The sequence below is a fragment of the Streptopelia decaocto genome, assembly GCF_964273445.1.
Source record: "Streptopelia decaocto genome assembly, chromosome: 9".
Classification (NCBI taxonomy): domain Eukaryota; kingdom Metazoa; phylum Chordata; class Aves; order Columbiformes; family Columbidae; genus Streptopelia; species Streptopelia decaocto.
In genome coordinates this window covers 983,269-1,035,000 of record NC_138664.1, presented here as the reverse complement: position 1 = coordinate 1,035,000, position 51,732 = coordinate 983,269, and the positions used below count along the sequence as shown (strand labels likewise).

Below are 51,732 nucleotides of genomic sequence, written 5' to 3'. Positions count from 1 at the left end.
ACGAAGACACAAAACTACACAATACTCAGGCATTGCACAGCTGAACCGAGTCTGCCTCCTGAACTTTGAGAAGATTGTCTCGGGATTTGGGTGCAGCTTTGTGCCTCAACTTTGTGCCTCTCAGCCATCCCAAACACGCAGTTTAAACTCTTCAGTACTCTCTGATCTCTCAGGGTTAATGATCAGATGCAACTTTGAAGCCGCTGAACTTGTGAACCAGGATGTGTTGGGAAAGGCCGAGGCACGCACAGATTAAGCTGTTTCTCAGGAGAGTGTGAGCTGAAGCAACCAGGAGGGTTTGCGTTTAGTGGGGATCTGGAGACTGGGGTGATGCTGTGCCCCTGCACACCCCCTGACACATGGCAGCTCGAGCAGCTTTTCCAGGCTCAGTGCTGCGAAATCAGCAGCAGGCGTAAATCCATGGCTGCTCTATTGTGCTCCGTGGGGTTGGGGTCTTTTTTCGCTTGTTTTGGTTCAACTGAGATCAAACTCGATCATTGATGACAAGTTTTCTGCAGGGCAGTGCTCTCATCGCCCGGCAGCTGCTCCTCAAACCACCCTGAACTGTCCCCTTGTGAACCATTCGCGCACAGGTGCAGGGTGTCCTGGCTCGGTCAGCACAGAGCTCAAGCATTGAGGAGGCGAGCAAGGGCAGCTCTGCCATCCCCACCCCGCAGGCTGCCCGGTCCAGCGCCGCTCTGCACCAGCTCGCTGCCACGCCGTGTCCTGCGCCCTGTGTCCTGTGTCCTGCGCCCTGTGCCCTGTGTCCTGTGCCCTGTGTCCTGTGTCCTGTGTCCTGCCCCAAGCCAGGGCACCCCCTGCTCTACCTCTGGCTCTTTTGCCCCTCACTCCTCCCAGGCACAGCAAATATTTCCCAAATTATTTCAGTTGCACAAGTTATTAGGATATTATCTGGTATGAAAGCATAAGCAGAGTAACTAATGGGATGCAAGATGTGCATATATGAAAACTCATTTACAAATGAGACAAATTTGAAAACTGTGTACTTTTCAGAAGAAGGTATTTTCTTTCCATTTCTCCATTATGTATTTTAAAGCTGAATCACATAAGATTTTTAAGTATTAATCTTTTAAAAGCCATTCCTGACCTGGCATCAAACCCATCCTGCTACCTCTTCAACAAATCTAGATTTCACTGTGGAGCAACCTAAACAAGAACGGGAGCAGCTTCAGGGCTGAGAAAACACTTGTATAAATTGAGATTGTTGTACTAAGCAGCTGTATCTCCCTGTTCTCCTCAGGCCTCTTCTACAGGGCAAAGTGTCCCACCACCGCAACGCAAGTGCAACTCCTGGGCCGGACTTTCACGGCGGGTTGATGTTCCCTCCCCAAAAAGGGCAAATGAAGGGCAGGTGTGCAGCGCTGCGGGCGCCCTGGCGTGGGCAGCGCCCGCACAGCCGCGCAGAGCCGGAGCGGTGCGGAGTGCGGGGCGGCGACAGCGCGCGGGGCGGCGACAGCGCGACAGCGCCACCCGCTGGGCGCGGCGGGAACGCGCACCCTGCGGCCCCGGCGCTGCGGGGGACGCGCACAGACCCGCAGCGGCACCGCCCCCGCTGCACTCCCGGTCCAACGCTTACACACTGCCATTTGAAATATATTTTAAATTATATATTTGTATGCGTGCATATGTAAATTGGATACACATGTTCATTATATACATCTTATACATGTACACAAGTATATGTGGGTATATATACACATACACATATAACATATGTGCATGCTTATGTACAGAATTTATATACACGTTTATATATATATATATACACACACATTTGTGTATACATGCATGTCTATGCATAGAATTTATATACATATACACATATGTTTATGAGTGGATATCTATATAAATTACATGTGCACGTGTATATACGTTGCTTCTCCACACAGTTCATACTATTTACTTCACCTCTCCAGCAGACTCAGGCTGGACACTGGCTCCTGCTCCCGCAGCAGATGCACGGGGGACCCTGCGCCCGGGGACGGAGCAATGGAGGGAGGCGGGATGGAGACAGGAGGCAGGGACGGAGACAGGAGGCAGGGATGGAGGGAGACAGGAGGCAGGGATGGAGGGAGGCAGGAGGCAGGGATGGATGGAGGCAGGAGGCAGGAGGCAGGGATGGAGGGAGACAGGAGGCAGTGGCCGCATCCCACAGGAAGGCTGTTTTGGGACCTGATCCCCAGGGGTCTGGTTCACACCCATGCCCAGGCAGCTTCGCCAGGAGCAGAGGTTTTTAAGCCTTGTAATACAGACACGCAGCTGCTACTTCTGCTGGCTGTGCAGTGCCAAACGAAATACTCCCCTCGTTTAGCTATTCTCTGATGTCAACTAGAAGTGAGCTAACATAGGTGACAGGTTGGAAAGGAAACATGAGCCACAGTGATCGGCCCAGTGTTCACTTAGAAACACTAATTGTACCAGGGCAGCATTGGTTCGCTCCTGCCCTGTGTGCTGTGTGTCTACACATTCCGAATCAGGAGCCTCAGACAGCCCAGCCCCTGAAACCATGTTCAGCTTCCCTTCACCTGTCATGATAAAACACATGCTTGAAAGTACAAAGCTCAGCAGAACATCACGACCAGCCGTTAGCAATGGCGTTTCCTACAGCCAGCCGCCAACAATATCAGCTTTCTGCCATTATCTCCTCTCCGGAAAGTCTAAATTTAGGCTCCCTTGTGAAGTGTTTCCTTTAGAAGCAGAAGATCCCTGCACCTGATGTAAAATACTTGTGTCCCACACTCAACTTTTAGCACTTATTTCAGATAATCTGAACAGTACTGAATATTTACGGAGTAAGAGGGGAGGAAATATTTTTCCTTACTTTTTGCTTTTGGCATTGCCAAAGCACTTTCATGTCCTGATTTTCAGTGTCACTTGATTGCTGGTGCAAGATGCACCATATGACCCCACTGTGTGACACAGTGAGACCAAGAACAAGCAGCGGTGGCGCTTCGTGTCCCATCGCTGGAAGCAGCAGCAGAGGAAGGAGAAAGGCACCTCCAAAAGCCATACCAGACTATGGAAAACCAGAGAGCGTACGACGAAACAACCGTAGATCCCAATGATGAAGAGGCTGCTTTTGATGAAGCAGCTGATGAATTTGCACCGTACTTCAACAGACAGACAGTTCCCAAGATTCTTATTACAACATCAGACAGACCTCGCGGGAGAACAGTGAGACTTTGTGAACTGTTATACCTCACTCACATGTCTGCTATGGAAGAGGACTGGCTTTGGAAAGGATTATTCCACAGTGTATCGCGAGGGACTTCACTGATTTAATCGTCATTAACGAAGATCGCAAAATACCAAATGGTCTTGTTTTAAGTCATCTGCCTGATGGTCCAACTGCTCATTTTAGAATGAGTAGTGTCCGTTTGCATAAAGAAATAGAGCGAAAAGGGGAGGACCCCACAGAACACATACCTGAAGTAATCCTGAATAATTTTACAACACGGCTGGGCCATCCCGCTGGTCGCACGCTTGCCTGTCTCTTCCCACACGGTCCTCAGTTCATTGGAAGACAAGTAGCCACGTATCACAACCAGCGAGACTAGATCTTTTCACATTCCACAGATATATCTTCAAAAGTGAAAAGAAAGCGGGAATTCAAGAAGTTGGGGCACGTTTTACATTAAAGCTGAGGTCTCTTCAAAAAGGAACCTTTGATTCTAAATTTGCAGAATATGAATGGCTTCATAAGCGCCGAGAAATGGATACAAGTAGAAGAAAATGTGAAGCGTTTGGAGGCAGGAGCCGCGGCCCGCGCTGGCCCCGGACACGGAGCTCGTGCAGCGGCACCAGGCTGGCCCGGGTGACCCTGCGCACACCGCGCGTGGACACACAGCGCAGCTGCAACCTGGGGCTGCAGCGGGTGACCCTGCGCACACCGCGCGTGGACACACAGCGCAGCTGCAACCTGGGGCTGCAGTTTGTTGCGGCACCTTGTGAAAGCCCTAATTTCCTGTGCACGTTACCTGGGCTTCCCTCTCCCTTCCCAGCACCAACCCGCAGCTGCAGAGCCCCCAGCAGCGGCTGCCCCAGGAGCGCTGCGGGCGCTGGAGAAGGCTGAGCTCTGCTGGGGTCTCGTACAGCCAAAGATGGTTTCTAAGCTCTAGTGAAAGGAACCCACAGTTCTCCCCACGATTTTGCACACGCCATCTGCCACCTCAGCCATCCCATAGCCCCGCAGCACACAGAAGCGGTCTGTCGTGAGGACTGGTGTCGTAAGCTGCACAGTGGCTCCAGCCTGTGTCTCATACAGGTTTAATAGCCTTCAGGATGTGGGATACATATGATTTTAAACAGCAGCTTTCCTCCTGGAAAATACCCAGAGCTTCCCTTCTGGCTGGTGCTGTGCATTCACCTGCACTGTTGTCCCACCACAGAGACAAGGGCTGGGACAGGAGGAGCTATGGGGGACAGGAGGCGTTACGGGGGACAGGAGGCGCTAATGGGGGTCAGGAGGCACTAATGGGGGTCAGGAGGCGCTACGGGGGACAGGAGGCGCTAATGGGGGTCAGGAGGCGCTAATGGGGGTCAGGAGGCGCTAATGGGGACAGGAGGCGCTATCGGAGTGAAGCACAGGCACTGGCAGTGGGGAGATAGTGGGTGCCCTGCTCTCCTCACCCCAGTGGGACAGGGTGACCCTGAGAGGGTGCTTTACCGAGCACATCTGCACATGAAAGGCCATGTCAGCCCTCAGCAAAAGCCACGTCACGGCCAGTAGGTGATGCAGCAAGCATCCTGCTGCAGCCGTTACCAACTGCTCTCACAGGCCACGGAGTCTGCAATGAGAAAAAACAAATCCCAAAGCAGCAAACCGAAGGTCTCTGAGCAATAACCGTGTGCCCGCAGGAGCGCTCAGCAGACCGGACGTGCTGGAGACGCTGTGCAGAGCTGCGCTGGTTTCGCTCTGATCAGATGAGGATGAGGCTGGTTTTTGCAACTGGTGATAACAGCATTTTGCAAGCACGATGAAAATGTGTGGTAAACCCCAGGCGGACCGGAGCAGCCTGTGCACACAAACCATGCACCACGGGTTTTCAGCAGAGTCAGGCTGGGGGCTTTAACCCCGCCGTGCCTGTCCCCCGCAGCGCGGGGACGGCCCTGCCGCCCGCATGGGGACAGCCCTGCCGCCCGCATGGGGACAGCCCTGCCGCCCGCCCTGCCCCCAGACACCTCCCGGCTGCCTCGGGGTGACCCGGCGTGGGTGGCCCTGGCCCCACGGGGACAGGGAAACCCCACAGCGGGGGCAAAGCCAAGGGCACACTCGCTGGCGGGGGAGCAGCCTCGCCAGCCGCTGCCCAGCGCCTGCAGCGGGCGAGCGAAACAGCCGAAAACAGTGTCCTTACTGCCTGTGAGCTGCTTTGTATTGGTAAAATCATTACAGCTGCGTAGCCAACTGCTCAGCTGTACCACTAGTTTGCTTTGCTCAGAACACCGCGACATTGAAGTATCCTTCGCACCTACTGTTCGTTCCTAAAATACACATTATACCTGGATTCATTGAGGATGTCTGCGCTGGCATGGGGAGCGGCTGCGCATCCTGCCCTCGGTCCGGCTGCTGAGGGACTCATCCGAAAGAAAAGATGCCAGCAGTTGAAAGAACAAACAGGGTAAAGCCAAAGGCGAGTCACCATGACCCAGAGCCCAGGCACATGCTGATTAGCTCAGTTCCCCTCCCTTAAATGGTTTATTTCTGCTAATCAAGAAAGGCTGACAGAAAACAGGTCTGGTCGCAGTAACTTGCTGCGGTGCTGATACAGGATGCGTGCAGGCTGGTAACACCTCTTATTGGTGTCGCATTTTGACTGAGAACTAGAATAATCTAAAGGGTAATGTAGCACTTTGTGGCAAAACCGGCCAACCCATTGGTTTGAAAACAAGATCTAAGTCAAGTATACACTTTGTCAGAGAATAATTTTCCTCTTTCCTCTTCAAAATGTCACATTTTTAATCAATAACCTGGCCCAAACCAGCACAATTAACACAGAATTGAGATCCTGTCTCCAGAGCTGGGCTCGCTAGACACACAGTGAGTGTTTTGTTACAGACAGATCTGAAAATCACAGCCAAAGATGAGACAGACCCAGGGATGCGACACGGCAGTTGGACCCGTCCTGGGGGGTGTGAGAGACCCTCGTGGAACTAACAGGGCTCACCTAATCTACGATGGCACGTCCCATGCTGGTGTCCCCAGCGCCCCCCCCGCAGAGCGCTGCACAGGAGCTGCTCCGCTGCCGGGGTGACGCACACAGCACGGACAAGGCCAGGACAGCCCACCAGGTCTGCTCACACCACCAGCCCCATGGGACACCCCCGCTTGCCAGCAAAGCAGCAGGGCCACGAGTGCACGGCAACATCACAAACACCACTCAGCTGCTTCACAGTCACAGCCACAGGCGGCACGAGCAGAAACAGACCCCAAGAAGAGACACAGAGCCTGTAAAATCCTTCATGGCAGGACCAGCTGAGACCAGTCAGGCGCACAGACACCGAACTGTATTTTAAAGGAAACACTGTGTTTAGGGGACCTTTTCTACAATTGCACATACTTTTCAAGGTCTGTGGTGAGATTATTAGAGGTTCCTGTCACAAGTGAGAAGCCACAAACTACGCAGGGCAAAAGGTACCTTGAGACCACCACTGGATCCACGAGAAAGATGGGCACCCCCAACAAACACACCAGAAATACCCTTTGGTGGGACACGGTTAAACCATATTTAAACCTAATCATCTGGACGCCTGAGACATGGGCTGCTGCAGCCTACTGCTCTCATGCCGTATTTTTTCTAGTTATTAGCTAAACCAACTTTGAGATTTATTCCTCGAAACAGCTTCAGTTATCCCTGAGGAGCACGGAGGCAAGAAAGGTCAGTCGCTTACTAAGCAAGACACTGGCAGCTCTGGGTATCCTTCCCTTCCCTTTGTGGCAAATAAGGGCGACCAAAGCTGGCCAAGAAATTTGTGCTATTCCCCAGTTTCAAGCCTCAGAAATTAATGCTCTTGGACTTCTCTTTTGTTTGCTTGCTATCTCCTTGGGGAGTCTCTAGGACACTTTGGAGGTTTCAGATAAGATTATGGCCAATTACAAAGGGAAGAAAGAGTTCATCTCTCAGTATCTTTTCGGACAAACAATCTGAGGCAAACAAGGTTTAGCAACTTCTCTGGGCTTGCAGGGCTTGGTATCCCAATAATTCACCCTGATGCTGTAAACCTGAAATGCAGCCCAGCCAGTTTTCTGGCGTGGCAGCATCTTATCTGCCCGACCCCTGGCTCCTGCTGGCCAGCCCAACAGCCGACCTTTTCATCGCAACCTGCCTACGAAACGCTGTCAGGGTGATGCGGTTTCTTACCCTTTTGTCGCGCCCATTGGAGCTGTGAGCAGCCACCAGCTGCCTCACGCCCCCGCTGCGTCACTGTCCCCGCGTGTCTGCCCGGTGACCCTCGGGCTTTGCAAAACACATCTGCTCATCTGCCGAGTGGTGAACGGGCCCCGTTCTCTGCCCCAGAGGAAACGTCTCCCCCAGAGCAGCTGCTATTCCCGGTCTCCCGTTTCGCTGGCGTTACCGCCACTGCAGCCCACGCCGCACACCTGGCGCCACCGAGGCGAGAAAGGAAGGGAAGGTAAAATTCCTCTGCCCACACCACGAGACCTTTTTATAGCCAAGGGAATGAGGTTTTTCACTCTCTTCCTATTTTCCACTTAGGGAGTAAACAGGAAAACCAGCCTGGCCTGGTAGCTAATTTGGGAGCACACAGTGACTTTCCATGTGCCCCCCAATGATGCCTCCCGCCCTTTCCTGCCATGCCAGGGCCGGTGGGACAACACTGGGACCAACAACCTCTGTCCCCAAGGTATCCCTCAGAGGGACCCAACAGCCCTTGGCTGCTCCTGAATGGGGACAGAGACGCCACTGGGACTGTCACCAACCAGACCCAGAGCCGGCATGGGGCGCACAGGGCCACCCAGCGTGTGCGCTAACGGTGCGCAAAGCGCAGGGTGAGAGTGTGAGCACTGCACCCAGCCCTTCACGAGGCGACATTTTCACCTTGGTTTGCCACTGGGAACACCTTCTCCTGCCCTTACCTCAGGTGGTGTGTCCTGGCTCTGCCGCAGCACGGGGGCTGCTCGGGATGGGGGCTCCTCTGCCCGGGCACTCTCGGGTGGCGCCACCAGCCCAAGGGGACCTGGGCAGGGCTGCAGAGCTCAGGTTGGAGGAGCACGAGGACACAGGCTTAGATCAACGGACACAGCTCCCTCATCTCCTCGGCACATTCAGAACATCTCTACAGCGCCCAAGGAAGCTGCAGGTGCATTGCACACCCCTGCAGAACGGGTTCGTGAGCACAGGTGTCCAGGTAGACAAACTCAACCGTACCTGTAGACCTTCACCTGTGTTTGTGCTGCTGTGTAATGACTACTGCAAAGAGGAACCCGAGCTCCCCCAGCACCACCATATGTCAGCTCTCGCCCCACTTGGCCACATGGATGGGTAACGAGCTATCCAGCATCTGCCTCCCCGTACACACGTGGATATCACCGCCAACTCAAATCTATCCACGTGGAACAAACCTGAAGAAACCCCCACCAAGGTGGCATTTCTACCTCCCTCCGCATCCCCAGTGAACGTGCTGCATTTAGCGCCGTGCCCTGCCTGTGCCCCCATGCTCACCTGGGGGTGTGATGGGTGCCTGGCCCTGGGAGAGCAGCTGCCGTAACCAAGCACTTGCTCTTAGAGCAGAGCATCACCGCCTCCACGCACTGCCCGAGACAGAGCACGTTTGGCCTTCAGCAGGGAAAGACATCAGCAACTGCGAGGGAGAAGGAAACAAAGCAGCAGAGCTGGCACCATGGAACTCGACTGCAGCGAGTTTTCAGGTCCTACGAGGTGCAGTGGGTCTCTGGCCCACTCGGTGAGACAGCCAGTATAAAAGCAGTGAGCCCGGCAGAAGGTGGCAACATGATGACTGTAGTCATAGTCACAAGGCTAAAACAGCCAGGAGGGGGAAGTTTTCTCAAATACCAGATAGGAAAGTTGCACAACCACTGCCCAGAGCCTTCAAACAGGGCCTGATTTCCCCCTCCAAAATTAGGATGACTTCCCCATGCGGTTTCCAGCTGCATCTGTGGCATAGAGTGAACTGGGGGCTGCGGTCCCTGTCCGGGGGGCTGGGACAGGGGCTGCAGGAGGAGAGCACCCACCCCACGGCAACGGCTCAGCAGGCTCCCAGGAATCCCACACGCTCATAGGGGTGGAAGAGCATTTCAAAAACCATCGCCTGCGAGTCTCATCACAGCAAACAGCTTTGAAGCTCCTTTATTGAGAGATCACATGCCGGTAGCCAAAGGGCTGGACGTGCGGCTGCGGTGCCGCCCGGCGCGAGCCGGGGCAAGGAGCTGCTGAAGGACGCTGTCCCTGGACAGCCTGGGACAGCAGCAGGGACGCTTAACGAGGATCGGTCAACAACACTACACTAAGGGCTTGGGTTCAGTTATTTTTGATGCCCTTCCAAAAGGGAGAGTGAGAGCAAGGCAAACAGAACTCGAGCGCAGTGTGAGAGCTCGCTGCGCACAAGCGGGTACGTGCCCGGTGCGGGGACACCCGTGAGCACAGCGCTGGTGTCCCAGCAGCGGGAAGGGCTGTGTGATGGAGGTAAAATGCTGCCTCGGTCAGCGTTGCTCATTCCCAGGCACCGTTCCTGCGCGCATGAATCACCAGCCCTCCCTTTGAATCATTAATCACTGCAAAATCAATAAAGGCCACATGCGTTTTTCATGTACCAGGCATTAGTCTGACCTTGTGTCTATCGCTGCAGAGGCTATGAAATAAAAGCATTTCAGATCAAAGCAATCAGCACTAAATTTACCCAGCACTAACACCCGCTGGAGCCCGCTGATTTACAGCCACTGAGCTCATACCGAGGTTGTTTTGGTTCCCGAGAGCCCTGGGCAGTGACAAAGCCCTCGTTGTCCCTGGGGACATGAGCAGACAGGAGGGGGCTGCTCCAAAACTGTGTTCTTTACGATCTGCTTACTTCCTTAAAAACAGGGACTGCTTTCTCTGTCCAGAGCCAGGGTCCACACTGCGCAGGGACAGGCAGATGCGTCTCTTCCCCAGCGCTGCCGCACGCAGGGATCGCACCCAGAGCCGTGTGTCACCGTGTGTCACCGTGTGTCACCGTGTCCCCAGCAGCATCTGCCCCACGGCCCCCTCTGCCCAAACCTCCCGTGCTCTGCTGCGGCAGAACCACCTTGCGCAGCAAAGGCTGCTGCAGACACACCGTCCCCATAGGGGACACCAGAGGGACCGAAGCCATTCACCAGGGCCGGGGGACAGCAGACTCAGCCCTCTGCCAGCAGCGTCGTCCCCTGCGGCCCCTGGGCCACGGGCTGAAGCCCCCTCCACCCGCAGCCCCAGCCATTGCAGCAGGGCTGCCTGCGTTCTTTCTGAACCCATTTAGTTATTTTGGAGCAGACACACTGAAAGCCTCCAGACAGCACTGCCAATTACCATCACTATTGATCACTTCTGCATCCAGCTTTCTGGGTCAGGTCTGCTCTAATTTCGTTAAGAGCAGGCAAAGGGCTGGAAAATTGGGAAATCACAGTGCTCAGGGATGCTCCTGGGGCACAGAGACAGGTCAGCCAGGTCCAGAAAACCCAAACCGCTTCCAAATGCCCAGGAGCTGGTGTGCTGCTGTCCTTCATGGGCCACTGACGACCGCACAGCAAGCCCCTCGTTAGCCCGTCACGATCTCTGGATAACGCTGCTGCAGAGGCCACAGAAACATTTGCCTAAGGAAATGGGATAGTTTGCTTTTCTGAATAAAAAATTGGTCTTTGCGCTAAGCGATGAGATGGGAGCGTGCGTTAGGACACTGCAAAGTAAAGCTCATGTAACAGCAGGAGATACACAACTTGGACATAAGCAGTTTCAGGACTTCCCAAAACCTGAAATGAGAAATAACTCTGCTGACTCAGGACAGCTCTTTATTGCGGATTGCTTCGGTTTCCATTTAAAATCATCTCCTGTTTATGCTTCCCCAGCTTTGATTCTAGGGACAGTACCAGGTCCCAGCTGTTCCTCCCATGGTCCTGACAGAGGTGCGAGGACCAGCTGGGCCTCGCAGGCTGGTTCCGTCTGCTTCCCACCGCAAACCCATCGTTCGGCCACCCCGTCTGAAACGTGGGAGCCAACCTTCCCACACAGTCACCGTGCCACTCACCACAGCACAGGCGCCCAGCCCTTTCTGCTCTGGGGCATCTTTTCGCTGTGTTCCTCCACCCACCTCCCCCGACACCAGTGCGGGTTTTTACTGGTACCACCTCCGCGCTCAGCCCCGTCTCGGCCCCAAAATAGCTGTGGCCAGGCTGTGGCTGCGCCCTGGCTGCCTCCCTGCATCCACCCCTCCGCGTTCCTCCTCCTGTTACTTATTTCCAGGGGAGCTACGGCAGAGTTCTTCGCCCTGAGTCAGGGTGACACGCAGCGTGTCACACGCAGGCACAGACCCTTTGGCCTCACCGGGATCATGTCCCCCTCCATCGCCCATCCTGGGGCCATGGGTCAGGTCCAGCCACTCTGCAAACCTGCAGCCCGCCCCGGGCAGGCAGAGCTGGGACACCAGCAGAATTTAACCTGCTCCCGAAACAGCCCCGAATGCTCCTGAGCACCAGGGGCTCAGCCCCCCGGAGCAGCACACACCAACAGCCCCGGACAGAGCGCGCTGCGCCAGCTCGTTCATGCCACCAGCCTCCTGAAATATTATAGGGATTTTAAGTTTTGAAGGAGATCACAAGAGCCCTTCTGCTGTAACCTCTCTCCTCACTGCTCAGCTGCAGCTGCAGACACGGTCCTTGTCACACAGTCCTTGTCCTGCCATGCTCCCCAGTCGCCAACACACACCTGGGCACGCAGGGACCCCCCAGGTGGCACAGCACCACAGGACACTGGCACAGTCACAGAATCACAGAACCATTTTGGTCAGAAAAGACCTTTAGGATCATTGCATCCAACTGTTAACCTGCACCACCAAGTCCGCCACTAAACCACGTCCCAAAGAGTCTCATCTATACATCTTTCCAACCCCTCGAGGCATGGTGGCTCCATCACTTCTCCGGGCAGCCTGTTCCAATGCCTGACAACACTTTCTGTGAAGAAATTTCCCCTAATAACCAATCTAACCCCCTCAGTGCAACTTGGGGCCATTTCCTCTCATCCTATTGCTTGCTACTCGGGAGAAGAGACCGACACCTTCCATGCTACAATCTCCTTACAGCTACACCAGCGGTGAAGTCCTGAGTAACTGGGGCTGCAGGGGACATCCCAGCCTTGGCTCTTCCCATGAACAGGGGTGCCCGAGGGGCAGTGGCCAGGGGCATCCCACGGCACCGCGATTTCGGAAAGTCCAGCCGTGGTCTGCCACATTTCCCAGCTCTGCGTAGTTGCTCCCAGCACTGAACAGATGGACAGACAGACAGACACATGCGCACACTGCTGATCTCAATTTGCCATTCCCGGAATAATCCTGCTGTACATGCAAGTCAGGTTTGCTGTGTACTTGCAAACCGTGGGCAGCAACCTCCTTATTCAAATCTGGTAGGCGATGGTACACACCCCTCTGGCTCGGAAAACAGCCAGCCCTGCCACCCTGCTTTGCCTTGGTGTCTCTTCAGCGAGGGCTCCGCTCACACCAAAGCCTTCAGAGCCTGAATGCTCGTTTCCCAACAGCCCCTATAGAGGCATCATGATGGTTTTCTGGGGTTTTTTTGGTGCTTGATAGGCATCATCTCACAGACGTAAACATACACAAGCTGCACGAGCAAAATTCCCCAAAGATTATAGGGGGGATTTTATCGGAGAGTGACTTTGGTTTAATCTTGCAGCTGGGCTTACTATGAACCTTTGGACTTGAGCACGTATCAAGTAACTCCACCTGCCTAGCGCATCACATTGCGATATTGTTATAAAAAAATGTTACTTTGACATTTATAATCAAACACACAGTTGAACGCCCAAGGGTGGCACAGGGCCAGCGCCGGGCAGCCCTGGGGGGGACACCCCCGGCCACAGCGGTGCGGTCACACCGGGACAGGCGGGTCACACCGGGACAGGTGCCCCTGCAGCTCGGTGTGCTGCGGGGGTGCAGCACAGCCGGACACACCGCACCGCTGCTCTGGGGGCTGCAGCTGTGTGCTGCGGGGGATGCAGCACAGCCGGACACACCGCACCGCTGCTCTGGGGTCTGCAGCTGTGTGCTGCGGGGATGCAGCACAGCCGGACACACCGCACCGCTGCTCTGGGGGCTGCAGCTGTGTGCTGCGGGGGTGCAGCACAGCCGGACACACCGCACCGCTGCTCTGGGGGCTGCAGCTGTGTGCTGCGGGGGATGCAGCACAGCCGGACACACCGCACCGCTGCTCTGGGGGCTGCAGCTGTGTGCTGCGGGGGATGCAGCACAGCCGGACACACCGCACCGCTGCTCTGGGGGCTGCAGCTGTGTGCTGCGGGGGATGCAGCACAGCCGGACACACCGCACCGCTGCTCTGGGGGCTGCAGCCCCACGCACGCAGCCCCGCAGCCGCTCTCCTGCCCTGCCCTGGCACCAACACCTGCAGCAACACGATCCAAAACACTCAAGGGGCTGTGTTTTGTTTTGTTGTTTTCCCTTACGCTGCTTTTTACTCTTTTCCTTTGTCTTTTAAAACTCCAGACGAGAAAAATAAATACTGGAAGGTTATCCTTTGTATCTCATGATCAGATCACAAGCTCGCATGTGACATGGGAGGGAAAAACAAGTCTTTCCAGCAGATGTCAAGTGCGAGTGAGCTCTGCTGACTGCTGTACCTTGATGTCTGCTGCCAAAGTCAATTCTTGGGCATCCTTGAGGTAAAGAACCTCATGATTCATCAGGAACTTATTCTAATTAAAGAAAACTCAGATGACTTTCATTTCGGCTTTGCCTGTTTAGCAACTCTGAATGCAATGTGTGTGTAGGGATAATAGCAGTCCCCAGCTGCTGTTTTGTAAACAGGCTGCGGCTCAGGAAGGGCAAGGGCACATTTGGAGCCACCCTGTAAGTCGTGTGCTGAGGGACCGAGCAAAAACCTCCCAGCGAGCAAAGGGACTGATCAAACAGAAGCCCAGGTAGCCACTCACTGGCCAGTAGCCTGTAACGTTGCCCATAATGTACTCTGAGGAGCAGGGTGGGCATCGGTGAGAGGGGAGGCGGCAGAACCCAACCCTCCCCCTGCCCAGGGGGCTCCTGCCCGCCCGCACACCCCAGACCCTCCTCACCTGAGCACCTGCGTGCGCCCGCGGCCCTGGCGCGGCTGGCGGCGGTGACAGCGGCTCCTGCAACAGCCCCCGCGCGGCTCCCGGCACACGATGGGTCAGCAGCTCGTGGGAAGTCAAAAGCTGAAAACTTGATAAAAAAAAAAAGGTTGCTTTAGCCAGCTTTGTCCCCGCAGGAAATAAAAATTGCAGCTGAGCATTAGCAATTTGGGTTTGATTAGACTTATCTGGCCTGGGGCCTGAGGTGGGTTCGTATCGCCTCGCTCTGCCCAAGCTCACAGCCACAAAACCCAGCAGGGAAGGGGCTCGGAGAAGGGCAGGTGGGGTGGCAAAGGGGGTGCTGTAGCCCTCCTGGAGCCACATCGGTAGGACTCCGCATGGAGAAGCAAGTCTCTCCCAGACCTCCCGTCCCCATGAGGCCCACGGGAGAAGCCAGCACGGCGAATATTCCCACGGCCGTGGCCCCGTGCCCCGGCGCAGCCGCTCCCGGCACAGTGCGGCACCGAGAGGCTCCTGCCCTTCCTTTGCCCCGGCTCCACCGACAATCGGGCAGCTATTTTTAAACTGGCTTTTTCCTTTCCCCTGCAGAGGTGCTTGAATGGCTTTCCCCTCGCATACAGAAGCACAGGGAGCGCAGGCGTCGTTTCTCATTGTGAACGGAAAGGTTATCGGGTACAAAACAAAAGTGAAATCATTCACCGGCATTCCTGGGACCAAAATAGCTGCCTGTTCTCCAGCGCTGACGTTATCGCACGGGAAGGAAGGCTCCGGATACAGACAGTCCCGCGCCAGGGCTCACGTACAGACCCTGCAGCCAGGCAGCCCCCAGGCGTGCTGCGAGCAGAGCGGAACCAGCCGTTCTGGCCATGCATGAGTCGAGGTAACTTAGCGGGTGAGGTCCCAAAGCTGCCATTGCTCCCAAGCAGCGGCAGAGCCTCACACAAGCATCACTCCAGCAAGAAAGAGCCCAGCTGTGCCACGTTAACAGCAGGGGAGCGGGGAGAGCCCGGGAGATGGACACTCCAAATGCGGGGAGCTGGGAGCTGCGGTGCTGGGGGACATGGAGCCGCTGGCAGCTATGGCACTGACCAGGGCACGGGGAGAGCGGGGTTGGGGAACCCCTCAGCACTGAGCAGCCTCCGCGATGCCCTCAGCACTGAGCAGCCTCCGCGATGCCCTCAGCACTGAGCAGCCTCCGCGATGCCCTCAGCACCGCCCAGCCTGGAAGAGGAGCTCAGCTCAGGCACCTGGGCTGAGGAGGCAAAGCTCCTGCAAAGCACACACTTCATTGCTAAATATTTCCCTGGGAGACGAGTGCTGGTGGTGAGGGCTGAGTCGTGACAGCGCTGAAGCCGAGAACCAAGGAACATGAACATAAGGGGTAAATTTGACTTCTCCCAAACACACAGTAAAACATTGACCAGAATTGTCCAAGGCATTTTCAAAATAAGCCAAGCGCTCCACTGCCTGCCAAGCCCAGATTCTTTTCAGAGAAGATTTAAGACTCTTCTTCATTTGAATTGCAGTAATGAACTAATACTGTGAGTGCCTCCAGCTGCCAGCAGCTGGCTCAGGCTTAATTGCTCCCAGGAACTGCAGACGCACCCTGTGCCCAGCCCAGCCCGGGCACCCACGGGCACGCAAATGCCGGCTCACGCACAACCAAGCAAGTCGGGAAACACAAGCCAGCACTGTCTGTACGGGCTCTGCTGGGAACGGCAGAGCCACCAGCGCGGGCTCCAGCGCGGCTTTCCTGGCTTTGTTGATGGGTACGGCTTTATCGCTGTTAAAACACCATTTGTTGCTGCGACTTTCCCCCCCCCCGCCTTCTTAAATGTCAACTTGAAAAGAAAAATTCGGGAAAGGTCACTTACCAGAGAGACTGGAACCACTCCAGTCACTTGGATAAACACGTGTAGGGTCAGCTGCTACGAGAGGGGGTTTTAAACCAGTTATTTACGTGGTTGAACAAGTGTTGTGTTTCTGCAGGAGGGTGAGACTTAATGTACCTTGCAGAGGCAATCAATCTCCTTACCACCCATCCATCTGCTGCCGAGATCATTAACCCTTTGCGGCAACCAGGCAGGGAAGATGCTTCACTCAGGATGCCTAATTCCATATTCTAGGGGGGCACGAGCACCCAGCAAGGCCCAGGCTTACCCGACACCCCTGCTGTGACGCTACGGAGAGCTGCTCACCAGCAGCCCTGCAGACCCTCCCCAGGGCCCGCTGGGGCAGATCTGCACCCCTGCAGCGCGCTGGAGCCAATCTGCACCCCTGCAGTGCGCTGGAGCCGTCGAGCAGCCAAATCACTAATATTGGGCTGGAAGCGACATGCCAGAGACCCCATCGGTGAGGAGCAGCATCATGTGTACGTAAATGTGCACAGAGCAGATCCAGAGTCAGGCACACCAGGTCCTGTTCTTACCAGCAATGTAAGCAGAGACCTGCTGCATTCCTCAGCTTCGCCCAGCTGCTAAAGAAAATAGGGATAGCCAGGCCATCCTGCTGATAAAAAGGCACCCATTCAGAAGATAAGGGGCATGGGATGGGGTTTTCACTAGCCCCCGCTAGGCTGGGGAACTGGAAGGTGAGTGCTGCGTGCCACAGCAGACTGAGCAAGCTGAGCGTTCCCTCTCTGCCTTCCCAAGGATGTTTCAGCATCCAGCAAACACCGTGCGAACCCTGGCAAAGAGCACCCCGAACACAAACCCTTCCCCTGCTGCCCCTTACCCGGCTGAGCCTGTCTGGCTGATGGCGGTGCCCACACACACCACCCCGTTCCCTCAGCATCCCCTCGCTGCCAGCTGAGCACCCTGTGCCCAATGCCGCCAAGTGAGCACCCTGTGCCCAACGCCGCCAGGTGAGCACCCTGTGCCCAACGCCGCCAGGTGAGCACCCTGTGCCCAACGCTGCCACGAGAGCCTGGGTGAGACCATCACCCGCCTCAAGCTGGCAGTCTGGAGTCAGCACGGAGGGACAGAGCCGACCCTGCAGCGGGCAGGGAATGGCTGTGCAGGCACCTGCTTCACCGTCACCCCCTGTGGCCACATCCACTGAGAGATTTCCCAGCGCAGCTCCGGTTCCAGGGGGAGCAGAGCACACCTCGGCCAGCCCGGCAGCCGCCAGTCGTGAGGGATCAAGCCAAGGTGCACACTGAGCCAGAGCAAGAGGTTTGGGTGTAAGTTCCCCTCCCATAGCAAAAAGGTGATCACGTTTAGCTGCAACTGTGAGATCACCATCAAGTTTAGCTCTGCTGACAGCTACTGTGCTTACGACTACATAAAAGCTGAGCACAAAGCCTTACTCAGGACAAATACTCAGCTGCAGGCACCTGGAGGCTTACGCTGACCCTGTAAGGAAACCAGCACCAGCCAGGGACCCCACGTCAGCCCCATCCAAAACAGCCAGCGCTGCTCGAACCTGATGACTTGTGTTATTGTGTGCAATAATCAGCTTTATGGCCTCCGGCAGCCATGCAAAGGGTACTGCTGCGGTGTAAGGTCAAAGGCACAAGGTCTCTGCACAGTAGGAAACCACCACCACCAGGCTTCCAGAAGTGAAGCTAGACAGAAGAATTGTCAGCAGCGGGGAAAAGGGCAGCTGCTGGTCCTGCCAGTAAAAACAAAAAAGGAGAAATCAGCCCACCACTGCTTCCGATCGGATGTGACAGCTCCGTCTGAGGTCCTCAGCAAACCCGGCCTGTGTTGCAAGCGCAGCAGGAGACGCAGGAGCTCCCAGGCCAGGGGAAGTCGAGGGCTCTGGCTCCAGGGGCGCAGGAGGGGCCACGGAAAGCCACCCTGCTTCTGCTCCTCCCCCCGGCTCACACACAACTCGGGAAGGAGCCCAGGTCCCGGTTACGTGTGTGCCACAGCCCGTTAACGCTGGTGTCCCGTCCCGGCAGCATCCCTGAGCAGGGGCTGGGGTTCTGTAAAAAAGACAGAGACAGATGATTTCTTACAGCTAAAGACATGGAGAGCCTCTCGCACCTCTGTGCTGGCCAGGGGACACAGCTTCAGGCAGCCTGCTCCCAAACGCAGCAGTGTTCCCACCATGCCCCTTGGAATAATCCATTTTTTGTGGAATTCAGTCACTTTAAAAAGAAACAGAAAAAAAACAGCCTTCCACAGGCTTGCAGCAATATTTTGTCTGTAAATAATCTAGAGAGCAAGGTCACATTCCGCAGCGAAAGCGGAGCAGGGGAGGGCGGGCAGGGCCGGGGAGGCAGCAGCGCAGGGGCACAACGCAGAAAAACGGGGTTTGGGGGAAGGGGCAGAGCAGAAAGGGGACCTGGAGGTAAGAGACGAGATGGTCTCACCTTTCTTTGCTGGCTGCGGCACAGGGTGAGCTGCAAGCACCCAGCCCCCGGCGTGCCGCAGCGCTGGCCTCTTGCAGGCTCTTGCGCATCTCTGCACTCTGGTCCCTTGTCCGCAAAGCAGGGACAAGCAGCACCCCATCCTCCCACACGCCAGCACGCATGCCTGGCCCTGCTGCCGGCGGGATGGCGGCCAGGACAGAGCCACACAGGGCTCAGCTCGCTGGGATGGTGGCAGTGGGGGACACAGCTCACTGGGGAGCATCTCACACCGCGGGCACATCATTGGAAAGACGCTGAGCATCCCCAGGGAAGCACAGGCTGTCCTGGGCACGGCAGGGGATGCGCTGACCCCGGCATCCCCCAGCGTTTGCGCTGGTCACGCCAGGGGCACTGAAGTCCCCGCTCCAGGTTGTCACTGGAGCTGGTTCTCAGTGGCAGCACCCGCTCCCCTGCCGAGGGGCAGCTCCTCTGGGAGAAAGGAGACGCAAACCTCGCCCGGTTCGCAGCGCCAGCTCGGGGCTCAAAGCGCCCGCCGGCGTGCGGCAGCGAGGGGAACCGGGGTGCTATGGACACCACCCACAGCGCCGACCGAGCGGAGAGCAGATGGCAGAACAACAGCACTGCGACTCCTGGCTCACACAATCCTGCGCCCTACTCGCTCCCACACTTCACCTTTCCTCCCACGAAGCGGACTTTCTCTTGGAAAAACGGACCAGAAACACTGGAAGGGTTTCAGAGCGGCAGGTGGTGTTTTGCTCTGAACAGCACCAAGGACAATACACCAAGGATCTTTAATTTGTTTGTTTCTTTGTTTTTAAAGATTTGAGCTAGCTCTGTACTATTTTGTGCCCTTTTTGAAAGATTTTATGGGAATGTTTTGCTTTATTTTTCCTAGGCCAGGGGAAAGGCAACGCTGCTATGGCAGAGTCGCCTACACAACGGGCAGTAAGAACGTGGAGGGATCTGTGTTCCCACACTACAGCTCCACCAGTGGGGTGCTGCGGGTACCTGCTCTGCAGGGCATGGAAGGGCTGGGAAACAACCAACCAACCAACCCAAACCAACAAAACTTCAAACGCTGCACGTTTTACCGACTTTCACAAGGCAGACAGCGCAGGGGTTTCTGCGGAGCTGCGGGACGGGAACCGGCGGCTGCAGGGCCGGTTCCACGCGCAGCGGGCAGGGCCGGGTGACAGCCCCGTGCTCCAGCGCACAGGTCACTGTCCCTGCCCTGCGGTGCCGCCCGGGACGGGCTGCGTGGGGAGGATAAAGACAGACAGGGCTGACAGCATCCACGAGCTGCAAGCGGGGCGTGGGGCTCCTGCTGCTGCTCACCCTGCGCTGAGCTGTTCAGGGACAAATGAGAGAGCAGGCTGGGTCACACACAGGAACTCCCTCAATGAGCTGTTGTCACAGGTCAGAGCCATTAAAGGGATTAAATCCAGAGAGCACAAAGTTTCTGTGGTGCCTACAGGCGCTTCTAATTCCCTGAGCTCACTGTCTTTTACTACGGGACATCACAGATTTCAGTCACTCTGATAGCCGGCATGGTTCCCTACTGAATTAAACCACTTGGTTCAATAGGTTTAATTCTTAACCCACAGAAACATGTAATGTACATCAGCTCAGATACAAAACATCCAGAAACTGCAAGATGCCCGTTTGTGAGTCTCAGTTACAGGCTGTAGAGGGGCTGGAAACTTAGCACAGGCTGGGCAGAAACAAACAGCCTGTTGGAAAGGAGATGGACCTGACCCGGAAAGCCAGCTCCTCTCGCCCTCAGCGCATTTGAATAAGACAAACAGACCAAGCCCAGGCAGAGAAAACAAAACAAACAATAAAATGATCTTGTTAGTTCAGCACAGAGCTGATTTTTAGACTTCCTACATTTGACTTCAGGTCAGGATTTTTTAACTTTCCTTATTTAAGAACTTCAAGGACAATTGTTAAAGTTTCAAAGTAACATTTTGAAGCGCTACCAGCAACAGCAGCATTTATGCAGGAATTACACCGACTTTTCAAACCCGAACACAAGTGATTTCCCAGCTGCGCCTGCTCTGCCCACACAGCATCACGTAACCGCAGGACCCACCAGCCCGCGGCTGCTCCAGAAGGCAGCTGAGCAACAGAAGTGAAACCCAGAACTTCGTTTCCATTATCCAAACTGAATGAACGCAAGAAGTGAAATTACGTGAATAAATGCCACGCACTCAGTCTTTTTTCCTTCCAACGATTCCGAGTGTGTTTAGCTGCCTAATGAGCACGCAATCTGTCAGAAGGCTCCCGCATGCCACCCCGGCGTGGGTACCACCCGCAGGTCCAGCCCACGCCCCTCACGTGGCAGCGCGCGTGGGCACAAAGGGACACGGCACCAACTCCTGCCACGCCAGATTCTTTGCATACCACAGCACAGCAGCGCGCAAACTGCCGCAGAGCACCACGCTGAAACCCCCATTTTGCGAGCTCTAACAGCGCCTCATTTCTTCCAAGTCAGAAAGAAACCCACCGGCTAGTTCAATGCTCGTAAGGAGCCCAATGAAGAGATTGACTTTAGCACAGCAGCAGCAGGGCAGCCTTGCCCATGGTTACAATGGGCGTCCCTGCAGGAGGGAACCGCGCAGGGAGCAGGTGCGGTGCCAGCAGGTAACACTAACGGCTCCAGCGCGACCACCACGAACAGCCCTGTACGCCGGGAACGCCGCCGCCTCACCCCGCATGGGTCTCCATGGGCAGCGGGGCAGGACGGGCCCACCGCAGCGGGGCAGGACGGGCCCACCGCTGCGGGGCAGGACGGGCCCACCGCTGCGGGGCAGGACGGGCCCACCGCTGCGGGGCAGGACGGGCCCACCGCTGCGGGGCAGGACGGGCCCACCGCAGCGGGGCAGGACGGGCCCACCGCTGCGGGGCAGGACGGGCCCACCGCTGCGGGGCAGGACGGGCCCACCGCTGCGGGGCAGGACGGGCCCACCGCTGCGGGGCAGGACGGGCCCACCGCAGCGGGGCAGGACGGGCCCACCGCTGCGGGGCAGGACGGGCCCACCGCTGCGGGGCAGGACGGGCCCACCGCTGCGGGGCAGGACGGGCCCACCGCAGCGGGGCAGGACGGGCCCACCGCTGCGGGGCAGGACGGGCCCACCGCAGCGGGGCAGGAGCAGCCAGCCCTGAGCTTCTCCTGCGCCCTCCACACAGACCCTGCCCAGCACCCAGCTGCCCCAGAGCCACCCAACACTGATGGTTTCAGCAGACACAGGCACATTGGGGCCCCGCTACAGCAATTACTGCGTGCTAATCATTAGATAGGACAAGGGCTGCTGCACCCACCGCCTGCCCGGGAATCACCCCAGCGCTGAAGATCGAAAGCCGTCCTGAGGATTAGACCCAGCCTTGTGCTTCAACACCACCTACTCTCCTTCTGCATTTAGAGAAAGGAACAGCAGCGTCTCGCTTCCCTCTTCGGAGGCAGAAAAGAGGATGAGCAGCAGTTTTCAACCGAAATATGGGGCTTCATTGAGACAAACAGTCAGGCTGAAACCAGGAAAAAAAAAATAATTCAGAAGAGTCATGCAAATATAAGTTAGTCTAGAAATCAATGAGGATCCAGTGATTTAAGCCCAGGCCCTCAGTTCTACGTCCCCACGGTCCCCACGGCAGCAGAGTGGCTCGGGAGCACAGCTCCGGCTGGGACGGGCAGGGCCCCCCGCGCTCCGGCAGCCTGTGCTGTCCCCCCGCTCACGGGGTGGCCGAGGGGGACACCACGGGCCACAAGCTGCCCAGCTCCAGGTGCCAGGAAGCTGCTGTTTCCACACCGAGAGCTGCGCTGCCGTCTGACTCAGCCTCCTCCTCTCCTCAATGACCCCTCTGAGGAGACCCACCCCCAGCCTCTCCCAGGCCGAGGAAGAGCAGCAGGCACTCTCCAAGCTGCACCTTGGGAAGGGTCAGGTTTATGCCAAAGGCTGATGTGACTTTATTCAAGGACATTTCCAAACTGTTTTCTTCTCTTTTCCAGAGCATACTGTAAAAGCAAGCACAATATCCTCTATGCCATTGCTTCTGTGGGGCCTGCCAGATCAGGTTACACTGGAAATCAAGACACCGATATTTTATCTGTGTCCTGCCTGATATTGGAGAGACATTGAGACCCACAGCAGGACAGTTCCATGCAACATTTGACCTCTGTTTAGAGCACATCTTGCCCAGTCGTTCGCCGTGCTTTTCAGCGTACATGCCCCTAGGCATCCCACATTGTGGAATCCACCTTCACTTCCCAGCACAAGCCAACTCACTCCCACCACAGCCAGAGTCTCAGGTGCCGCGGCCTCCTGGCCGCCCAGGACTGGAGGCAGAGCCGCAGAGCACCCAGCTGCTGCTCGAGCGGGCACCGTCCCCGTGGGAACCGCAGGGAGGAACCGAGCACGACCGTCCCGCACCACGGGCCTTAATCCCTTGGCCGAGAGGAGCCAAGCCCGGAGTTTAGAGAACTGGAAGTCGGAGAACAAGCAGACGTTTGTTCGGAGCTGGCAGTACGAGGGGGAGGACGGCCAGCTCCTTCCCGCCTCCGCGGGACTTACCGTCCCTGAATGTCCCTTTTTGTCCTTCTCCCCCATCTGCGGGCGGTCAGCACAAGGCCGCTCTGTCCGCTGCGGGGCCGCACGCCCCCCAGCCCGGCGGCCAGCTGGAGGAGAAGCGGGGTGGTCACCACGGGGTGGTCACCTCCGGCCACCGCGACGCCGACCCGGCTGCCGGGCTGACCTTTCCCAGGAGGAAGTCTGCAAGCCTGCCGGGTGCTCGTCCCACCACGGGACATCCCCTCTCCAAGGGACATACCCCCTCCAAGGGACATCCCCTCTGACAGGCAGACCGGTGGCAGCCAGGGAGGGGGGCTGAACAACAGGCTCGCACCATTTAAGGGGTATCAGAGCCACCAGTGCCACAGGAACATCCAGCTCGGAGCTGAGCGCGTCAGACTGCTTTTTAAAAGCGTTAAGCACAACACCCTCAGAAATTACAGCTGCTCAGTATTACTAATCTGAGAGGGCTGAACTCCATCACCTCAGTCGTTCTCGTAACTCCCATCAGAAACTCCAGTTTCAGTAAAAACGCATGCATGTGTGAAAGAGACGCAGCAGCAAGTCCTGGCAGAGAAGAAACAAGAGCTCTGCTGCTCCCTATGAGCAGGAGCAGCTCTCGGAGAAGCCTGCTTGTACTCAGCTGTCTTAGCAAACTTTGGAAACTTCTGGCCTGCAAAACCACCGGGTTATTTCCAGTCGCAGGGGTGAAGATGAGTCTTTTGGACTGGATTTTCCCCTTTTTCTGTCTTACCCCTAATTCTGACTGCAGGACTCGTCTGCGCCGAAGCGCAGCATCGCCCTGCTCCGGCGCTGCTCCTCGCTTCGGGGAGGTGGGTACGCACCGATGCATCCAGGGAACCACCGACGGGCTCGGTCTGAGCACCATCACCCGTCCGATCAAACAAGGAGGAGTTAAGCTTTTTAAAATAAAAATACTCAACATTTATTCACCTTTGAAGTCACCATAGCAAAATTGTACACGCTATGAGTAACCCAGGAACGTTATTAAAAGCTACCAGAAACATAAGGCAATTTGTACAACCATCGAAAGAAATACACAGCATGTTGAAAATAGTGTGAAATATTACTCGAACAAGACAACGCTTGATACACTCTAGAGTGACAAGAACCAGCATTAAGTTTTAAACAAAAATAAAGATGTCATGGCTACAAGTATTATACAGTGATAAATACTTCAAAAATATATTAAGATATATGGAAATTTTTGTTTTATCAAGGAAATCCAGGGAAATTCCAGCCTTCACTGGATTTCAATATACCAATTAAGGTTTAATATTTAAATTCTTTTCCTTTCAATAAGAACCAGTACTGCAGCCATTACTGTATCAATACTTATCTTCTTGTAGTGTAATGAAATCAGCCTTATGTTATATTAAGCCCTAATGCCTCTCGTATCATGGGCACTAATTGCTCTAAATCAACCAACTAGTTGCCTTCCGGTAACAAGTGCCGTGCACCGCATTTGAAGCCATAAGCCATGTTCAATCACAGTCAACGTTCGCCCACTTTACAGTATTAATGGAAGGCGGGTTCGAGGACTTGCCTCCATGTAAGAAAGACGTCTCAAACAAAGGGTTTAGTAGCAAGTCCACCATAACATTTTCCTAGCATAACATCGAGCACTCGGAAGTTACAGTACAATGAACCATGCTAAAATTTAGGTTACACCTTCAAAAACAAAGTCCAGAGGATGTTTGGAGACGACAGGTTTCAAACATGCACAAATGGTGGTTTAGTACACATTTGTTTGTGCTGTTACTGGGTAGCAAATGAAGCAGTTTATAGCCAAGGATTTGGTGAGACAGTTTTTCGAGCCAGTTTAAAAATATAAACTTCTTCTTAGAGGGTCTGTTCTATAGAAAATAGAGTGAAATCTGGTAAATTATCAGTTTTGAGAGTACTTTCCCATGGCAAGATCCATTCATCAGCCTACCGCACCACCAAGAGAAAAGCCAATCCTGCTATTCCAAAGCCCGCTGCGGCCATGAGCGCGTTGCTGATGGTGCTGCTCTGCTCGCCCGCCGGGGAGCCGGGGCTGCCGAAGAAGCGACAGAAGCCATCCTGGAAAAGCAAGAGAAAGGACATTGAGTCAGCTGGCTTACAATTCACCAGAGCTCTTCTGACAAGTCTCTGCGCACAGTCTGGTCCACGCTCCCAGCACAGTGTTTGCCAGCCGCAGAACTCTCTGTTTTAATCACGAAAGCCAAGCCTGCTGCCTCGGGCACACAAACGCTTTGCGAGAGCCTTTGCACAAGGTGGCTGAAAGCAGCAGCTACAAGTGTTTGTACGCTCTGCTCAACAGACAATTGCAAACTTCCTATCAAGATGCTAAGCGTGTCATTATGCTATTTTCACCCTTTTAGGCAAATTTCTGATGGGAGCTGCCAGCATTGTTCCCCCTCATTCAAGTTTGAGAAAGCATCTGAAATACAGGATATGGAAATTTCCACTCGAAGGACAGGAGCCTGAAGCTGGTCCCACGGCTGTGATGCGGGACCGATTACACACTCCCTTGGAAGGGCCAAGCGGACACGCTCAGCGCTGACCTATGACAGAGCAAAGCCGGCAGCTGCTCTCCCAGATCGTTAGTTGTGATAATCAGAAGTGGCAGCAACACAACTCCAGATGGTTGTGTTTGAACTCTGCTCCGCAGATGTCTATGTAAACAAGTTATACTCTTCATTTCTTCCGGAACTTTGTTCTTTACACTCTAATTTGTGCGAACTGGCAACGCGATTTTGCCAAGTGACAGCGCACACTGTAGCCAAGCACCATACTGTTCTGAGCAGTGAGATGGACCAGTGACCACTGGAAAACCGAGTTCATTTTGCTGTCTGGAAAAGTCAACCAAAGCAGTGGCTGCTTCCCCCCCTTTCTATTTTTAGTGCTTATTTGTACTGGCATCAAATATTCCACTAGGACTGAAAATAGGAAATGTGCTGTTCTGTGGGATAGCTGACGTTTTGTTCAGAAGCGCAGGCAGAGCTGCACAGATGCCTTAAACGCTGTACGTTCAGCATGCATCTCAAGGGGCAGAAAAGCAACAGCAGCCATTGCTTTACATCGCAGCATACATTAACGCTACTGCCCGTGCATTACTGAGGCCCCAACCTGACCAGTTTCAGGACCGGCAGGAACCAGAGCGGCAGGTCTAGCGGACGGGTGGCTTCACACACCGGCGTACTGAAGAACCAGCACATCGGTGTTTTGTGTTGACACTCAGGAGAAGAGCTGTGCCAGCCTGCTCTCCAAAACCCAAACTGCGCACCCGAGGAGAAGGTAAAACTTGCACCCCACAGGCCAGCACCATCATTCCTGTGTTTTTAGGAGGCTGCAGCTTGACAAAGCTGGCCACCAGCCCCTCTAGAGAACTGGCCTAACCCGCAGCACAGGACATCACGGCCACCTTAAATACCGCAGCGTGTACCCACTGCACGTCGCTACCGATTAACCAGACCCCAAAGACGCTCTGCAGCCCTCCCCTGCGGACACCCCCGCACACACCCAGCGCCGCTCGGGTCACCGGTCGGTCGGGTCACCGGTCAGATCACCGGTCGGTCGGATCACCGGGTCACCGGTCGGTCGGGTCACCGGCACGTCTCCCCAGCAACACCCCAGGGCCACGCTGCCGCACGGCGCCGGGGGCTGCCCCGCTCCGCTAACCGGGAAGAAGCGGCCAGACCCCCAGCACCCACCCCCGGCGGCTCCGCCGGGCTCCCGACTCCCCACCCTCGCTGCTCCCGGGGACGCGGGTCCGCGCCGCGCCCGGGCCGCCCCCGCCCCGTCCCCGCTCACCCATCCGCCGTGCGCCTCCAGCCACTCGCCGCGCTCCTCGGCCAGGTAGGCGGCCAGCGCGGCGGCGAGGCAGCGCGGCCCGTCGCTGCAGCCCCGCTTGACCAGCGCGGCGGCCAGCGTGCCGGCGAACACCACCAGCGCCAGCAGCCGGCCCCAGTTGAGGCCGCCCTCGGCCTCCAGCTGCGCCGACACCCGCTCCAGCAGCGCCGCCGCCTCCCGCGGCTCGGCCCGCGCCAGCGGGGCGCAGGAGCGGAAGAACGGCCGCTCCCGCCGCTCCAGCTCGGCCGCCGCCCGCCGCAGCGTGGCCGCCGTGGGGCTGGGGGGCAGCGCGGCGCCGCCGCTGCGGTGCTGGAAGTAGTCCTCCAGCAGCAGCGCCGTCTCCTCCTTCAGCGAGCCCGGCATGGCGGCGGCAGCGGCCCCGCAGCAGCAGCTGCGGCCGATTAAGAGGCGGGGCGGCCCCTCCGCCCGGCCCGGCCCGCCCCGGGGCGCGGGCAGCGCTCCCTCCTCCGGGGCGGGGCCGGGGGGCGGTCGCCGCCGGAGCGGGGAGTCGCGCATCCCAGCCGCGGAGCGACCGCTGCTCCCCCGTGGGGACCGTCCGCACCCCGGGGGGCGCGTACCGCGCAAAGGCGCGGGGTTCCCTGGGCGATCAAACAAAACGCAGACTTACCGGATGCCGACTGTAAAATCCTTTCTTCGGATGTTTTTTTTTCCACATTGGTGGTCCAGCCTGTATTCTTTTGTATCAAAGGAGCTCCGGGTTTTCTAGGGCTATAGGATGAGTGCATTGTGTATTTACCAAAGGAAGGCAGTGGTATTTGCTTTTCGATAAACACACAGGCAAAATGAAGGATGAGGACCTTCGTGATGCAAAGGTTGGGCCCTTCACTACTGCTGGTGTAAAGTCAAATGGCTGAGAACAACACTGGCTGAGGGGTGTCATTTGCAGAGCACCATGGAGACATCTGAGCCGGCCACCTCCCCTGCATCCCAGCTGTGCCCTTCGAGCTGCGAGTGCCATCAACTGCTCATCAAAACTCCCATAAATACCACCTTAAGATTTATGGCAGTCCCAGCACAGGTACACCCAGCCTGTGCGTCGTGCTCAGGGCCAGTTTGCGGGTGAGTTCAGATGGTGGCCCAGTGCGGAGGCGGCACCGGCGCTGGCAGAGCTGCTGCCACAGCCGCCCGGGCTGCTCACGCTCTCACCTCTTGTCACACAACGGGCTCAAGGTGCCCAACATGCCAGCACGGGGCTGCTCGGCTTCACTCCGCTTCTCTTGAGTTACAGCTCTGTCTCCGTCTTACGTCCCGTTAGGAGACCTAAAAATAGACAGTTGGAATCAATCCTGTTGCAATTTCTCAGATCACTATCAAGAACTGGCCCGATCTCTGAGAGTCATTCCTACCGCCAGCTCTTAGTTTTACATCCCCATATTTGGCTTTTGTTTTGTTTTTAAGCGGGGAAATCTAGTCTGTGTTTATGTGCTAGAGCAGTAGCTGGAAGGATATCTTTACTTTTCATCAGTGCTTTACACACATGCTTTTTTAACTAGAGTTTTCCTTACGATTGTTAATCCTGGAGCAGGAATTTCCTATTGCATTCCTCACAGCAGGAGAGCCAGAGGGAGAGGCTGCTCTTTCTGTAGCAATATCCTTTTCCACCCTTCCTGTTTATACAGCATTTTTGTTTAACAGGACGGAGCCGTCCGACAGTGACTTTGCCCCAGCTATAGCTCCCGTGCTCTCTATACATTTAACCTGTTTGCAGCCCGCTTGCGTAGCCAAAAGGACAGGACACAGGTTAAAACCTCTCCCTCTGGAAGGGAATAGAGGTGTTTCCCAGAAACAGACAGCTTGACAGGTCAAAGGGGGGTCTCACAAAACACCGGGTTTTCCAAAGCCTCCCTGGGCAACCTTTAGTGAGTAAGAAATACAATAGATACTTCAGTGCCGTGTTCCTTCATCTGATGGGAAGTCGAGGCCCGTGCTGCTTCATGGCTTTCACCTTCACGTCAGGAACAAAAAGGTGATTTTCACAGGTGCCAAGTCCGTGCAGCCCGACTTACAAGTGCACAGGCATTGGCCCTGAAGTGCAAGAGCCACAGGATTCCTCCCTGCAAGAACAGAAGTGCAAGATACAGTGCCCTTCTTCCTGGAACTGGTGATGCTTTGGGCACTGATGTCAGAACACGCTGGCTCAGCACTTTCCTCGGCCCCTAAAAGGAAGGGAAATGAAACTGTGCCCAAATGAAGGAGGTGTTGTTTTCGGTTTCTAAACCGAACGCTTCCACCAGCCACCTCCACGCTGACCACGAAACCTACACCGAAGTGGGAGGAGAGCCGACCCCAGCACCGCTCTCTTCTGCTGACAAGGCGGAAAGAGGATCTGCTGCATCTCAAGGTGATCTGCAAACGTGGTTGGGTTTGCCCAGAGAGCGACAGCCCGAGCCCGCAACTGCATTGCACTGCCCAGCTTTCCCTGGCATCCCACTGCACTGCAACTCCGCCGCACTGCAACGCCGCCGCACTGCAACGCCGCCGCACTGCAACTCCGCCGCACTGCAACTCCGCCGCACTGCAACTCCGCCGCACTGCAACTCCGCCGCACTGCAACTCCGCTGCACTGCAACGCCATTGCACTGCAACTTCACTGCACTGCAACTCCACTGCACTGCAACGCCGCTGCACTGCAACGCCGCTGCACTGCAACGCCGCTGCACTGCAACGCCGCTGCACTGCAACGCCACTGCAACGCGCGGAGAACCCCGCGCTCCCACAAATCACATACTCTGTGTTGTCCCGTGCATTCCTGGGCATGGCGATGAGGATCCGTAAAGAAAACGTCACGTTAGCTGTGATCCTCCCGAGCAGAAAACACAACCCGATTCTGGCCTCCTGAAGGCAGAGGGAGCTCAGACGAGTCCCAGGTACTTCCACGCACCGCTCGCTCCTGGTTGCCGTGGCTCACCTTGGGTATCTCCAGAGGATATTCCAGAAGCAATATTCTGGATTTTGCCCGAGATTTTTGCAGGACAGATGATGTAAAAAACTGTGTGGTGCAAGAAGGAAATGCCAAAAAAAACCCCAGAAAAAAAAGCTACCATTACAAGTACTTAACTGGTGGGAAAAAAACAATTATGTACGTTATCAATATGTAAAATACAATTTATTGTATTTAGGCCATTCATAAATATCAACACAACGTAGTATGTTTGAATCAAACATCTTACCAATAAATACTATCTAAACATTAATATTAATCTTTTGCTCAAATGTGTACAGTGTATTGACTCAATATTGCACAGTGAGCTCTATATGACATTTCCATAGTGCATTCAGTTTGTTACAGGGATAGTTTGCCACAAACATTGCAAAGCATCAGAGCTGACTTTTCCAAGTGAAAATGGCTGAACTATTTCATTGGGGACTGATGGCTGACACAAATGTCAGCATCCTAGGTTAACTGGTTATGGATTCATGGAACCTAATGTTTTCATGAATGAGGAGACTTTATTTCTAATACAGCTTTTACAGAATTGTTAAAAAAATCCCACTTTCAAATAGAATGAGGGCTTATCATCAAACTTACGTGAACAGCCCGCTCCAGTGATCAGTGAGCCCGTGATCAAGCTCACTCCAGTGAGCTTGTCTTCTCACTTCAACCTAAATATACATCGTGTCTTTGATCTTTTCGGAGACGCATCTCACCGCTTGCATTTCAAAGGCCAGACGGTGCGAGCCCCCAGCATCACTCCAGCACTCTGCTCCTGTGTGCTCAGACTCAGTACTGTCATTATGAGCAGAGGTGACACACTCTACTCTCAATAGCCTTCAGTGGATCAATGCAGATGTAATTTCCCAGTAGTTCTACATTTAACTGCATCTCAGCTTTAAATGTTAATTCTCCAGCACCAGCGCAGGGACCGTGCCTTAATACACATTTCAGTCGCACTGCCCTGTCAAAGTGCTATGAACTGCTCCAAACACAAATAAGAATCACGATCAGAGAATGACTATGGCTGACTTGGAAAAGATTTGACGATTGGTATAACGGTGCTTAGCGCTTAGCGTGTAGTATCCCTTAGTGCTCAGTATGTAATATTCCTTTAAGTAAAAGAAAATTCACTCACCAAGTGATACAATTAAAAATTTCTAAGAAACTACTGGTTACGTATTACCTCATGATTAGGTAAATCATGTTCATATCCCTCCTCTTTGCAGTTTATCAGTTTGTATATATTTAGATTTTTTATACTCAGGTAACAGAGATGAAATACTTCTTTCTATCTAAAAAGACAGTAGGAAAAAACAGGGATTGAAAGGATTCCTTTTTTTGTACAAAAAATACATTTTGATGCCAACAGCCGGTACCTTCACAGCAGGTCCTTTGCTCCTCTCCATACTACCAACGTTAAGTCATCCACAACGCCACCGTAACATATCAGAATTACTTTTCTTCCCACTTTTCAACACCAAAATTCAATGTACTCCTATGGAATGTTTCCAAAGTCTTATGCTACATCCTGATAATATCAGGTATCTTTTTTTCTTTTTTTTTTTTTGTTAACTTTAAAAAGGAACTCAATTCATGCAAATAAATACATCATGTGCACTGAAAGACTCAATTCTATGATACAGGTGACTTCAGAGAAAAGCCACTTTATAATTATCTAAACTAGTTCTAATAAAATAAGATAGTTTCAAAACAGAATTAAAAACGTTTCGTTTTACTACAAGTTGCTGTTTGCTATGTGTTCAAGCAGATTATGTTTTCTACCTAGTTGTGTTAACCTGTGTATTCACTGTCCCTCCTCTGTAGTGTTGTGAGTATTTGATTTTGAAGGGTGTTTTTCAATGCAGCTTTTGCAGTCCAGAGGTTCAGTCTTCCTTTGGTTCTGCACACAGGATCCCGGATTAAGCCCAGATCTGCAAAGACAGAATTGAACAATCATTTGCGACATTGTCTATTCTATTGAATGCTTACTTAAAATTTGGCAAGGCAGTCAGAGCAGTGGTTCAGAGCATCAGCAGCAATTATATTCTTTAACCCAGAAGTTCAAAATTTAACAGTTATGCTAGCACTTTGCTGGGATTTTTTTTCAATTTGAATTTTCTGCTCATGTTTTACACTGTGGTTTTATATCCCTCAATTTTCCTGTAACAACCCTTCCCCTTCACCCCCTTTTTTAAACAAAGGAGGAAAGCAGCAGCGGAAGCAGGTGGTCCCAGCGCTTACCCGGAGAGTGTGGTCCCAGGAGCCCGAGCAGAACGCGGTCCCGTCGGGGGACACCCGCAGCGTGCTGACACGGTTCTCATGTCCGAACAGGATGGAGACACGGGACCCTTTCAGCACGTCCCAGACATTTATGGTGTAATCGTTATAGCCTGCGAACAGCAGGCGACCTTCAAAGAGAACGACGTCTTACCCAGTGAGCTCTTCAGCAGGCAGGCAGCCCTGAGCCTGGCGAGCGCGCTCCCGCCGGACCCCCGCTCCACCGCTCAGCCGCCCACACCGAGCCCTTTGGCATTTATTACTTAAAAGTATCGTCAAAATTGAGCTAAACTACATAGAATCTGTTCGGTCATTGGAGATGTGGGATGATTCCAAATCAGGGCAGACTGAACAGCTCATGCAGGGTCATAATATTTTGTTCAGCCTTTAGGCAAGAAGTTGAATACAAATGGTTGGATGAGTAGCAGACAATTTGGGAAGAGATTCATTGTCCCCAGCGGGACGAGCCTGTGGGGCTTGTGACCGTGACCGACACATTTGTTCCTGTCCCAGGCCGGGGACACTTCACCACCCCCCGACCCCACACGGAGGGAAGACTCGAGCTCACGCCTCCGGATCTGTAGTCAAAGATGGCGACGTCTCCATCTTCATGCTCCTCTAACATACTTTTACTCTCTATTAATCATTTATTATCCTTTTATAAACTATTTATGTGAGTGCACTTAATAGTCTAGTTACATTTCATGTTTCCTTTGAAATGTTTTTAATCATTATTGTGAAATTCTAGCCCAGCTGTAGTTAATGGCAAAATATTTCCTGCCTTCAGTAGGGCCAGGAAAATATTTTTCATTGCTACAACAAAGCAATAGCCAGCTAGGTTATTTGAAGAGTCATTATTTTTGCAGGGGCAAAAAAAGGGCTTCCATGCCTAAAACGTTTCTTTTGGTACTTAGTATTACTTTTGATAACTTTTGATAACAAACACTTTATCAAGTTAAACTGGCAAAATTTCACAGTTCCCCTCCAATCCCAACACTAAGATAACCTTCCAAAGTTCAGGTCTCACCACTGAGAGAAAAGTCCACACTGGATGCTCCAAAAATGATGCTCTCTTTGGAATAAATTGCTACTTCTCTGTCTGCACGGAGGTCATATAGACGACACTAGGGTTAAAACAAAACCAACACACGGGCTGGGGTCAACGGCTACGACATTTCATTGTGAAAACAGGAGTGGGAAGCGCTGCAGCCTCGTGGGCATCACGAGAAGCAGCCGCTTGGCTTCTTTCCTTCTGCTGTTTCTGCCCACGGTACCCAGGACTCCTCTGGAGTCTGACGAGGGATATCAGCAACAAAATTGTATAAAAGGAGTGAAGAACTTGCTTTTCTAAACCACTCATCGAAGCCTCCTGCCTGTCCTGCTGCACTGAGGTGAGCGGTGCGTTTTGGAGCACGGCTCCCCATCGACAGCCCCCATCCCCTTGCTTCCCCAACACCAGGGCATCCTGCTGCTGGGGGGTGCATGGGACACAGTCCCTGAAGACCAGAGTTTAAGCACAGCTGGAGTCTGTGAGACAGAGGATTAAATCTCTGGTCATGTCTGAGAACATGGAGCACAGGGCAGGGTGCCGGGGAGCCCCGTGGTGCGGGGACGCGGGTGGCGGTCCCTGCTGCGGGTGCCACAGGACAGCAAACAGCCCCTGCGCTGCGGGACGCCCCGTCTGAGCAACCTACGTGAAAATAATTCATGTGAAATAACACATTTTATACAGATCTTTGGTTTTCATTTCTCATGGAAAACCCCCGATGAGCGCTACAAACCCGCACGTCCTGTTTTTATAATCTGTCAGCACACTTAGGCTTGTTCAGCATGGAAATAACGCACTGACAGACACCACTTCATTGCCACGCAGAAAGGCAGGCTGGTAGCCCTGAAATCAAAATGCACTTTCAAAACTATCTGAATGGAAAACCTTCCTCAATAAGTTAAGTTTAAGCAAACACTGGCCAAACAGGCTTGCTAATATTAAGACTTTACTAACGATATTCAAGCCTGCACATAAAGGAGAGGCTGTTTGGTTCGCAGGGAGGGTGGGATGTCAGGTGTGTCAGGTCCAGGTCTCCCAGTGCTCCACGCAATGAATAATTCCATCAGGCTGTCCCGACAGGGAGCTGGGTCACCGCGGGTGACAGCTCTGCCACGTGAGCAGACAGTCAGCATTATCTACTCCTTGAAATCCTTAAGTACGTAAATCAGGTCAAGGATACCAGTCAGTGTATCAGTCCCTAATGCTGAAAACACCAACCTCTTCATTTAAAGAACGAAGCAGATGGAAACTGCCAAAACCTCTGTCAAAAGCACAGAGATGGAATTCCCCACTCTCCCGCTCAAGTCAGGGGTGTCAGGAGTAGTTAAGGGAGAAAAACCCCATCAAATAAATTAATAAGCACAGAAGCCCAGAGCCTGTGGTACTGGGCATAAAAAGAAAGTGCTGTCATTGGAATTTAATGATGGACAGTTTCTCCATCTGACTCCCTCAGCATCTCAAGTGCTCACAGTCCTGCATCCAAATGTGTGGAGAGGCACTGGGCTCACAACAGCTGAGGTATTAATTTATAACAGCAGCTTTTGAGACCTAAAAGCAGTGTGCACTCTCTCCAGAAGAGCCTTGGAAGGTCTCCACAGCCAGTGCAGACAAAGGGAATCCTTCTGTTGAGTTTAGCTAGCACTGGAGCAGACTCCAAACATGCCTGGAGGGCAGAGTACTTCAGAAAGAGCCTTCACCCTCATGCAACCCGTGTGACATTTGGATAAACAGGAGAAACAAGGTGCCAGGAGCTCTGGAGTTACACCCACCCGCCAGCCCAGCCCCTGCAGGGCTGCGGTACCCGCAGAGCCTGGGCCCCCATGGGGACCCACCAGCCAGGGCACACAGGCACCAGGAGGTTAATGGCTTTTTGCAGGCAATGTGCTGACCGAAACGACCTGTCAATATGTACTGTGCCCCTCCTAGCAGCTTGCTCATAGCTTAGTAAGATCCATAAGAGCTATTGTACCATCCAGGATGAGCTGGAGGGGTGAGTCAGGCAGTGAGGAGCTGGCAGTGAGTCAGGCTGGCAGGAGGTGTACGGGGCCAAGGCCACCTGGGTCTGTGTTCTCAGGTACACGGGGCCGTGGAGGCGCTCAGCCCCGGCCCCTCCGCCTGCCGGACGCGCAGGCTCCTTCACCCCCGCGCTGCTGCTCCGGCGCAGCCTGCGGCACTTCGGCTGGTTCCTCCCCCGTTCTGAGCAACAGCTACATGAAACCAGACCTCCTGCAGTAAGACAACTGATTCTGATCGTGAAACTTCAAAACACAGAAAATCTGAAATGAATATTTGAACAGTACCTGATGTAGAAAAGTTTGCAGAGGTGACCTACAAAGCGTTACTATATTTTCCCTATAGCATTATATATACTATTTAATATATATTATAGCATTATTATTTCTGTAACTTTGGTGTCACAGGCCCAGTTTAGTCACTTGAAGTTCTCTGTGGATATAACCTCATGTTTTAAGAAAATCTGACTTGGGAGGTAACAGAACTTCCCCAAATTAGGTTGCTGAATTAACATACCGTGGCATCGTCTGAACCAGAGGCAAAAGCGTCTCCACTTGGGTAATATCTGTGCATGAGTAAAAAAAGACCAGAACACATTACATTACTTGGATGAAGTCAGACCTCAAAAATAGCCCCAGTGCATTGCTCAACATCACAAATGTGTCCTCTCCCAGACACACACTGACCTGACACTGTTGATATCTGAATCGTGGGTTTCAAACGACTGGATGCACTGACCAGACCGCATATCCCAAACCATGGCTTTCTTGTCACATCCCTAATAAGACAAAAAAAATCACTACAGTCACAGAAATGGTGACATTCACCCGTCATGTGTCCAGCTACATTCAAAGGCTCTGAACATCACTGCTCCAAGGGGATTTAACCAGCAAAGCAGAGCTGGCCGTACCGGTGCCCCAAGCTGGAGCAGCTGCAGTTGGAGCAGAATACGCCAATGGGGCTGGAGCCCCAGCGCTGCTGCCGAGCACAGGGGTGCAGCCAGGCCGGGCTTTGCACGGGCAGCCCCAGACTAACCCGCACTCTGCAGTCCCACTGTGCCACAGAGCTGCAGAACCCACTCGCTGCCTCACCACTTAACATGCCCAATATGAAAAATTCATACCCAGCACTTAAGTTTTATAACTAAGCCTTTTCATACACTGAAACAGAAAATAAGTGCAGCTGGAGGGTACCTTGCCGAGCCCCCATCAGAGTTAAGCCCTGCCTCCGATCAGAGTTAAGCCCTGCCTCTGATCAGAGTTAAGCCCTGCCGTGGCTCTGCACCCACCTGCTCAATGGTGTGGTTGGGATGAGAAAAGAAGCACCACAGCATTTCTTCTCATTGTCAAGCTCTAACCTGCCCTTCCAAGCTGTGCTTTGGAAAGATCATTTAACACTCAGTGCTTGCTCAGCACCCTGAATGCTTTGGGCAAGGGGCTCAGCCCACGGCGTCTGCAGCGTCCCCGGGGCAGGAGTCGGCTCCCACCCGCAGCGCCACGCTCTCAGCTGCGCTGTCTCGCTGCTCTCACAGTTGCAGCGACAGGAGAAAGAACACGGACTTTTCTTTTAAGAGAGACAGGAGATGTTAATAACTACGGCCCTGCTGCGGGGCAGGATGCGGGTGGGCTCGGCTGGGGGGCTCAGCCCCTCTGTGGCTGCTGCTCTGCAGAGCTGGTGTGTCCTGCCCCGCAGACCATGACACATGTGAGCTATTTTTAAGCAAATAGGATTGTTAATTAAATTAAACAATCTCTTCGCAATTCATATTTCTCTCTCTTTTTGTGAATTCTTGTTAAAATGAAGTTCTAGGGTTTTTACTAATGATGTCATTATTTAAAAGAGGCAATGTTCCTTTGTACTGACTTGTGGTTTCTGCACCGGGGAAACCAAACAGGATAGAGAACATTTTGGACTCAGCATATTTCCGTCTCAAGCCTCGCCACAGCCCAAGCCCAACCCTTTGTATTGCTTCCATGTGCACTGTTCTTACTGACCTCGCCGGCAGTCGGGGGGCAAGACTAATCAGACAAGCTGGTGCTTCGCCTCCTAAGGTTTTGAAGAAGAAACCAGCAACCACCTGTGGAGAGATGGGCCCCCAAGTGCCTCCCAACTCGCCCCGAGGAGCTGCGCTCACAGGGCACCAAGCACAACAGCCTGGGACGCAGCCCTGAGCTCCCTGTTAGGTCTTCAGTGGGTCATTAAATGTAACAGCACCCAGTCTACACACTGGTGTATTCGCAATGCTTATTCCAGCTCAAGGTTACTGTATCACACAGGCACAATGCACAGGGAGTCTCTCTGCGCCACCATACATACCTTCAGGTTGCACTGTTTTGGCTGCACCTGCATTGACACGGTATAAGACACTTCACCCAAGTGGTATTTTGCATGTGATTAATTAAGCAAGTCCCTGTAAGCACGGACATGTCCAAGCTGCTACATCCACACAAGTATGACATATTCTCTTAGCAGCACCATAGCTGCTTGCGATTCTTTGCCCTATAATAAGCTGAGCTGTTCCCAGGGAGAATGAATCTGTCCTTTCTGGGAAGCAAGCCTGGTGACAGAAAAGCCCGGGAGGAGCAATGCACTGGGATGGAATCAGCTTTCAGTCACGCTTCAGAGCAGCTGTGCTGGCAGCAGCCACACCGGGCCAGCGCGGGGCCCCGCTCCTCCTGGGCCAGCCAAATTCAATAAAACAGCCATCACAGAGGAGGTCCAGGGTTTTTGTGTAGGGATGAGACCAGGACTCCGAGCACAAGGGGAACCTCCTAATCCATTGTCAGCATCCTCCGATACAGGGACCATTTCCACCAGCAAGCACAGGACCAGCCCTGGTGGGGCTCAGAAACCAGGTACCTTCAGCAAAGTTACGGCAGCAACCTGCCTCCAGCAAGAGAGGCCACCTCTCAGCTCCTGCCAGCTCTCACCCCACAGGCCATTTCTGATGGGGAGAAGACCAGGAGCACCTCGAAAAGCAGCTGGGCCCACCCGGTCACCGTTACGCCCCCCTGCCCGGCTGCACGCCAAGGGCTCGGCTGCACGCCAAGGGCTCGGCTGCCTGGGAGCAGCAGGACGAGGTTTGGGAGATGCTCTAGGTGCTGTCCCAGACCAGTCCCGCAGCCCAGGAGGTTTGTGTGTTCCCCTGGGCCAGGACAGGGAGCGGGCAGCGCTCAGTTGGCAAAGGGGCTTTGGCCACTGGAAGGCACAGGGGACTCAGCAACAGCTGAAGATGTGGCCGCACCTCATCTCCCTGCTCCAGCCTGGCCCGTGTCCAAGCCACCCCTCGGTTCCTGGGAGGCCGTGAAGGGACACGGGGCGCACACACTGTCTGTGGCCCCGCTTCGATGCCCCGAGCAGACGCCTGGCACAGCCGCCTGGCTGCAGGGAGCTGGGCACAAGGAAGGAGCCAAAGGCGGCTGTGGCGCGCTGTGCCGGCTCCCGCGCAGGACTCGCACCTCCGCGCCGCACGAGCCGCTCCGGCTCCGAGCCCTTCCCTCCGCGGGAGAGCCGCTGTTTTGCTCTCAGGCTGGATTGCTTTGCTGTGGGGTGGAATGTGCTAAGTAAGCAGCACTGCAGTCAGAATGGCTGGGTGGCTTTGACCCCTCAGTTAGGGGTTTAATTTGCTCCAGCTTGGAAAATGTGCTTGCAATGAGTGGATTGCACTGGGGCTTCCAACACATACTCCAGCACTCTCTCAGTAAGATCACAAACCTCTTCCTTTGCTGCCTTTTCCCTTCCACATCCTTTAATTTGCTGTTATGATAGGAAGCTGCTGCTTACCCCAGAGACAAACGTGTTTCCCGTTTCCGAAGGGGCCAGGTCCAGGCACAGGACATCGGCTCCATGGCCATGGAAGCTCTGCAGGAGCTGCCCGCTCTCGACGTCCCACAGAGCACAAGTTCCATCTCCACTTGCTGTCAGGATCTATAGGATGTGGCAAGAAGAGTCACAATACAAAAATCAGCACATGATCTTCAAGTTCACGAAGAAACAAGTGACATCGTATATATATACACCAAGGACAGCTTTAATTTAGTGAAATATTTTGCAATAAATCAAAGCCATAAAAACAATGCGAATCTAAACACAGTTTATGTTTTTTATGAAAAGAAGTTAGAGTGGGAAGGAGAGCTGTATTGACACAGCTACACCTACACAGTGTTTCGATAATGGTCAGCTTTGTGGGGTTTGGAGAACTGACGGCACTAAGCATCTGCCGGTGTTTCCAAAAAGGAGGTAGAACCAGACCGGTATTCCTGTCTGCTCCCGTATTTAACCCTATCCATATTTAGGCTACTGGAATTCAGCCCGGGTAAAGAGAAGAACTGTTGGAGTTAAGTTTACCTGTATAACTCTATTTTTTTTTCTGCTTGAAATAAGCAGGTTAAACCAAATTGATTTGGCTTAAGCCATGAATTTTCTGAAAGCGAAGTAAGCCTGTCTAGACGGTTGTTTGGTAAGTCCATCACCTCTCACTTGTCCGAAACCATTTGTGTGTGAAAGGGCTGGAGCACACACTGACCAAACACACTCGCAGCTCCGCTCGGCTGCTACAGTGCTTGCAGAAAGCGCATGTGATTAACGCTTGTTATTGTGGCTAAATCCTGAGGATGCCCAATTGTTCAAATTTCCCCTTGGCTGTTATGCAATCACAAATTCTGTAGGTTGAAAGGGTCCCTGTGCACCAGCGTGGAAGGAGGCAAGGCTGAACTTGGGAGGGTTTTTCTCATGATCAGTGAGGAAACCCAAGGGATCCCAGTAGGTAGGTAGAAGTTAAATACTCTTCAAGCAGAAAATTGTGGTGAAACCATTCACAGAGTTGCATAAAGGTTGAACACTGAACGTGTTTGACAGATGCTCCAAAAACTCCTCCCCCAAACAGAGGTCTGCAGAGCTGCGGAACGGACTGTTCCGAATCCCGTCTTACTCTAAGATGATAACGGCAGAAGTCCTGACTTGTCTTTCTGGCCAGCTTTTGAGCCTAGATCAACGAACCTCTCTGTTCTGAGGAATATTTGTATTTGGGTGAGGAATGAAGACTTTTGCGCTTGCAATAACGTGTAAGAAAGACATGAGGGGGCCAGGAGCAGCTATAAGTGTAAGGGAAGGGTCTGTTGGCAACCCACAGCTCCAGCTAACACTGAAAGACAAATGTCACAGACTCAAGCTCAGGGTATTGCTATTTAAAAACAAACCAAAACAAACCAAACCACACACACACCAAGAGTCCCAAACCAGAAGGGAATTGAAAAGTTTTGCTACCAGGCTCCAGCTTGCTGCTGGAGGGGGTGCAGTGGTGCTGACGGGACCCTCGCCTGGTGGCAGAGGCAGCACTGGCCAGGGCAGGGACACGGCAGGGACAGCTGGGATGCAGGGACAGCAGGGATGAAGGGATGGCAGGGATGGCAGGGATGCAGGGACAGCAGGGATGCAGGGACATGGCAGGGACAGCAGGGATGCAGGGACAGCAGGGATGAAGGGATGGCAGGGATGCAGGGACAGCGGGGATGCAGGGACAGCGGGGATGCAGGGACATGGCAGGGACAGCAGGGATGCAGGGACAGTGAGGATGCAGGGATGGCAGGGATGCAGGGACAGCAGGGATGAAGGGATGGCAGGGACAGCAGGGATGCAGGGACAGCGGGGATGCAGGGATGGCAGGGATGGCAGGGATGCAGGGACAGCAGGGATGAAGGGATGGCAGGGACAGCAGGGATGCAGGGACAGCGAGGATGCAGGGATGGCAGGGATGCAGGGATGGCAGGGACAGGGTCCTGCTCGCCAGGAGCACGTGCAACAGAGAAGAACCAGTGGCAAGGGCAGTGGGGACACCCTCGCTCTGCTCATCCGCCATCGCCCCAGCCCCACCCTGCTCCTCAGCCCTGCCGTACCGCCCTACGCGAAACACTCGAGACCCCAATCAACTGTTGCTATTATTACCCACGAGCACTGTCACATTGGGAGCGCTGTCGCAGCGCAGAGCTGCAGATCCCTGATGCAGGAAGCGAGGCTCCGGCTCCCTGCGCACGGCGCTGGGGGCGGCTCGCTCTGCCCACACTGACCTCGGGCACCGAGAACGGGGTGCGCGGGTCGCCCAGCCCTGCAGCTCAGCGCTCGTCTTGGCACAGGGTGGGGGGATGATGAAGAGCAAGGATGAGACCCCCCTCTTCCAGCACCCACACAGCCTGAGAGCGGCTTTAATCAATGATGAACCACCCCCAGATCTCTCTTTCCACCACACTGCCCGCGGGCACACCAGCTCCTGAGCTCCTACCCTGTCTTCCCTTTCTCTGAGGGAAAACCACGCTGTAGTTCAAGGTCAAACCGCCACATCCCTCAGGGCCAGCAGCCGGGACGGCAGAGCTGCTCCGCACAGCTGGGACAGCCCCACAGTGTGCTCCTGGCACTGTGCACCCGACTTACTGAATAATTTCAATTCTGAGGCCATTACGTAAAAGGAAAAGAAGTTCTCTAGGATCCCCTAGATAACAGTGTCCTAACAGAAGCTTGGCCAACCCACCTGCTTGTATTTGTTTCAATAGTATCATGCAATGCTCTAAATGATCACTAATAAGCCTACCAATCACAAGAAAATTTATTTTTAAAGTATTCAGAAAAATCTCTGCATCACTGAATATAAAGCACCTAAATCCACTGTGGTATTATTTAAGAATAGTAACACATCACCTTCAATATCAATGCAGTTTGCTGCATTTAATGCGGAGAAAAAAAGACCCAACTTTCCTTTTTTATTATAAAGAACAAATAACTAGTTTTCCTTTCATAGAATTTAATCATGATGTATAGAAGTATGGACAATAAAAGAGAATATTATTTTTCTATCTCATAAACCCCACTCCATTTAATTTAGACTGCTCTAATTACGCAGGGCTCCTGTGCAGTAAGGTCAGGGCTGAGCAAGCCTGAGCGCTGGGTACCTCCACCACTTGTTTCCATGGCAATGGACTTAAATTAGCACCTCAGAGGCATTACAGAAACCATAGACAACAACACACTCTTGGGCATCTCACGTCCTGAAATAGAAGCAATGAGAGCTGATGTTTCCTTTGGAGGAGCTCCAAATATCTGGAAGAAGGGGACAAGGTGTTCCCTTTCCAGCAGCTCCGCTGACACGGAGCAATGAAGATGCTCCTTCTGCCACTTTGGTGCAGAGCTGCACTGAGCAGAGCTTCAAACAAACCCAAAAACCTGAGAGGACAAGGGGATTATCCCGACTCCTTTCATCACCTTTCACATTCCTGGAGAAAGAGATCCTTGAGATATTCGCTACAGAGGAAGGCTGGCCTGGTCTCAGAAGACCTGCATTTAGTCCCTGGCTTTGCCATCGCCCTGCGAGACGGGGACAGCAGCGCCCCTGTCCCTGCAGGGCGCACCGGACACCAGCGCTGGCCCCGTGGGACCGTCCTCAAGCTCAGACATCTCACTTGGTACAAACAAACAACACTGAGAGCAAAAGCAAAGCTGGCCAGACGTCCAGGACAAAGCGGGCAAACAGCACAGTCTCCATAGGCACAGCACACACCCAACCTAGTCCTGGCCAAAGTGGGGTTTTAACTATTTGTATTAGTTTGAGCTGCTCAAAGCAGAGCCCAGCACAGCCCCTCTGAGCAGAGGACACAAGGCAGGCGTGAGCTCCCCGCGCAGCGGCGCCAGGCCTTGCGGGCACGGGGCTGTGAGCAGCGCTCCTCACCGCAGCTTCTGCAGCGCCTCCCGCCCCAGAGAGGGTTTGCAGCAGCCCCTGCACGGGGCTGTGAGCAGCGCTCCTCACCGCAGCTTCTGCAGCGCCTCCCGCCCCAGAGAGGGTTTGCAGCATGGGGCAGGACCACGGAAGGTTCTACCGGCACCACGGAGGAGCGCAGCCCGCGTTAGGTGCTGCTGGTCGGCGAGCGGCGGGCAGGGAACGCATTTACCTGCATGTCTGAGTTAGTGAAGCTGCAGGCTGACAAGTAGTTTGTGTGCATTGCAACCGATTTCTTCTTTGCAGCCATGTTTTCGTTTTTGTCAAATGTCAGAGGGTACACAGAACACTTGTTGTCCAGGCCACTAAAGAGAGTAATAATAGCAATGACAGAGAGAGGAGAACCGGTTAAAACTGCAACAACAAAAGGCGAGCGGTGATAAGAAGGAAACCACCTGTCGTGGCTGCGCTGCCAAACCCTCAGGAGCACCGAGGTCCCCACGGCGCGGCCGGATCCCGCAGGGAACCCCAGCTGCCCCCAGCCCGGCTGCTCCACGGAACCTCGACAGCTGCACACCAGAGCCTTCCACCCCAACCCAGTTTATAAACGGCACTGAACGAGACCTCACGAAAGTATCAACTGGGAGGTGACACGGCAGTCACCTCAGGGTTAATGTTCCACGTACAGCCAAACTGCCATTTCTCTGTTGACACCTGTCATTGTGAGAATCAGTATTTCAGCACCATTATTTTATCTACCTTAATAAATCTGACCTAGCTCCTGTGGAAGAGATGGTAGTATAGCAAGTAGTGGGTGTGGAGACAGGTTTAGAGGGGTTTGGAAAAGACAACAGAAACACTGACCTCTGTAGCTGTTGTGTCCCTCCGGGACACTTGCAGTAGTTAAGCTGTGTCCCAGGGTGCAGGACCCTCTTCTAACGGGTCTGACTTGTGTCTGACCGTTCTCTAGAGCCGTGGCAGACCAGCCCTGCCCTGACCCCAGCACACACAGCACCGGGTGCTGGTCCTGTGCCTTGTGCTACGTGCGCAGCACGGAGCTGACAGCACAACAGAAACACAAAATCAGCTGGTGCAACACATATACACGCTCCCTGTCTCTTTTACAAGGGTGAAGACAGAGCTTTCTTGCTATTCTTCAAGTTTTAGTCAAAAACATACAGTTTCTGGACTCTCTCTCCACATGCATTTGCAAGTCTGCCTGTCTGTCTGTCTGCTGCTCTCTAGACTTGCAAGCTGCACAGTCGAGGGTCCCTTTGTTCCTCTCTCGCCCCACACCTGCTCTGTCTGCCTGATCCACCCAAACCCTTCCTAAAAGATGTTTTGCCAACATCTCATCTCTTTGTTTTCTCCCCTGCATAAACTCTTTTAGAAAACTTGGAGATTATCGAGGATGGGGTTACTTTTCCTCACCCCATCTTGGCAAGATCTATTTGTGCGCTGGTAATCAGTAACAACTAACCTTCTCTACATCGTAGAAGAGAGTGCAAAGTAAGAAGAGGGTTAAAACTACTCTCCCAACACACACAACCAAACTGGAGCAGGGGAAGCTGCATGCATGCAGATTCCTAACCCATTATAGAAATGCTGAAAGAGGATTATTTTCCAAACTTACACGACAAATGTTATCGCACTGAAGTCAGTGGGTATAATGTGTACAAGCCATTATGAGAATAGAATCAGAGGCACTGAATGCAGTCCTTCCGCCCACAACCCCTCCAGGCTGTCAGCATCTGAAGGCACCAGGACACCGCTATGCACCAAGCTCCTCTGCGTAAGCAGCTGTGGAAATGGGAACTTACCCACAAGCAATGGCACATCCAGATGGGGCATACGCACACGCCATCACCCAGGTACACGGCATCGTCACCGCATGTTCCTGAAACACAGCATCTCTTTAGGCTGGGATGTCACTGCTTCGCTAATCGGTGCGAGGAAAACAGCCCAGAGTGGTAAGTTCATGATCTCTGGGGGACGTTCTTGGGGTCAGCGAAAGGCACGGGTGTTGCCCCAGGCACAGCTGACAGGTAAGGCAGGGACAGCGCTCACTGCAGAGCCCGCGGAGCACAGCAGGGTGGCGCGTCCCTCCCTCACACTTCCCACCTGACTCACGAGCCTCAAACTTATCACAGAGCACGTCTCATTTGGGTCGCTCAGTGCTGCAGAAGGTCCCCACTGCCGCACGTGTACACGCGAGTTCCAAACAAGCTGTTTTCTCCGCTGTGTGGAGCAGGGTGCCCCCAGGCAGCCCTGGCAGGGCCTGCAGGAGCCGCAGCACCATTTCCCAGCGAACACCATGGCTGGAAGATCCCGGGGTGACCACACAGGGCACCCGGTGCGGGGGTTACCGGGGAGAGCCCGTGCTTTGCTCTGCCCCGCCGGAGCCCTCCCTGTCAGCGCCAGAGCCCCCACCGTCCCTAGCGCCTGACGGGGACTTTGCGCAGACGGGTCGCGGGAGGTGGTTTGCCCGTTGGTTGGGGGTGCCGGTGGAGGTCTGTGTGTTATCCCAGCACCCTGCCGCCCCCTGCGGCACCCAGAGCCTCAGCCCCCCATCTCGCCCCAACCACAGAAATCTGGCTTCTGCTGGTCTCACTTGCCTTGTTCGTGGTGAAGGAGTCCCACACGATCACCTTCCCATCCTAAATGAAAACACACAAACGAGAGAGGCCTTACAAACACAAGAGGTGACCTGTATCACACATCCCTTGCCGAGCTGACAGCACTCAGCGGGGCTATTTATGGCCATTGCCCAGTTTATTCATCTTCCCTTTCCTGCCTTTTCCTGGTTTTCTCTTTACTTCTCACTACACTTAGCCATTAATTATCCACTGATACAATCTGCTAAATAGCCACCAGAAGAACACTCTACAGAGAGCAACACAATCACCTTGTGTATGCCAGCTACACTCACACCAGTTACTGTGCCTTATGCAGATAACGTCGTTATCCTCCCTGCACCATGAAAGTGAAATGTTTATTACTGAGCAACAATTGTTGCTGTACCTGGACTCACTACAGTTCTTAAAATAGAGTCAAAAATGCATTACAACTTGCCTGTTCAGCTTTCTGATCTACACACCGTCATCTTAACCACTTTAAAAAATGTGACATTAATTATTAACAATTATTCTCTTTGCTGAGATCACCATGAATGGTAAAAACTCACAGTAACTGAAGGCGGCTCGCAATGCAGTTGCCTATTTTTATCCCTCAAGTGAGACCCCTGACAGATTTCATATAGGTCAATGAACAGCTGTGAGATGCAAGGAGCTCACTCGCTGCCATTCTGGGCTCAGGACAAACCAGGGCATCTAGAAAGTCATTATCTCATGACCTCCTGCAGCTCATGAGAATGGTCTTGAGCAGGTGTTAGGGCTGTTTTTCTCTGAACACATAAACTGAAATTGTTACTAAATATTTTGCCTGTAAAGAACAAGGAAATAAAAGTGGTGTCATATGAGCTCCCTCTCTTTTCTATTGTAGTAGGGAACATGGTGAAAAATTGTGTATGACTGGACAATAAATATTGAGGGTATTAGCTACAACAGGTATAGCGAAGATCAGAAGTTTGGATTTGTGCTCTCTAAATAAATACATTGCCAATGAACTGCTCTGAGGGCACCTGAAAAACATTCATGATGCACACAAGTTATCATCTGCCAAGCGCAGCATATAGCACAGCCAAGGGACTTGCCCAGCGCCCAGCAGCGTACCTGCGAGGAGCTCACGATCCTCCTCTTGTCTTTGCACCAGTCCATGCAGAGCACTTTGTTTCCATGGCCCTTCAGCGTCCTCCTGGTCTTCATGACGAACTGGCCCAGCGCCTCCACACGCTCTGCCACCTGATGGACTGCAAACAGCGCGCGGTCAGAGCCCCAGCAAAGCCCGGCCCTGGCAAACGCTGACCAGCAACGTCCCCCGGAGGAATTCACCCACGGAGATGGAGTCTATGGCGCAAGGCAACACACTCTGCTTCAGAGCGGCAGGTGGATGAACATATTCACCAGATAACGATAAGGATTGATTCACTCAGGGATTGAGTTCCAGGACTGCAGGAGCTGAAGCTCTTGCAGACCAACACACCCAAGTACAACTGGAAAACCGATTACCATTTTTCTCCTCTTATTGGGAAATCCTCAGTCTAGCTGAGGCTTAAAGTGCACAGCCAGCCTGCAGCCTAACGCATGCCAGCCTGCAGCCTAACGCATGCCGCGAGGTGCTCAGCAGAAGTGAAGATCACTGCTGAGTCTTGGAGGAAAAATCATACAAAAGAAGGGAGTAAGCAACAAATCACCCAAGTGTCACGGGTAAAACGCTGGTTGTGGACGTGAGGCTCCCACAGCAGTGGTGCAGCGTGATGCAGGCACCGGTGCTGGAGGCCTCTGCCGTGCCAGCCCTTCTGGTGGCCCAGGCAGCACTGAGCGCCAGGACACAGCCCTGCGTGAGCGGAGAAGCTTGGCATCTGCTATAGAAGTGAGCTACTTCTCAACGGTGTCTTTGGACACTGAGGACTTCACGGGTGGGTCAGCTTCCCTGAGTAACACCCCCTTGTGGAGAAGTCAGTTCTTTCACACCTTATTTAATGGCAGCACTTTCAGCTGATATCCTTAAAAACCCAACAAATTCATATTTCCAGTTGTGCAAATGCACTTAGACATAAAATTCATGTGACTGCAGGGGACACAACTAAAAGGAGCTGAGCGGGGCCATGATCTACCCCAGCACACTGCAGCAGCGCTGACACCACACGGAGCATCGGGAGGGTGGGAGCTGCTTCACGTCTCAGAGCTGAGTGGGGTCCTGGGGCAGGAGACCTTGGCACCAGAATTAACCATGACTCTGTTTGGAGCAGAACCAATAAGATCCAGTGCTTCCCTGTTGTGTTTGTCCACACTGAAACCTAAGACGACCCAGCTGCTGTCAGCTAAGGGGGCAATGCCCGGGTTGGACGTTTCAAAATAAACGCAGAAGCTTTAATGAGCTGGTGGAGGGAATCTCAGGCTTCTCGTTGCCCTGCTGGAGGCTGAGCTCCACATCCTACACGGCAGGGGATTGCTGCAGAGCTGCATCCCTGCTTCGCCCTCCATCGCCTTCCCAGAGCTGCGGGAAGGCTGGTGGCCGGGGGCTGCGGCAGCGCTGGAGCAGCAGCCCTGGCTGGAGAGGGTCCTGGCACAGGGCCCGGGCAGCACTCAGCCGAGGGCACAGCCCGATCGCCGCTGGATCAGCTTTTGAAGAGCTGTCTTCCAGAGCCGCCAGCCCCACAAGCTGCGCCAGAACAACGTTCTCACCTGAAACCTCTGCGCGTGTGTGACCACGGCCCCCCGGCCAGGGGACAAGTGCTGGCCACATTCCTGACAACTTGCCCACACCGTCTCTAGCAGGACGTCAGAAGCAAGTTGCTGAGAAAGTACCATATAAACCCACTAAGGAAAAGATACATTTCCTCCTACTTTTGCCCGTGGAAGCTTGCCAAGCGATCCAATCACAAGACGTGAAAACACAGGACAGACGGTTATCATAGCAGCTGGAAAGATGCTTGTGTCCAGAACACATCTGAAAGAACAAACGTTCCACAGACAATGGGCAAAGTGTTTCCATTATGTCAACGCAGCCGGGTCTGCGGAACGGTCTGGCTCAGCCTCACTGATTCCCTGAGGACGCTTATCTCCAACCACAGCCATAGTAACCCTGCACCCGCCTAGCACAGGTTTTGGAGTCAGATCATTATTTTTAAGCCTTCTCCAATATTGTTTCAAGATAGTTGAAAATTATGCACTCAGGCGAGTAGATCAACTAAGGCAAAGCAGCAGCTTGAGCGGCTTTATGAAGGTCCAGATAAAATAGGCTATTTTTCTAAAACATCTCATTTGGCCGGAACAGGAGGTGTGGACTTGATGCAAATACTATTGGGTCTATGATCTGTTCCGTGCTGGAAGTCAGTTGGTCCTAATGGTCTCTTCTGGCCTTCAAAATTTATGAATCGCACGAACAGAACAAACTGTAACAGAATAGAATCCTTAAAATTGTAAGACTGCAAATGAAATGCACGTTTGGTATTTCCTCTTTCTATCCACATCTTTGAGAGCTGCTGTTCAAAAGCAGTTGAACAAACAAGGGCAATCCTAGTTCAGCCAGCTGTTTGTCTTGGGAAACACGGAGGAAAAGTCATGATCAGAGCAAAAAAATGTGAAAGAGACCATTTTAAATCAGAAAACCAAAACCAAACCAGAAGAGATCCTCTATTCTGAAACTTACAATCTCTGCGGAAGGAGTTCCAGGGGATAATTTCAGTGCAAAAGAAAGCTCTGATACAGAATCAATGACATAAAACATCATGAAGGAGCATTGTTCTACAGCAGCGTAAGACTTTTGTCTTAGAAATCACGTCAGGGCTAAGGAAACGGCCTCCAACAGAAGTTTACAGATTTGACATATGACAAAGACACAAATATCCTGTGACTGTCAATGACGTGCACAGCTCTGGAATCCCTGCAACCAGGTGAAACTCTGCGAGCAAAAATGGATTGAAGTATATGCATAAGGGGTCTGTTAAATAGAGGCCCCACTGCTGCTGATACCAAAATTATACTGTAGGAATATGATGATTTATGGTAAAGTTTCTGTAATGAGGCCATCTCCATTTGTTTAATGATTCTTATTAAAGGGACACTCATCTAACATACGGTTGTCTAATTTAGGCAAGAAAATGCTCTATTTAGTCCAGAAAAAGATCTTTTAATCCTCCCTTAGCTGCAATTTAAGAATGCTTGCCAGTCCCTCGGTCTTACAAACACTAAGAGCTAAATAAATCACTAGAAACAAGCTCAGGTTCAGATACCTTTTCAACATTTAAGGCATCAAAAATGATAAAAGTTTTAATGAGACACTAATATTTCTGATAAAGTGGCCTATGTGATTTCAGAGGAATACAGTAACTCACATGTTGTTCTAAAACAAAAACAAAGACCCAAACCCAAAAAACCCCTGCAATACATTATATCATAGTTATTATAAAAATAAAATGATTGTTATATCTCAGAACCGATGAATTAATACCTATCTGAGAAGATCCATACAAGTAAGGTTAGCTTATTTGCTCCTGAACTGGGGGGTCAGGGTTGAAACCTGTCCATGTCATTTCTGGTATGTTAACTGTCCATCTTCAGACTGCAGCCGATACCGGTGAGTTACGCATTGACAGCTCAAGCACTGACTCACCGCGCACCTCTGAATCAGCATTGGATCCCTGCAAGTTGTTTCCTTGGGGGCAGGCAGGGAGAAGGAGCTGGTTCGGGAAATAACGGTTCTTTTCAAGCCCTTTCGCCTTGTGTGGAATCCTGGCCTCGCTAAACCAAATTCCCATCAACTTCCACAAGGCTGCGTTCAACCCTCCTCCCACTCAGATGCGAGTTAAAAGGTTGCAAATAAATCTCAGCATCCACTGAGGGGGATATTTCACGGACTCTTCCCCTCCCACCTCCCCTTCACCCCAAGGGCCGTGCGGGAAGCGCAGCTCCGTGCGCGCAGCCTGAGCCAGGCCGGAGCTCCGCGGGCTGCGGGGCTGTGCGGGGCGGTGCGGAGCTCCAGGGCGGCCGCCCCCGGGCCCGGCCGCGCTGCGCGGCCTGAGCGCCCAGGAGGCTGCGCGGCCGCGCTCCCGCTCCGCTCCCCTCCGCCCCTGCGGAGCCGCGTCCCGCTCCCGCAGCGCCCCGAGCAGTGCCCCGAGCAGTGCCCCGAGCAGTGCCCCGAGCAGTGCCCCGAGCAGCGCCCCGCTCCCGCAGCGCACCGAGCAGCGCCCCGCTCCCGCAGCGCGGCCGAGCGCACGCAGCCGCCGCGCTCCCCGCTGGGCGCCCGCAAACACGGACAAGCGGCTGCCGTGGCCCCGGGGGCGGCTCTCTCCGCGCCCCGCTCTGCCGGCCCCGGCCTCCGGCTGCGCTCTGGCTCCGGGGCGGCGGCAGCAGCGCGTTTCCCGGTTGGCGGCGAGGCCCGGGCCGCCGTGCCCGGCGTGCGGCACCGCGCTCCCCGCCCGCCCCCGGCCCTGCCCGCGGCCCCGCGCCCCGGCCCCGCTCACGCTCCACGTCGTGCAGCTTGGCCCGCTCCTCCTCCAGCTTGCCCTTCAGGCTCTCGGCCTCATTTTTCAGCGATGCCAAGGTCTCGTTCTCGTGCAGCCCCTCGGTTGCCATCTTTGCAAAGGAAGCGGGGAGAGAGAGGAGGTGAGAGCGGGCGGGAGGAGGAGTTTGCTTGCCTGGCTCCCAGGGATGCTGCTGAGGCTCCTGCTGCCTCAGCAACGCTGCCGGAGCCGGCCCGGGCTCCCCCCTCCCCATGCTGACGCCCGGGGCCGGGCTGGATGCTCCTCCAGTACCTGACCAGACACTGCGTGGAAAAACACCCGTGCGAGCCCGCAGAGCACGGCAGGCTCAGCATCCCGCCGGCCCGCGGGCGGGCAGCGGGGACCGGCCTCACCTCTGCCCTCCTCCCGCTCCGCCAGCCGGTACCTGCTGCACATCCCGGGCCATTTTCACAGCCCGAAGCTTCATTTCCTCGGAAATACATGCAAAAGGGTGTTTCTGCTTTGTACCCAAACCTGTTTGTACCCGAAGTTGCACACTCTATAATGTAATGAGGAAAAAAAAAAAAGTAATAATTCAATATAAATTTAAAA

The 51,732-nt window shown here is 53.7% G+C and overlaps 2 protein-coding genes, 1 long non-coding RNA gene and 1 pseudogene across 7 annotated transcripts in view; 2 read left to right on the top strand and 2 right to left on the bottom strand.

The window, feature by feature from the left end:
• Nucleotides 1-8,688, top strand: part of LOC309443643 (ribosome production factor 1-like) — a 10,199-nt pseudogene extending 1,511 nt beyond the window's left edge. The window contains exons 3-4 of the transcript in view: nucleotides 1-90; nucleotides 2,944-8,688. The exon at nucleotides 1-90 is cut by the window's left edge and continues 109 nt beyond it. The product of the transcript in view is annotated as a ribosome production factor 1-like (transcript). The remainder of the gene's footprint in view (nucleotides 91-2,943) is intronic.
• Nucleotides 8,689-24,122: 15,434 nt separating this feature from the next.
• On the bottom strand, nucleotides 24,123-27,590 carry BCL2L10 (BCL2 like 10). The gene is made up of 2 exons (XM_082060740.1): nucleotides 27,021-27,590; nucleotides 24,123-25,286 (listed from the first exon to the last, which is right to left on the bottom strand). The coding sequence occupies exons 1-2, from the start codon at nucleotides 27,573-27,575 to the stop codon at nucleotides 25,155-25,157; spliced, it is 687 nt and encodes a 228-aa protein (XP_081916866.1). The 5' UTR covers nucleotides 27,576-27,590; the 3' UTR covers nucleotides 24,123-25,154.
• On the top strand, nucleotides 25,293-31,429 carry LOC309443628. The gene is made up of 2 exons (XR_014184833.1): nucleotides 25,293-26,504; nucleotides 27,967-31,429. It is a non-coding gene; the product is annotated as an uncharacterized lncRNA (long non-coding RNA).
• Nucleotides 31,430-31,557: 128 nt separating this feature from the next.
• On the bottom strand, nucleotides 31,558-51,255 carry GNB5 (G protein subunit beta 5). 4 transcript variants are annotated; one of them, XM_082060736.1, is made up of 11 exons: nucleotides 51,142-51,255; nucleotides 46,787-46,923; nucleotides 45,671-45,712; nucleotides 44,876-44,952; nucleotides 43,288-43,420; nucleotides 39,137-39,280; nucleotides 36,040-36,131; nucleotides 35,870-35,918; nucleotides 33,320-33,416; nucleotides 32,257-32,423; nucleotides 31,558-31,946 (listed from the first exon to the last, which is right to left on the bottom strand). In XM_082060736.1, exons 1-11 carry the CDS (start codon nucleotides 51,251-51,253, stop codon nucleotides 31,935-31,937), a joined length of 1,062 nt encoding a protein of 353 aa, XP_081916862.1. In that variant the 5' UTR covers nucleotides 51,254-51,255; the 3' UTR covers nucleotides 31,558-31,934. The 4 variants fall into 4 exon arrangements, with proteins under 4 accessions (XP_081916862.1, XP_081916865.1, XP_081916863.1 ...); XM_082060739.1 differs by having other exon boundaries at nucleotides 46,787-46,915; nucleotides 51,142-51,225; XM_082060737.1 differs by lacking the exon at nucleotides 51,142-51,255 and adding an exon at nucleotides 50,299-50,393.
• Between the last annotated feature and the right edge of the window lie 477 nt (nucleotides 51,256-51,732).

Coding starts and splice junctions, on each gene's coding strand:
- BCL2L10 (XM_082060740.1), bottom strand. CDS start 27,575: ATGCGCGACTCCCCGCTCCGGCGGCGACCGCCCCCCGGCCCCGCCCCG. Junction 25,287..27,020: donor TGGAGGCGCACGGCGGATGG/GTGAGCGGGGAC, acceptor TTGCTTTTCCAG/GATGGCTTCTGTCGCTTCTT.
- GNB5 (XM_082060736.1), bottom strand. CDS start 51,253: ATGGCAACCGAGGGGCTGCACGAGAACGAGACCTTGGCATCGCTGAAA. Junction 44,953..45,670: donor ACTCCTTCACCACGAACAAG/GCAAGTGAGACC, acceptor GCTGTGTTTCAG/GAACATGCGGTGACGATGCC. Junction 32,424..33,319: donor TGTGGACTTTTCTCTCAGTG/GTGAGACCTGAA, acceptor TTCTCTTTGAAG/GTCGCCTGCTGTTCGCAGGC.